Source organism: Coenobita brevimanus, chromosome 52, assembly GCF_032717465.1.
Source record: "Coenobita brevimanus isolate Jiangsu-jjx chromosome 52, ASM3271746v2, whole genome shotgun sequence".
Classification (NCBI taxonomy): domain Eukaryota; kingdom Metazoa; phylum Arthropoda; class Malacostraca; order Decapoda; family Coenobitidae; genus Coenobita; species Coenobita brevimanus.
In genome coordinates this window covers 8,658,450-8,719,397 of record NC_137005.1, presented here as the reverse complement: position 1 = coordinate 8,719,397, position 60,948 = coordinate 8,658,450, and the positions used below count along the sequence as shown (strand labels likewise).

The 60,948-nt window shown below is 42.0% G+C and overlaps 2 protein-coding genes across 2 annotated transcripts; one reads left to right on the top strand and one right to left on the bottom strand.

Moving 5' to 3' along the window:
- Positions 1 to 7,822: 7,822 nt before the first annotated feature.
- Positions 7,823 to 19,016, bottom strand: Spt3 (Transcription initiation protein Spt3). The gene is made up of 7 exons (XM_080272907.1): positions 18,684 to 19,016; positions 18,001 to 18,110; positions 16,216 to 16,324; positions 14,259 to 14,485; positions 12,959 to 13,087; positions 11,410 to 11,574; positions 7,823 to 8,596 (listed from the first exon to the last, which is right to left on the bottom strand). Exons 1-7 carry the CDS (start codon positions 18,697 to 18,699, stop codon positions 8,426 to 8,428), a joined length of 927 nt encoding a protein of 308 aa, XP_080129033.1. The 5' UTR covers positions 18,700 to 19,016; the 3' UTR covers positions 7,823 to 8,425.
- Positions 19,017 to 21,391: 2,375 nt separating this feature from the next.
- On the top strand, positions 21,392 to 35,389 carry LOC145400473 (large ribosomal subunit protein uL11m-like). Its single transcript, XM_080272990.1, has 4 exons — positions 21,392 to 21,550; positions 24,296 to 24,485; positions 26,227 to 26,369; positions 35,159 to 35,389. Exons 1-4 carry the CDS (start codon positions 21,416 to 21,418, stop codon positions 35,276 to 35,278), a joined length of 588 nt encoding a protein of 195 aa, XP_080129116.1. The 5' UTR covers positions 21,392 to 21,415; the 3' UTR covers positions 35,279 to 35,389.
- Positions 35,390 to 60,948: the final 25,559 nt, after the last annotated feature.

Below are 60,948 nucleotides of genomic sequence, written 5' to 3'. Positions count from 1 at the left end.
AACCAACCTATCAAAAATTAAAAAAAAAAGCTCCAATGACGAATTTCTTATATTATCACTATTTTCAACAATTTTCATTCAGGTTGATAGCGAGTGTTTAAATTATAGGAGTTATACATCGTCTTCAGGAGTTATACATTAGCCATGTCACTGCTTGAGTCAGGCCTTTACAAACTGAATAAAATTTCCCCCTGTAATAGCAAAGATATAAAAGTAAAATACGTAAATTACTGAGTCACTGAGATTCCAGATGTTTTAGTTATTCAAAAAGAGATGTCTGAGAAAGTGTACTCTAGACCGATGACCTTTTTACTGTACTTTGTTCCTTTCTTTTCATCTTGTTCTTGTCCATGTTCTTGTTCTTTCTGTCTTTTGTTCTTCCGTTTATTCTTTCCTTCTTTCTTTCTCTCCAACACTTTTCAGTCTAGTGTTTTCCTGCATTTCTTCCCGCTTGGGTGGAGTCCGAAGGAGGGTGAGGCTATGCTCCCCGCGGCGTCTGTCCCGCCTTGATTCTTGATTGTCCATTTGGCTTCGAACCCTGTATAAATATTTCTCAGGCGAATACCCCCAGACACATTCATTTTCTTTACTAAGGTCTTTTATAGTATTTTCTTTAATGAGGTCAAAGTCCAAATCACACGCACAAAAATTTTAGGATTCCCTGCTCTTGTATGTTCATTAATCATTATGGCAATTTGCACGGAAGAATATCAGTGTACTAGCTCTATGTGGAGACCATCTCGCATTCCCTTGGCGATGTTGGAAGGCTTAAACCTACAAGCCTGACGATTATCGCTCAAATTTGTTTCATTTTATGCTAGTGCTGGTGGTGCGTAGTGACGCTTACCATCCAGATGAAGTGCTGCTCTCAGGTGACTTCCCTTTCCTCTCTTCTTTTTTCTTTCCTTCCTTCCTCTCCTGTCTTTCGGTCTTTCATTCTTTCCTCTTCTTTCTGTCAGTGGGTGACTATACTGAGTGACATGCCAAAAGGATTTCTGCTCACCAGGAAACCATTTACTGCACTGAGTGGTAACCATAAAACCAGATTATGGCACCTGGTGGTTTAGTGGGTAATTAAGGCGCTCCAATAGGATTGAGCCGGTGCAGGTTTATATCCAAGGGATGGTTGCGGTTTATTGCTCACGTAATGCCACTCAGGGATGAGTGAGGCTGGTCACTCTTATCTTAAATGTCAGGACCAACTTGCCTAACCGGGGCTCCTACGCTCCTCATGGGGCAACAAAGTATTCGACGATGAAGATGATAATTACTCTAACGTGATTATGAATATTAAAAATTTTGGATATTTCTGAAGAAACTTTATATTTTTATAACTACTACTACTACTACAACTATTATTATTATTATTATTATTACTATTATTTTATTATCAGAATGGCACGAGGCTAAACTACTGTAGTCCAGATCACTTACACAGAGCTTCTCAACTGGGGGGCGTGAGCAATTTTCAAGGGGGAGGGGCGCGCGAAGACGCAGGGGAAAAATAGAGAACGACAGAAACATGTGTAATTCACCGGGTCGGTCAGGATCACTTGATGGTCGTGATCGTCAGCATTTTACCCTCCCGGAAGGAAGCTGAGAGCTCATATAGTCCGATCTAAGGGCAAGGCTGTGACCTTCACACACGCACACACCCGTCCCCTTGCTCAAGGGGGACAGTAACCACCCACTTCGTCAGTGAAACTTTTCGCAACCTGAGCGAGGCGCGAACTCCCGTCCACCAGTTGGCAAGCGAGAACGTTACCACTGCAGTGTGTGTGTGTGTGTGTGTGTGTGTGTGTGTGTATGTGTGTGTGTGTGTCACGATGATCCATATCATTGATTTATATTCAGCATTCATGTTCTGTCTCCGCTCCAGCCTTCAAAGCACATTCTTCTTTTTACCTCTGTAATATATATATATATATATATATATATATATATATATATATATATATATATATATATATATATATATATATATATATTGTCGCGTGATGACCTTCCTGTTTTTTCTTCTCTCTTTAATCTGGTCGTTTCGAGAGACAATTATGGACCATAAAAAGTCATACTGCAAGATGGATCGCACTTCATTTAAAATACAAACTCCCTCAATTCCCCTCCCCAACACATATCTCCCGTTAAGGGGACAGTGGATTGCATAAGGAGGGATAATTGAACCTGTATTCACCTGCGTTAACGTCCACTCGAACATATGGGAACAATAACAACTTATTCGGAAATAACTTTTTAGTCTCATGATGGCAGGAAGCAGGGGGAGGGAGTGGAAAGGGGGCGTGGGTATGTAGACCAAAGCTAGGGAGGGAGCGACCCGAAACTGACTAAGAACCGCTGATTTACACCACAGCAGACCACCCTACGACCCTGGCAGCGTTTAGGTGACAGAAAACCCTCCGACAAGCACCTGGATACGAACCACGGTGGGACAGCGCAAGCACTTCAACTCCAAACTTCTATAAATCGTACCACCGAGCGCCGTAACTGTCTTCAAACATTCCATCATAAACATATCAACAGCCTCTTTTTTCTTTCTCTACGTATATTTTCTAGCGGATGCCTAATAATAGTTCCATCTTCAGCTCTATTACGACTTGATAAAAATTTCATCGTGTTTGCTGGGCCATGGGGCTGTGTTAAATCAATAGAGGAAGAACGTTGCCGCGGCCTGCATTCAAATGGCATCTTAACTATTTCGGTCGAGACATTATTATTATTATTATTATTATTATTATTATTATTATTATTGTTACTATTACTACTACTACTATTACTACTACTACTGCTTATCTTCTTCTCTCTTCAGACGATTTTTATTCAGCTTCGGAGAGACTTCTCAAACTGGAGGGATTACCAAATATCCTTCATTAACCCTTTCAACCTGTGAGGGGGTGGTAACCATCAGCCATTCACTTGATGTAGTGCTTCCCACTTCTTCCATCACTTTTATCATTTTCTGTGTCTGCCTTCTACCCCCCCTGATTCTCCCATCCTTTCTGTCGCTTTCATTAACTCATCTTTCCACTTCAGGTGGCTCAATACTAAGTGACAAGCCTAATGGTTTCCTGTAACCTAGGAGATCAGTTACACTGCTGGGTGGTAACAGTTTATAACCAAATAGTCCGGGTGATGTGAAGCCTACTATGGTTCTCCTGATAACTGGATGGAGAGACGCACATATGGGGTCCGTCCAGGAACACCTCCACACTCTTCACGGCACCTTACTGTGGCAAGGCGCTGTCTGCCACAAGGGAGCATCGGTTAACTGCACGGGATGGCCATGAAGGTGGAGCTGCGTCCTGCGGTTGATGGGTCTGCTAGGCCAGGTGGACAGGGGTACCCAATAACAACCCTAAGAGTTCTCCCCAGAACCGAATAAAAGGGTGCGAGCATAAGATGGGAGGCAAGTCATCGGACTGAAAAGATAAGCGCGCAGTTTATCATTGGGAATAATTTTGCTTTCCTGAGTTTTTCATGTTAATAATCACTTTGTCTTGAATGTGAAGTGTTTGATAGCTGTATGAGTGAAGATTGAAAGTATAAACAAGCAATCTCATACACAGCTTAGGATCAAGATGCTTTATAAATACACCCCAAGACTCTGAAGATAAATTAGGCCGCACAGTAAGTCACGTATACTCTAAGGACTTTTCTCCTATAGTCGGCCTTGCGCCCGCAAGCGCCTGTGGTGTGGCTCGCACCTGTTTACAATGGTGCCACGTTTCCTCAACTTGCGATGTGAAACGGAAGCTATTTATGTACAAGGCATCACAAATTCGATAAATTCAGATGAATAAAACTTACACTTGTGTATTTTGATGGATGAATCAACAGTAATCTAATTATGCATAAAATATTTATACAGTAACACAGAAACATGGCATACATATTGTACAGTGTTGCTAAAAGAAATAGCAGTCACTTTTAATGTTTTTTAGCGTAGTTTTAGGGTGGTTAATAATATTACAGTTATGGATATAATAGAATGAGCCTGAAAAAAGAAGAAATATGCCAATATCCAAAGTAAAAGAAATAATTCATATAATTCTTGTGAGTGGCAGCACTGACAGATAGCTTCCCTACAGAGAGAGAGAGAGAGAGAGAGAGAGAGAGAGAGAGAGAGAGAGAGAGAGAGAGGCAGGAGAGGGGCATGCATTGAATGCATTGTCGGCATCACTAAATATAACAAAACCAAATTAACAAATGAAAGCACAATTATAAATAACTTATAAAAGAATCAAAAGTACTCAGGGTGGCTCACATTTCCCGCCATGTGGTAGGTGAATCCAGCCCCCACTTCCCCTTCCCTCCCTTCTTAATCCCTCCTGGGTGTCTCAGGTCAAATCCCCCTTCACACTTCCCCTCCCCCCTGGACCACCACCCCAACAAACCCACATCCACACTCCCACCCACACCTACACCCACACCCCACTACGTCGGGGTGTATGAATCAGTAACGTAACAAACCTCTCAGCAGACAGTAACTTTGACACTCCATCTACTACTAAATATAACAAAACCAAATTAACAGATGAAAGCACAATTATAAATAACTTATAAAAGAATCATAAGTACTCAGGGTGGCTCACATTTCCCGCCAGGAGAGAGAGAGAGAGAGAGATAACGGTATAGAAAACGTGGCAACACTGTACACAGGTGCGGACCACACCACAGCCGCAAACGTGCGCGAGTCCTACTATAGCATATCCAATACGCACCGGAATACACACACACGAGAGAGAGAGAGAGAGAGAGAGAGAGAGAGAGAGAGAGAGAGATTGATTAACCATTCCACTGACTTAGAGATACTTCCTTGACGAACTGCATCGGTTTTTTTAAATTCAGCAGGGAGAAGCTAATTACTCAAAGAAGAACGCTGCACAGTCTAAGCCCTAAAGGTTAATAAAAACATTCCCGTGAGCTTGGTTACATCAATAATACATTCGTAATCAATTGAAAAGACTAATTAAACTTTTTATTTATCATTCCCTATACAGGCTTCCATCACACTACAAACACCATATTTAGTCAACAAGCAAGTATGTTGCTGATAATTGCTGAAAATTATTCCTCTTTCGTGTTCTCTCCTTCCTTGATTTCTGAACGCTACTTCACACCATCATTAGTTGAAGGGGAAAGAAAAAAGGAAAGGAAAGGAAGGAAGGAAGGATGGATGGATGGAAGAAAAAGGTCAAGATGATGAACGCGCATTACCGCGAACCCTACATAGTAAGCCACGACGCAACCGGAAGGCAGTGTGCGGTAAAGGTGATATTGGTATTTTGGAGGTTTCGTTGCACTCTTATTTGTCGATTTATTTTGGAAAATACGCCTTAACCTTGTCTAATACGGAAAAACTATGCATCAGTAACAAACCCGAGTATACTGAGTCTTAATGTGCTGAATCAAGCACTATGGAAGAGTTGCTGCGAAATCCCCAACTTAAAATACGATTCGCACTAGTTTACACCGATTCCGCTCATAACCACTTTAATATATAATGACCATATATCATCCAGTGTACAGACACTACTGTACTGGTGACTAATGAAACACCATTACAAAAATTACTAAGTTGTTTGTCGAGCTGGGAATGACCAAAACATTTGCGACTACATTACGCTACATCAGTACAGGTCCATCTACTGGAGCGTGTTCACTGCAGTGGGCTTGAACATTATATACCTCGTTGGAGATTTTGTCATTTTGCAGTTATTTCCTGGACCTTAGAATACGACAACAAGCTAGTGCGGCTCTTCAAACGTTCGATGAGACTGCATGGCAAGCAATGTAATCCAATGTTAATCTCTTGCGACAGCTCGGCATTCAAGGAGAGATGGCAGTTATAAGCAAAGTTATAATAGAGGGAGTATAAATGTCCATTATGATGCGGTTGTTTTGAGGTAGATGAATAATACGAAAAACAAATATAAATACAAAATTGAAATGTAAGCACGTGTGAACTCACCGGCACGATGGTGTGAGAGACCGGCAGTCCTCGCCCTGCAACATCGACCCTGCTAATGAATATCGCCGTCCTGCCAGACGTGTTTGTTGTTGCCCAAGTTCTCATACAGGGAGGCTACGTAGCACCTCCTCCTTGCCCATTTATTCATTATTTGCAGGGGTACCCGGAGTTGCCCGGGCCAAAAAGGAGAACACTAATACTATTTGTTCTACTTAAGTCTTTCTTTCTACTCCAGAAAGACCATGTACCTCTTATGCTTTTGAAGAGGGATTATAAGAGGTCCAGGAACTTTCTATTTCAGCCTTCACAGACTAACGCACAACATCTATGCGCACTTGTTTACTGTTACCGGTGACCTCAAATGACCTCAGAGGTCAACGTCACATAGCCCATGTCCAAACTAGAGGTCATGGGAGTCTCCATGCCAAAAATTGGGCTGCTGGGTCCAGTTGTTTGAGAGTGCATTACCTGTAACCTCAAATGACCTCCAACAGGTGACCTATTACCAGTGACCTCAAAAGACCTCCAACAGGTGACCTCAAATGACCTCAAAGGCCAACCTCACATAGCCTGTCTGAACTGGAAGTCATGTGAGTCTCCAGGCTAAAAATTGGGCTGAAGGGGTATTCGGCATTGCCCGGGCCAAAAAGGTGAACTCTCTACCGGTGACCCCAAATGACCCAGACCTGAATTTTGACCCCCCTAAAATCATCCTTGGGCCACCCTGATTCAAAATATATATGGGTTTGGCAGTCTCTGGCCCTTGGTTTGGGCGTGATTGAAGGACAAACAAACAAACAATCAACGTGATTACATCTTGGGCTAGGCATGAGCAGGGATGAGCAACAACAACTCATGTCATACCAAAGTCTCATATTCATACATCAATGTGGACACTAACACATCATGCCATCCTCTTGCAGTCTGCATGCTCAGTTCTTTGTTTTGTATCAAGGCCTTCACAGCACCAGCCACCTTTCGTCACTGTGTCACTCTAATCTCCACTTTTAATCAATTATCTCCCACTTTTTTTTATTATTTCATCTCATGGTACTTCCATTTTTCCACCACATCAGGTCTCTGTTCACTAGCACATTACACAGTCAGTCAACATCTCTCAACCATCATTATACTGTATTTCCTGCCCTACGGCTATGTCTTATTCCTGTCTGCATTTACTTCTAAACAATGATGCTCTCAGACACTTATCATACTGAACCATACTGCATAGATCCTATTCACTACATGCAAGCAGCACAGCATAAATCTCATGCATATCTACTGTCTTTTCATCCTTCAACCTTGTCACACCTGACTTTCCTTCCGTCACTGTCTCTTTGTGTCCCAATCATATTATCCACTTCTCTACTTTTATCCTCAATCATCAGTTTTTCACAGAAGTAGGAGAAAAAACAGCGTGTTTAAGATTCAATAGTGCATTTTAAGATACAATGCACCACTTATATGATGAAAGTGGAGTACGTTAGGCACAGATGACTCCTGATGCATCATCAAGTACTGCAATATATTTTACTGATTGGGAAATACTACCTAATCCCATATTCTCCAAACTATTTGGTGATAAGGCGCCTTTGGAAAGGAGCTTATCAATCACAATATACCTTAATGAAAGAATAACTACCTTAATTTCACCTGATAATTTTCAGTAACAAACCAAGAAATTCCTGTGGAAGCATTATGTAAGCAGTTCTGCAAGGTTCACCAATGATGAAATAAAGGAGATGGCTCGCCTGAGATGAAACTGCTGCCTTGTATTACTGTTGTGTTAAGCTAGGATATGGGGGTTAATTTCACAAGCAATGTGTCTGGTGACACGTTGTAAAGGAGATCTAAAGAACAAAATATACCACAATGAATGTAAAAAATAATTGTTTAATAACAATAAATTAGTATTACATTACACAATACAGCATTTTTGGATCGTGAAATGAAAATCTAGAGACTGTTTTTAAAGTGATTATCATATAACACACAAATTATCTCACCATCATCAAAGAATATCAAAGCAAAATAAATTAGATAATGTAAACTAACATTATATTCTGGATTGACATATGACATGGCCTAAATAAGATAATATCAGTTAATAATATATATCTAGTTTCCTTTGTCACCTTTCACCTAAAAGTCAGGCAGTAATGAGTAAATAAATATTCATAAGGATAATAATGAAGCAAAAACAATGCTTTTCATAAATATTCTATGCAGCAACAAAAACACAGAATTTCCTTAACCCCTGTCAAGTCGCAAACCTCATATGAGGAACAATGAAGGTCTACATGGGCCAAGCTGCAAGCCTCATATGAGGTACAATTAACACTGGTTATAAAACAGTGACTCAGGGGCAATACTCTACCTTACATAGAATTAGCACGACAGGAGTTACTCAATCAGAAGACTGACATACTTTGGTTTCCTTCAGCCAGCCAGCAGTCTAGTGGCTATGGGTGATCGAATCTTAGAGAAGGGAGCAAGAGGGGAGTTGTTGGCCCAGTAGCGGCGCACAGCCTCACGCACTTCAGAAGGTGTAATAGGATCCATGCCAATACTGCAGTCATCACCACTCCCAATCTCTTGCAGGGAACCACTCTGAAGTGGAATATCATAATTCATTAAGAAATAGATACAGTATGCAATTATAGTATCTATGTGGATCAGGCAGTGGCATACAAATATGAAACTTTGGTATGATATGGGTATGAAAAGTTAGAGGTGGAAACCATGGAAATGGAACTAATGAGGAAAGTGTGCAAAGTGTATTGAGTAGATACTGTGCAACAAAGCAATTTGTACAAGTTGTTGCTGAATGACCCCAATTTCTCTGGCTGAACAGGCCCATCAACCACTGGCAAGCTACTGCCTCTGCGAGGCTGTCCCTTGCAGTGAAATGATGTTCCCTTGCAGCTAACAGTGCCTTGCTGCAGGGAAAAGCGTGGAGGTTTGGTTCCTGGGTGGATGCTGCACTAGCATCTCTCCACCCAATTAACAGCAGCACTACAGCAGGCTTCACATCACCCCATTATTTGGTTACTGAATATAGTCACCATCCTGTACTGTAAATGGCTTCCTGGATTACAAGAAACCATATGACTTGTTACTCAGTGTAAAGCCACCTGAAGTGGAATGAAGAGCAATAAAAAAGTGACAGGGAGGAAAGAGAGATGCAGAAACAGAGGAGGGCAGACACAGAAATTGGGGATAAACATGAAGGAAGAAGTTGGCAGCACTACATCAAGCATGTGGATGATGGTCGCCACCACCTACCAACATGTAAAAGATGTGGAATGGGGTAGTCTGTTGATACTGGGATGGAAGAGTGTGTACTTAATGATACAGTCATGTGGAGAATGGATGTAGACAAGGTGATGTAAAACAGGTGTATGTCTGAGTGAGTCTGAAGGTGGGAGGAGGCATGACTGGCCATGAAAGAGGCAGTTGGGTATGGTAAATAAGTATGAGAAAGCAAGGTATGGAAATTGATGAGGCTATGGAACTGACAGGGGATTGTGTTGGTTAGATGTGGTGTATAAAGAGATGCCTATGACAAGAGCTTGGCATGCCATTTTTAATTTGTGTTCATTAGATGTGTGTAAGGAGAAGCATATGATAGGAGCTTGGCATGCCCTTTCTCATCTGAGTCTACGAAATGACTATCTAGAACATACATTTACACTTATGATAAGTATGACTAACCTAAGCTAAGCAAAATTATCTGGCACTAGCCAGAATAACATATAAGATAGCTATCTGAGCTAAAAATTATTTATCTATCTATCTATCTATTGCCAGACGCCTCAATCCCGTTTGGGGTGGCCACAAACAAATCGCCTCCAGGTCGCCCTGTCCCCCGCCATTTCACTGCCCTGCTCCCAACTCACACCCCCCTCTCTCATATACCTCTCCACCCCATCCCTCCATCTCATCCTCGGCCTCCCCCTCCCTCTTCCCCCCTCCACCTCACTCACATACACTCTCTTCGTCAGTCTTTCACCCTCCATCCTCTCCACATGGCCAAACCACCTCAGTGTGTTCCTCATAACGCTTCCTATCACATCCACATCCACACCACAACGCTCCTTTATATCCTCATTCATCAGCCTGTCTCTCCACGTGACTCCACAGGCTCCTCTTAAATAACTCATTTCCACTGCTCTCACTCTTGACTTGTGTCCTTCCAACAATGTCCAAGCTTCACTTCCGTACGTTAGAGTTGGTATCACAATACTGTCATGTAGTAACTTTTTCACGTCCATGCTCACTTCCCTGTTTCTTATCACTGCTTTCAAGGAACCAGCAATCCTTTCTTCCCTGCTGCACCCTTTCAAGCACTTCACCCTCCAAACCTCCATCCTTACTCATCACACTACCCAAATACTTAAACGTACTCACATTTTCCAATTCCTCACCATCTAACCTCGCTGTACATTCACTAACTTCACCTCTCTCAAAGACCATCACTTTACTCTTCCCTACATTCACCTTTAGGTTCCGTTTCTTACACACTCTCTCAAACTCATCCACCAAGCCTTGCAGCTCCCCTTTGTCTTCACTCAACAACACAGTATCATCTGCAAACAACAGTACAGGGAGTTTCCAAACACTATCCTCTCTCACCAGGGCCACTCCAACATCCACTACCCTACCTTGTACCTCTTTTATTACCCCATCCATGTACAGATTGAACAACCATGGAGACATGACACATCCCTGTTTCAAACCAACTTTCAAAGAGAAAAATTCACTTAGTTCACCATCCACACGCACTGCAGCCTTCGCACCATTGTACATACTCTTCACAGCATTCAACAACTTCCCATCTACTCCATATATTCTTAACACTTTCCACAATCCTTGTCTATCCACCCTGTCATATGCTTTCTCCAAATCCATGAAAGCCGCATAAAACTTCTTTCCCTTCTCTAAAAACTTTTCCACTAAAGATCTAAGAATGAATATCTGATCTACACAACCTCTTCCCTTCCTAAAGCCTCCCTGTTCTTCTCCAACTAATTTCTCTGTTCTTTCTCTAACTCTGTCTATTAGTATCCTACCATACACTTTTCCTATTATACTAAGAAGACAAATGCCCCTATGATTATTTATAATCTCTACAATTAGGGGTACATCTTACTTAAGCTGAATGAAATATTCTGACATAAGCTATTATAAAATAAAAAACACATACTTGGGATGAAGATGTCAAATGTCTGCCCTTGAGTGTAACTGAATCTAGGCTAAAATGACTGGGAAAACGACCATTCGTTAGGGTCTGTTTCTTGGTTAAAGGATTACCTATGCTCTTATTGCTGCATCTTGTTACAGCTCTATGTTTCCAAGCATGTTCTCTAAGTATAAAAGAAAGTGTTACTATACAGCTCTATGCTGTATAAAGGCTGCCTCACCTGGTTTATGAAGACACAAGGATAGTCAGGGTTGAAGGCAGTTGGGGTCCTGAAACGTGAGAGATCTGATGTGTGTCCTGTGGCATCTCTCTTCACCAGCAGTGCCAGGTCCACCACCTGTGCCACTGTCTCATATGCCAACCGATTCAGCATCTCCAACACCAGCTACGAAATAGGTGTTTGTTTTGTCACAAGTTTATGAATCACTATACCTCTCTATATGTTTGTTTACTCATTAATATGCATTCCTTCATTTTTACAAATGCGACATCAAAATTCTGTGCAAAAATATATTCCAGGTATGGGCTTGAGAAAGGTAGCCATATTTGTTTTTTTTTGGGGGGAGAGGGGGAAACTGGGGTACTGCCGGTAAGTATCATCAGACACTTCTTTTCAGATGATTTTGAATCACAGAAACAAAGATAAAGTAGATAAATGAACAAAGCCAATCCTTTATTACCACAGTGAGCCCAAGGCATGAAGAGTCTGAGGTTGGGTTACAAAAGTCTAAATGATTTGAGCCGTGGGAGCCCAACCTATGATCTCAGCAGCATTTTTACCACAGACAGTCATATTTATGATCCTCTAATTATATACTGCACAGAATATTAGCTTATCATAGGTACAATAGACAAGAAATTTTCCACACTGTAGCATTCATTTATTCTTCTTCTGTCACTGCTTTATGCAGTGGCTGTATAGTATTTGTAACCAAAGAAGTCTGGTTGTGTCATTACACAGATTACAAGACTATCAGGAAAAGCAGTACAGTACAATTTCAGAATTTCAATTAGTACCTCAGGTGACCTGCCCCATATTATTACTATGAGGCAAGCAAGTCCTACCCCTCCTTAATGTAGTGTTTTCATCACCTTCCTATCTTTTACATATTCTAATTTTGTATTTTTCTCAGAAGGTATAGAATGGAGGGAGTAGGTGATGCTACTACATACTGCTTTTAGTAAGAGCTCCATATTTTGTAATACTGTATATCTTTTTATACACTAAGTACAATTTTTATAAGTCTGGTGGTAGTGTAAGTAAGGGTGCTCCAGCAGGATATGACCAATAAGGGTTTATTTCCAAATGGAGTTTACTGTTCACGTCATGCCACTACAGGGCCAGCAACTAGTCTTAAATGTCTGGACTGAGCATCCTAACCCAGGGCTCCTATAATCCTGAGAGGGCAATACTGGGCTGGATGATGGATGGATGAGTTTCTCACTTTTTGACAAAGGCCACATCAGGAGTTTCAAAAGTATTTCTGACAACCAAGCATCATGTATGGCTATGACAAGCCTGATGCCCCACATGACTGGAGAAAGAATATGCTTAAAATGGGGCAGAAAAATCTCTCTGTGTTTGTTGAAAAGTTGGAATCAATAAGCAATGGAGGCTGTAACAGCATGCCAGTGAGGTTATATTTTATACTCACCCATCAACCCTTCAAGCATTGCACTAATACATTTTAGTACCTTAACTACTGATAAGCAACACTGTCTGGACATACTAGTAAGTATTTATCTGGACAAACTAGTATTACCCCTACCTGGCTAAGCTTCACCTCAGAGCTCTCCTCTCCCAGCAGCCAGTCGCGAAATTTATTGACACGCAAGCGTGGGCAGAATGATGCTTTTCTTGCTTCACAGTACTCCTTATACCTCTGGCAAGACATACCCTGCAAAAACAAAACACAAATGCAGATAGTAGTCAATATCATCATCATTTTTTTCTCACCTAAGGATGAGGTAGGTAGGATTAATAAACAAGGAAAGAAAAACATGGAACTGAGAGAAATATAATTCTGAAGCTATATATATGGAATATCTGAGTATCTTTTTTCTTTTGCCTAATGCATAAGGTATAGTTAACAGTAACTTCTGTACTTGTGTGTACTTATTCTAATGATAAACTTTAACATAAGATAAAACATAACCAGACAGGTTTTTAAAGTGTTTTATACCTGTAACAAGAACACTAGGTGAGTTCATACATCCACTATGGCAGCATGATTCCCCACTTTGGTCTTGACTTTTGACAATTTTCACACAAAATCTTATTGCTTGTTCCTCTAACGGTCCTCACAAATATTTCAAATTTGGTGCAATTACATCTAATAGTTGTTGCTAACAGACAGACACACAGATAAACAAGCAAAGCCACAAACATAAACTTCTTTGTGGAGATAATGACAGACAGAACACGTGTTCTGTAGCCAACTTTTTTTTTTTTTTTTTTTTTTTTTTTTTTTTTTTTTTAAGAGACTGGAGTCAGAGGGTGGTGTTAAATGACTGGGTGATAAATTCTGATGTTCCTGATCCCCTAAAATGGGGAAGGGGTACAAGCCATGTAGTATAATATGAATAAATATATGATATCTGTAGTTATTTACAATACCATACACTCACTCCGAAACATAGCTGAAAATTTTCTGACATAGTACAGTATTTTGAAACAGTTGATAAAGCAGTTGAAAACAGCCTCTGGTAACACTTTGTAAGAATGTTTGTCTGCTGTTTTTATCAGCAGAACATACAGAAGGAACTTGAAACACTATATGAAACATACCCATTCTGAATATTTATGAGAAAAAAACACACATAAAAACACTGCTTATCATGAAGCAATCAATCATCTGGTTGAAAATACTTTTTGGAGTGAGCATACATCAAATATCAACACTTGCAATACAGCACTGCTTACAGGAAATAAATTAAGACAACAACATGTGAAAAGAAAGCCCAGTTAGTTACTGATGGTAAAACAATGGCCATGAGACTGTAACAGCATATGCAAAACTGCATAAAGTGGGCATGATATCACATTACACTGCTTGCAAAGAGATTCACCTGTGTCATAGCATCCAGCCTAAAAGCCCTCTCTGCCTTCACAGGATCATAGAGAGAGGAGGAGTAAAGTGGTTCATATTGCCCGGTTTGATCAATGGTTTGTAGGAAGTTGATGCAGAGCTTCTTCCTTGAAATCTCGCCTCCTGCTTCACTCGCAAGATCTTGGATGTCACTTGAAGATGATCCAGATGTGCTGGTGCGAGTACGCTGGTAAAGGTCACGCACACCTAACACAATACAATATTAGTGAATTTTGCTGTTTTAGTCACACTTACCAGAATTCATATTCTAATAATTATACTTCATAGTTCTTACGGCAAAAACTGAATGTGTTCAAGTGGGCCTAAACAAAGACTTATGAAATGCAGTATACTTAATGGAACAGTGCTTGGGATCAGAAGGGCAAGTGTTCCATCCCCCAAGATTGCTATGGCATGCACAATGGAGAACAGTTTTGGGCTCAAAGTGTCTAATTTTTAATTCACTTTGGTGACTACATGAATTATCTATGTCAGAAAACTAGTCACAAAATTACAAACAGCAACACTTGGGTTCCAGCAAAGCCTACAGTATGTATTTAAAAGACACCATTTTCGCTACTGAAATGAAAGGGGCCTTTTTATGATATGGTCATTAGGTTAAAATTTATAATACCCAAAACTTAGGCATAACGGAAAAACTGGAAGCTAAAAAAACCACAAAACCTGACTTCCATAGGGAGTAAATTTAAGTGAACTGAGGTGAAAAAACATTTGCTGTAGTATGAATGCATAATTATCTAGGATAACCTCCATCACAGCAGAGCTTGGACAAGTGATGGAAGATGATTGAAAATGGGGTTAATACAATATCATATTAACCCCTTGGAGATACAGAAGCTCAAGACTTCTACTTTGTATGTTCTAACTACCTGACCACTTGGAATCTAGGAGTAAACTATGGCAAGAATACCTGTATTACATTCTTCTGTTCATATCATAATGACAATTTTCACTGGCATGATAAATGTGAGCAGAGGCATAAATATTATTATAGAATCCAGGGCTTGGCATTTTCCATTATGTGGAATGCTACCAGAGGCATGGGTCAGTTCCTACCCTTAACCCTTTCAGTCTGATGACATATTTTCTATTTTGGTCTTGCTATTACCATACAATTTCTTTTCAAGGGAAACATCTCTTGGTGTAGGTTAGTGGAAGTTATATTTGATCTTCTCAATGTGTAAAGTCTCTGCAAAGAAGAAGAAAGTCATCTGGTAATGGCAGAAATAATATGAAGAATACATCACTGAAAAGAAGGGGTTAAATGTTCTGGACAATGGAAGTTTTCCCTCAGGCCCTTACAATCCAAAATGGGTAATACAGGAATAGTTATTTACCCGGTAGTGAGAGTAATAAGTGGTGGCAACCATCATCCACTCACTGGTGGTAGTGCTGCCTACTTCGTCTTTCCCTTTTCTCATTCTCTGTGTCTGCCCTCCTCTCTTTCTTCTTCCTTTCCATTGTGTTATGTTTTACTGCTCTTCTTTTCATTTCAGATGACTCTCCACTAAATGACAAGTCTAATACATTCCTGTTATCCGGGAACCATATAGCTAATCAAATTACGGGGGGAGGTGGAGTCTGCTATGGTGCCCCTGTTATGTAGGAGGGGAGATGCAAATGTGGTGTCCATTCAGGAACCAAACCTCCCCATTATTTACATGCCTCACTGTCGTTATGTTCTGTCAGTCACGGGAAAACATCGGTTCACTTCACGGGCAGTTGCTTTCCTGCGATTGATGGGTCTGCTCAGCCAGACAGACTGGGGTTGATGAACAACAACAACATCAACCCAGTAGTGACAGCATATGCAGTACAGGTAACTCTAGTATTCTATTCCAGTTAACACCAGATGATTCTATTCAGTTGAGTGAATCACAAGCGCCTTAGTGCTAAATACTGTAGTTAAGTCTTACCCATGTAGTGAATCAGACGCTGGAGCTTAAGTGGGTCTCGCCGCATCACAAACAGTATGTCTTCAGGACCAACACACTTCATTCCACGTAATTCAGAAGCTTCTGTAGCCTGTAATAATACAACACAATAAATGAAGCATTTTCCTTCCTATAGGTAGGCTACTTGTATTAGTTGTACAGGTGTAACTTAGTGAGATGTAGAAGTTATACCAGGTAGGAGCACTGGAAGAAAAGAAAAAGAAATTACCAGGGTGGAGAAATGAAAAGACTTCAAATAACAGAAGGGGGAAATATACTAAAAATATGAAACACATGAAGAGATTCACTAATCCATTTAATTTCTTTTTCAGTCTTTGTATGTGCTTACATGTGCTGGCCTTGTTCACCTGACAGTGGTTCTCCATGCTACACATTCTCTTGCAGCATCTCTGTCCAAATCCGTAACTCTGAAGTCTTAACATCATCCCACATCTTCCCAGGTCTAATCTTTTGGTAATTTACCCTTCACAATACTCATCCTTTCATCCTCCAATCTCTTGACATAACCAAACCATCTCAATCTCCTTTTATGCATCACATCACCAATACATTTAACTCCTAGCCAATCTCTCAGCTGTTCAATGACAATTCTGTTGTTTATAGTTCTGTCATTCAAGGAAGGACTACAGTGCCATCTGGCCTTCCTCATTTTTGTATGATCCAACCTATACATGCCCTCCCCCATTACTGTCCAATTTTCACAAACAAAAATATTGTTCTCATACACGCAGCATGAAATTCTCCCAAAGTGTAAAGGGGAAGCCCCTTCAATGTCAAGAAAGGTAACAGTTCTCAAAACTTCAATTATATCACCAAGACACCTTAGTAACAAAATTTCCATATAGTTTAGTGAGAAGAAGAAGAAGAAGAAGAAGAAGAAAAAAAAAATTACTTTCTTGGGGAAAAAAATGAATGTAAACTACCCTGAAATTAGGAAACTATTTTGGAATGAGGTATAAAATGTGGAAAAGAGGGTGGGAAAGTCTGAAAATGCAATGGATGAGAATGGAAGAATAATGACAAATGAAAATGAAATAAGAAGCATGTGGAAATAGTATTGTGAAAGGCTGATAAGTATGACTGATTAATGCAGAGTATTCTTTATTGGTAAACATGACTGATTTTGGTGATGCAAGAGAAGATACCGTTATGTAGTCTCTGAGAATGTGATAATAGCAGAAATGAAACAAGCTGTGAAGAGTATGAAGAATGGGAAGACAAATGTTAATGAGGCATGAGCAGAGGCGATGTAGTGTAGTGGAAGAAGCCGAATGAAGTGCTTACTTGAAATATGCAAGAAAGCTTGAATGAGTAGAAATATACCAGTGGAATGGAGAAGACTGTGACTATGACCGTACACAAGTAAAGATGATTAAAGTGAGTACAAAAAGTATCAAGGTAGCTATAAGTCTGCTGAGTGTTGTATAAATGGTACAATAAATAAATAAATAAATCTATATATATATATACAAGTATATATATATATATATTTCTGTATGTGAAAGAATAATCATAGAGATGGTAGGTAAATATCAGAATGTCTTATGAATGATGAGGAGGATCATTAGCACAACACAGGATTGTTAGGAAAGGTGGGAAGAAGGGGGGAGAAAATCATGGAGGAAACTGTTGAGGATGATGATAAGACGAATGAACCATATTTGCTCCGTAAATCAAACAGAACAGCAACATTTCATCCTGATAAAGAAGCAACAAAAAAGTTTGTAACTACTGTACAGTACTTACCAACTGCAGAAACAATGTCATTTGTTGATGAACAATTGATTCTATGACAGCTGCAGTTTCTGGCAAAGGTCTCCTGCAATCCCCAAACCCATGCATCATCAGTTGTATATCTGAAAAATGTATCAGAAGTGAATAGCTGACAAATTTTATTGGTATGTTCTTGTATATTTTATACCAGTAAATGGGCCACTACTAGCAAATTCCACTTTTGGACAGGTTGGGTTTCGTTTAGTTTGATATCTATGATTCCTACTGATACACATTTATTTTTATACCAGTTAATACTAAAGGATGCCAAGGTTAGGAAAGAAAGATGCCAAGGTCAGGGTCCACAGTCATGACTATAGTGTACCAACGGCTGGGCCACACAATGTCCACGAAGAATCATTCCTGTCACACTTAAAAAAATAAATAAATAAATAAATAAACAAAAAATAAGATAGTTTATGACAAAAGAATGCTTCCAAAATCATTAAGGAAGAAAAAAATCAATGACTGGCACTCTACAAGTTTTCTGTACATATTCCACAGATATATATTAAAAAAAAAAAAAAAAAAAAAAAAAAAAATACTGCAAGGTTCAATATTATAATGGTCTACCCTAAATACTGCAATCTGGAGTATGAATAACAATAAAGCAAATACGTTCCCAACAGCCAATAGAAATTTCACTTCCCACCCACCTGTAACAAATGACATGATGCCTGCCCTTGGTTTTCAATGTGTTTCTAGTGAGTCCCTGAGGATATAATCACCTTTCAGTCTTGCATATGCGGCTGAAAGTCACTGGAAAACTTTACCGGATGCTATAATTTTACGTGTTCAAGATTTCTTTAAAGGGCTCGGGCCGACATCACAGCCGTATTCTCTGACGACATAAAATGAGTTGGGCCTTGAGTCATATGCAAGAGAACTATCCGGATTCTGAAATATGTATAAAGTAACGGTGTACACAACAACGCCTTGTCGCCACCCAGGGTGACAAATACGTCCAAAGAGGTTGGAAAAGAGGATGGAAATTGTGCTCCACCACCTTCAGGGTACACACACTCCCCCGATTTGTTTACATCAGTCAATTAGAGGTTTCGGGTACGCCTTTTCGGTCCCTTTTCTGTCTCGGCTCGAGCTGGTTTTCCTTTTCTACTATTTGTCCTCTCCATTTCTCTCATTATTTAACTTTAAAAGCAAAGATTGTTGTGTGTAACTCCCTTGTTTCCAGTGACTTACAGGTAACTTCTTCATTAAATGTTATAGCTTCGTTTGATGGGAATGCTGGTACCATTAGCATTATACTTTTCTGTTAACTTGTACTACATACAAGGAGTAGAATAGAAGTGAGAGAGTGAATACGACTTTGAGAATGATTTAAGGGAACAGACAACTGACATGAATAACTTCACTTGTTGCCAGTACTGTGCCGGTGTCGTATTTATGCAGGAAGTTACCGTTCCGGCAATCAACACTCAATAGAGAAGAAGAAGAAGAAGGTCTCACTGTTCTAAGGTAAGAAATCTGCACCTTATATACATTTTTATTGGGCAAATGACGGTAGAGAGACATGGAAATAAAAGAGTTATTTGTTTGTAGCAATAATAACATGGGCTCAATTGCAGTTTGGAACAAAGTTTAAACTAGCCATGGAAATTCATGTGCATCTTTCCTCTACAGTAGTGTGTTGGTATTTTTATTACATATTTGTCTTGATAAACAGTACCTGTATTCTGTTTTGATTTTACACATTCTGTCACATTAAATCAGTATTATGATTTTACTCACCCCGTTTGTGGTAGGCAGGGATGCTCATCATCCACTCACGATGTAGTGCAGCCCACTTCCTCATGTCTGTCATTCTTTTTCTGTCTGCCCTCCTCTCTTCCTTTTTCTTCCATCCTTTATTTCACTTTATATTACTTTTCTTTTCACTGTAGGTGGCCCAGCACTGAATGACGAACCAAATAGATTCATGTAACTCAGGAAAATAATGTAACTGTGCTTATAGGTAACCATATATCCAAATGACAGGGTGATGTGGAGCCTGATATGGTGTCCCTGTTAACTGTGTGGAGAGATGCACATGTGGCATGCACCCAGGAATCAGACCTGCACACTAATCTCTGTGCCTTGTGGTGAGGTGCCGTCAGTTACATGGGAACCAGTTCACTGCATGGGATGACTGTGCAAGGTCATTTGCTTGCCTGTGGTTGATGAGTTTGCTTGAGCAGACTAACTGGGGTAGCACAGCAACAAGAAAACAGCCAGTCTTATATAATCTGATTATAGCCTTATTTCTGAAGGGTTTTAAAGCATCATGATTATGTAACAACACAGGTTATGCTTCATCTTGAATATGCACACCAGATAGGCCTAGTCCATGGAATCTGACTATAAAGTGCCAGTGTTACACAGTGTATTGCACAGTCATTTTTGAAGGCCTTGGCCATGCATGTATACACATATGGTACGGTATATGTAAACATTTTTTCACCTGTTGATGCACTGAACAGTGGTACTGGATATCATGTAACTTAGCTCCAGAATCACTGGAATGCCACAAACAAGTAGCCTGCTTGGGCATATTTTTTAATGTCCTTTTGCCCTTATTGTCTTTGATGCACCTAGGGCCCCGGGTGTGAATGACTGTAGTTTTCATTCTCATAGGTCATTTACTATTCAAGGCTGAGGTTAGTCCCAAAGAACAGATTGAAGTCATAGGGCCAACTTTAAGCCAATTGGACCAGTTGCTTCCCCGCACTAGGAAGTTAGGGTAGGGAGAGCGGTCATGGTTCGGACAGGGCATTTCCTGAGGAATGTATGGGACCTAGGGCCACAAGGTCTTGCATGAAAATGCGAGAGTTTGTTTACTTTAAACACACGGATCCTCCAAGCTACAAACGCCACACTTATTTACATGTAGGCTTACATGTATGCAATTTTATATTAAAATGTACCTTAGATCTATTTGATCCATTAATTCTCATGCAGTTTTTAAGGGCACATTTTGACTTCTTTCCTTTCTACCATAGAGATATAAAGTCTGTACTGTAATAGACTTTATATCTGCGATTCTACAGGCCTTGGCTGTTAACCTGGGAGTCTCACCAAAAATGTTCCCAGTTGGGCCCTGCATCTCCTGAGGCCAGCCCTGTGTATTTAATACAGTAGAAGAGATGTGTAGGCCTATGTGTAGTATGGTAGTCTCAGCCTGACTCCATGTAAATATGGCTGAGTTCCATATTAGAAGTGTTGTGCAAATCCAGTCTTAAGGTTTTTAGCTCCACACCACTGTCAGAGTAGTACCTTCAAGGGACAATGGTAACCAAATATAAGCAAAGACACATGTTGCTTTAATTGAATTGTATTCTATTACATTGTCTCATCTTCACACAGGTTCATTGTGTAAGTAACAGCAGAAACAATGTCGAGGGCAGGATCGAAGATGCGTACAATGAAGAAGATGGTTGAAAAAGTGAACCATGGCAACTTCATCCGCACTAATATCCCTGCAGGCATGGCTGTTCCAGGCCCACCCCTTGGACCTCAGCTTGGCCAGGTTAGTATTTTTTATTTTTAATATAAGTTTTGTTATTAATCCCTTTAGTACAACTATATAACCTCCATGAAGGAAGTTATGTTTTTCACTCTGTTTATCTGTACCAGTATGTCTCTTAGAAACGTACCGGTATGGAAAATTATAGTATTGGATGGAATCACATCAAATTTGGAGAAATGATTGAGGACCATCGGAGGAACAAGTGATTAGATATTTGGAAAAGAACGGTGAAAGACAAGTTCATTAGGGGCAGTGGTGCTCCCTTGATGGAGGTGTAAACTTTGTAAGTGTTTTGTGGCAGCAGCTGTTTTGTCTTGCTGTTGCCAGACAGTTTTATTTATTCAAAGAGAACCCCTTTATAGATGGGTAAATGAAGACACTGTCCAACTCCTTCAGCCCAAGAGGCCTTTTGTAAGCTGAATATAATTGGCTGGAGACATCAGGGTTGTAACAAAAAAGACATCATTACAGTGAATGGGTTATCATAGTTTACGATTTTTTTGCAACTTCTTCCCCAAGTGCTCCTTTGTCATGTCAGAATGAATATACTGCACAGTCAAAGAAACAACAATATTCTCATTTCTGTCTAAAGAGCACTTACATCTGACAAAATACAGTGAAAACCCAATCTCAACTAGTGTGTTTCAGATGGTTCAATTTTTCTGTTGCATTTACTTCAGATTTTTCAAAGATTCTTTTGTTTATGTCTGTACATCATTTTGGTCCTTACAGTAAGGTTGTAAGGCCTAGCTATAAGTTAACAAGGGTATCCAGTCTTGAAATCTCTGGTTATGGTAGGGTGTGAGGTTTCTTGAGAAGTGGCGAATACCCATACCACATTCAGATTTCCACACCCCTCCTGCTGTTGTAGTAGTAGTAGTAGTAGTTGTTCCCTAGGCAGTCTGGCTGAACAGCCTTGAGTCCCTTAGGAAGGCCATGGCCGAGACCAGGCTTTCCCACAGAGCTCTCAAAGAGTGTATGTTGTGTTGTTGGCGTAGGTGATTGTGTGCAATACAGTCTTCCATAATGTGCCTAATAGTATGGGGTGCTGTGTTGCATCCTGGACAGGCATCAGCGATGGAGTCATCCAGCCTCTTCTGGTGGTTTAAGAGGGCTGGATGGTGTCCACATCTCAGCCTGGCTGTTGTTGTTCCTTGAGGTGCATGGAGGAGCAGTATATGTTGCATCTATGTCCCATCATCCCCTTTTCCTGGATATAGTCCTTTGTTCAGCCAGTTACAGAATGCCTTGCAATTTTGAGGAGCCAGTTTAGGCTGCTCCCTGACCTTGCAGGTCCCCTTTCCCTTCCTCTTCTGCCTTAGTTGCATGATTACTTCTTGCCAATGTAATAAACAGTTTCATAGATTAACTCCTGCGAATTGTTGGGGATGTACATTGTAATGATTAAGGAGAAGCAAAATTCTTGAGTTTCACATGTAGTGCATTGAGTGTGAAAAGGGTTTTATGATTGATATTTATGAGCTAATGGACATGGGGTTAGAAAACTTCAGCTCTTACAGCGTTTGATGAGTTTATGTGTTGGTTTAGGAAGTTAGGTAAGATAATTATGTGAGTTCTTGTGAACTGTCACTAGTCTTTTCAGATTAATACTGCTTGGTTGACTTGCCCATTATTCAAGGTTACTGCACTTTGTGTTTACCATGGAAGTTATACGCAGTCACTGGCCAGAGTTTGGAGTTTGTGGATGTGGTGTCTATTCCAATGGCATTTCTTGGGGATCTTTTTATGTTTCCATATAGTGGATGTGCATTATTATAGGTAATGTGTTAATTTTGCATATGTGTTTTTTGTATCCAGTAACTAACTTGATTCTTGTTTAAAATTGCATCACACAGCATTATGGGTGTAAGCTGGTGGTGGTCAGACACTGAATCCTCCTTTTCCCATAGGTTATGTACTGCATTATACAAGGATTCACTTAATGAGCAGATTTCCATAAACGTAACAACAATACAAGTATACCCTGCTATACAATCCCTCTTTATGCAATACCCTGCCTTAGTGATGTAAAAAAATTAACATCCTCCCATGCCTAACGATGGCCAGTCCCTGGTCGTGTGATTTTTAAAAAATCCATTTGATGATATTTTAGACTTAAATTTTGTGTTTATGTTGGTTTAAAAACTGTGTTTTGACTTAGATTAATGTGTCTTAGTCATAGGTGGGGTGAACACTGTCATTTTTGGGTACAGTTTACTAAGTTTGATTTTTTCCAGACTTATTTTTGATGATTTTCAGATTTTATTTATGGGTTTAGGTGAGTTACAAACTGCTTTTAGGTTTAGTTTAGCTTATTTTTAAAGCTGTTTGGGGGTATAGATGAGCTATAAACTTGTCATTGGACTCATTTTGGTGGGTTTTGGACTTCGCTGGGGGGAGGGGGGGGAATTCAAAGGCTCCCAAATGCATCCCTATACTTTCTATGTCATGACGTCCCCTTTTAATGATACCCCGACTCAACAGTGGTTTTTCCCAAATGCATCTCATTGTTATAGTGGGGATGACCTGTACTTGCAACATTTTGTATTACATGGATTTTACTTATATTGCTACTATGCAGTATGTATGTAAATTTATAAAGGTATTAATCCCAATTCTGTATTATTTAGTCTTTGTTTTCATAAAGAAACTAAAATCTTGTATCATTCAGCAAATTTCCAAGGTGCTTACGTTCTCTATTTTTGCCAACATGGCCCAACCTGTTGTATGTGTTTTCTTTTACAGCATGGGATAAACATAGCTTCATTCTGCAAAGACTTCAATGCACGCACTGCCAACTATATAGATGGTGTTCCTCTCCCTTGTAGGATAACTGTGAAGTCTGATAGATCGTATGACTTGGTTATTCATAACCCACCTGCAACATTCTTTCTCAGACAGGCAGCTGGTGTCCAGAGGGGAGCCATGGAACCTGGTAAGTCTACATGATTCCATTATAGTTCATTTTTGAGTGAGATTTCAGGTGATTCCATGTTTGATTGTACCAATATATAGTGTTTGGTGGGTTACCTGTAGAGACTAATTTCTGGAGTTGATCCCAGTGCTCCTGTTGGGGCAGTAAAGAATTGGATGAAGGATGAATGGATGCTGCACTTCTGTGTAGCTTGGGAGAATTCAGAGCTTATTTGAATTTTCATGTATACTACTGTGAAACTTGGAGAAAGTTGGGCTTAAGGGAAGTCTGCAAAAGCCAGACTAAATGATAATGTGTAAATTTATTTGGGGTGAGGCCTCACAGGACCCTCTAAACTTCAGTCATATCAGCTGTTATTAATATCAGATCATTACAGTACACATATATTGCTGCATATGCAAGAAGTACTGTATGTGAAGCCTTCTCTCTCCCAGTCATGACACAAAGTAAAACTATGTCTGTGAGAGGAAGTTGCAAGAGGCGATTGTTAATACAGTAACTAATATGCGGTGATAATTTACATGATCGTGTACTCCTGGATTTGACATCAGAATCCATGTCTACCCAACTTTTTCCAACAAAAGTAAACCAATTGATTCAGTATATTTGCAGGGTCCTGAAAATAATTCTAGAAAGACTGTGATATAGAGGAAAGGAAACTAAAACCTAGAGTTAAAAAAAAAAGTAAGGCTGTAAAAAGGGAGTAGGCTGAGTAAACATAGAGTACAGTACATTTAGCTGCAAACTTTTGTTTATTTCCTTACTGTTTGTTAATGCAAAACAGATATATGTTTAGCAATATATCATTGAATCATCCTCCCCCCTACTCTGTTCAGTATCTCCCAGTACCTCTTACAGTAATAACTTTCATCTCATACATCAGGATTTTCTGTCCTTGCTGGGAATTTCAGCACCATCATGGGAAGTACTAGGAGTTCTTCTTGGTGGTAATCCAAGCTCAAAAACAAGTTACAACAAGACAAATAATGCTACTTGGCATAGAAAATCACAAGATGGCACACATGTTCGGTAATGCCAACCCTCCTAAAAATCTGATCAGTTAATAGGGTTAGAGGGAAAATGTGAACGCCTAAAGAATCCACGAGGCAAGGCATTGAAAAGTCTTTCAGGTCTGTGACATACAAGCTAGTACTTTAACCCATCAACATTTTTTTTTTTGTGTGTCTATATGGTTTTATTAAATGTGGGAGAGACTTAGAACTAGTAGGGGTAAGATGTAGCCTTCAGTAACTCTGTGACAAAGCAGGTCTCCTATCTTGATAAAGCTCATCTGGTGGTAGCCTGAATAAAATAAAAAATACATCATTACAGTGGAGGAATTTGAGACAGTTTTGTTGAATAAGTTTTTCATTAAGATAATTCCTTGTGGTTTTTTAGTAGTGTAGCTAAAATGTTTGTCACTCATAATTGCTCGCTGACAAGCGTTATATGAAGGTTTAAACTCTTAAACAGCTTGGGCATTTTAGGGTCTCCATAGAGGTAATAAAGGATAGGCTGCTGTGATTGTTACTGTAAGTCTAGCCAAAAGAGAAAGAGAGGATGAAATATTGCTATTTGGGAGAATTTCCCAGTTGTGAAAGTTTGTTATAGTGTAGTATGCTGTAATATATCTACTGTAAATCCATGGAAGAGGTAGGTAGTAGTTCATGTTGCTGTTGTTGTTTTGCTGATTGAAACCTGTGATTCAGTCTTGAGGTTGATGATGGTATTTTGTCTGCAGGTATTGAAACATGTGGGAGGGTTACGCTGAAACATATTTATGAAATAGCAAAAATTAAAAGCCAGGACCCACCGTTACAGCTAACTCCTCTCAAACAGATATGTGAGATGATGATTGGGATAGCTCATTCATGTGGAATTGAGGTAAGTTATCCACATTGTTTTTTTTTTTTTTCTAAATACCCGGTAATTTCTTTGATATCATCACCCTGAAAGTAAATAAATATTATGTGAGGGAAATTCGAGGAATGTTAAATTATAATGTTGTGCTTTTTGATAATTAGGCACAAGCCTTCAGTAGGTAAACATTTTTTTTTCTAAATAATTTTTGTAAGGAGAAAGAAATGGTTCAGAACAGTGCAAATAACCACACAGCAACGGCAGTGCACTGATTTATAGTTACCTCAGTGCAGACTAGTGATCATAGATGCTCAGAGATGTACAAGTAATACAGTATATCAGAACTTTTCAGTGACCTTTAATGTCAGAGAACACCATTTACTTTTTTTTTTTTTTTATATAAGATCTTTGGCAAGAATGTTCTGTAGTATTATTATTTCTTAACTTTTATTGCTGTCATCATCAACATCATCATTCTGCATGTTTGTTTCCCACCCTGTGGGTGGGCTGAAGTAAGGGAAAAAAAAAAAAAAAACATGATAGCAGGAGAACCAGTCAACAGCATGCATCAGTTAACAATACAGTAATTTATAAGAGTCATGTGTGCTCTCAGCTGAAATATTGCACACCTTTGTGGAATGGATGTGGAGAGGTTGCACTAAAACAACTAGACAAAATCCAGAACAAAGCCATTAGAATTATTAATAACCCTGCTATTACAAATAAATTACTGCCCCAACAAGTAAGAAGGAATGTTGCCTCCCATGCATTATTTTATAGATACTTTTATGACAAATGCTCAGACGAAGCTGCATCCATTGTGCCATCTCTCCATGCCTTCCCCCGTGCTGCATGGGCATCTGGTAGTGCTCCTGACTGGAATGTCACACAGCCATATTGCAGAACTTCTGCCTATCAGAATCCTTTTATTACCCGACCTTCATCTTTTTGGAACTTGCTTCTCCAGAGTTGTTTCCCCCAAACTTCAACCCACAGCTGTTCAAGTCCAACTTTTACAGATTTTTTAATGCATGGAGGACACCAGTAATCTCATGTATGGCTTATTTATATATTTATTATTTTTATTCATTTGTTTTTCCTTTCTCTATTCTGTTATTTAAAAAAAAAATAATGAAGTGGGCCACAGACTTATTTGCTTGCCATTCAAGTTCCCAGAATGCCCTTTCCACCTCATAGGCACATCTTCCACATGTACCTTCAGTTACCTATCAAAGTCAGTTCGATGCCTGCCAAGTTAAAAATGGGATGCCAAACCCTTGTCATGGACTTCTCTGTATAGAATTTATCCAGGAGGAGGAGGCCGTAGCACAGGCAGAACAGGGTAGTACTCCCGAGGGGAATGGGAATGCTGGTGATAGGGAGAGCTGGAGCTCCTGTTTCACTAGCTATCTAACCATCCCCCTTTGCTGACCTTTTCAGTGTGACAGTAACATGGAGAGTAGACCAGCATACTCTCCCAAACATTTCCTCTAACTGTCTATGCACTACACCACATGCACTTTACAATTCACACAACGTATCCCACTACGTTACAGGGGTTGGCGCCAGCAAGGGCATGCAGCCAGAAAACTTTGCCCCCGCTACCTAGTGGCGGACTTCTGGGGGGAGGCGTGGCGGGGGTTCCGCCGGCATAGATCATGGGTCCAGGGCGAGATGGGGCTCGGGCCTGTGCTAGAGGGTACAGGGCATTGCGGTTCCCAGGCTGCCGCTTCCGCCCAATAGAGAGGGGCCCGAACCTGGAAGTAGCGCCCCAGGAGGCTGCCCTATCAGTGGGTGTATAATGGCGGGATAGTTGCAGTGCCAAGACGCGCTTGGAGGGTGTCCCTGCAGCTGTCCTGGCAGGGTGCCATGAGGCCACTACCACAGCCACTGGGAAGCTGGTGGGCTAGGGGTCCCAGATCCATTGCCTGGACCTGGGATTGTGCAGTGAGTGGGACCTGTGCTGTGTCTGTCCCCATTTATTAATACTGAAGATGACAAAACAAAAAAGGTTTCAAAGCAAGCCTGAGGACAGTAATCACCCATGGGGATGGGGGTGGGTTCATGGAATGTGGGAAGTTTGAGGGGAAGAGCAGGGGAAGTCGGTGAGGCATTCAGTAGGAGGTGGGTGGATGTGGCGTATTTGCAGGAAGTCCGGTACAGGGGTGGATCAGCCAGAAAGATTGTTGGGAAGGACTGTTGCTATAAGTTGTTTTGGCAGGGGGGGACAGACGGATATGGAGGTGTTGGTGTGATGGTTGCGGAGAAATGGGTGGAATATGTTATGAATGTTTTGAGAGTAAGCAATAGGATATTGGTAGTGAAAATTCTGTTGGGAAGAAAGATAGCTGTGATTATATCGGCATATGCTCCACAGGCAGGATTGGATGAATCAGAGAAAGATAGATTTTGGGATGATTTAATACGTGTAGTGGGTGGTATGCGGGATGATGAGATAGTGATTTTGGGAGGGGACTTAAATGGTCATGTAGGAGAGGCAGCACAAGGTTATGAAGGAGTGCATGGAGGATGTGCATATGGTCTAAGGAATGCAGAAGGGGAAAGGATACTCGGGTTTGGGGAGGCAACGGACATGATTGTGTGCAACACATATTTTAGGAAAAGAGACAGTAGGTTAATTACGTATGAGTCTGGGGGAAATAGCAGTCAGATAGATTATTTTCTGGTTAGGAGGGCCGATAGGAGGTTAGTGAGGGATGTTAAAGTTATAGGAAGGGAGGAGTGTGTGCAGCAGCACAAACTATTGATTTGTGATATGGTGCTTAAAGAACAAGTGATGAAAAAGAGGACTTATGTACCTAGGAGGAAAATATGGAAGCTGAAAAACCAAGTAGTAAGGGATGCCTTCTATAGCGAGTTTAGGAGAGTGGTGGCTGAACAGGGAGCTGTAGACAGAGGCGTTAATGAACAGTACAGAGCCCTCAAGAACAATTTCTTGAGAGTTACTGATGTAACATGCGGCTGGACAAGAGGACCACCAAGACATAAAGTAACTTGGTGGTGTGATGAGGGTGTAGAAGCTGCAATTAAGGAGAATAGAAGGCTTTTCCAGGAATGGAAGAAGGGTGGTAGCAAAGAGGAATATTTGGCTGCCAAGCGTAGGGCTAGGAGAGAGGTATACAGGGCAAAGTCTGAGTCACAGAGACAATTACTTGATAACCTAAATCATGGGGAAAGGAAAAATATATTTAGGGTGGCAGGTCAGGTGAAGAGGGATAATCGGGATATCATAGGTGAGCAGTGTGTGAAGAATGATGAAGGAAGGGTAGTGGTGAACGGTGAGGATATTAAAGATGCATGGAGAGAGCATTATAACCGGTTGTTGAATGAGGAGTTTGACTGGGACAGAGAAGGTTTGGAGCCAGCAGATCCAGTGTCTGGCCCTTGGCCTTTGATTGATGCTGCTACTGTGAGTGAGGCAATAGGCAGGATGAGGGTGGGGAAGGCAGCAGGTGTGTCTGGGTTGACTGCCGAAATGTTGAAGGCCTCAGGCGATATAGGGGTGAGTTTAGTCACTGACCTGATAAATAGGATTATTTATGAGTGTGTTGTCCCAGATGATTGGCTGAAGAGTGTAATTGTAAATGTGTATAAAGGGAAGGGTGATGCCCTGGAAAGAGGAAATTATAGAGGTATAAAGCTTTTAGATCAGATAATGAAGGTATTGGAGAGAGAGTTTTAGAAGGTATGATTAGAGAAAGAGTGAATATTGATGAGATGCAGTTTGGGTTTATGCCAGGTAGGGGGACCACTGATGCCATATTCATTGTTCGACAGCTTCAGGAAAAATATGTTGGTAGGAGAAGGGATCTTTATTTTGTTTTTGTTGATTTGGAAAAGGCCTTTGACAGAGTCCCTAGAGAGGTGGTGAAGTGGGCAATGAGAAAGCTTGGCTTGGAGGAGTGGCTGGTTAGGGTGGTTATGGCCCTGTATGTGGGTGCTCACACCCAGGTGAGAGTGAATGGAGATTTGAGTGATGAGTTTTCCGTGAATGTTGGTGTGCATCAGGGGTCAGTCTTGAGTCCCTTGTTGTTTATCATGGTACTTGAAGCCCTTTCACGTGACTTTAGAAACGGACTCCCGTCGGAGTTGTTGTATGCTGATGATTTGGTGTTGATTGCAGAGAATGAAAGGGAGGCGGAGGAAAGGTTTAGGAAGTGGAGAGATGGTATGGGGCAAAAGGGTTTAAGGGTAAATGCAGATAAAACAAAAGTGATGATATCTAGGGTTGGTGGCGGTACTGTCAAAGACGAGGGAGAGTGGCCATGTGCAGTTTGCCACAAGGGCGTGGGAAGTAATTCCATCTTGTGCGGTGTGTGTGATAAATGGGTGCATGAGAGATGTAGTGGTATCAGAGGTAGACTGCGAGATAATGCTGATTTTATGTGTACGGCGTGCTGGGGTGAGCAGTTGGAGATCGTCAGCCGTGAAAGAATTGAACTTGCTGGTGAATCTCTTGAGTGTGTGGAAGAGTTTTGTTATTTGGGAGACATGTTGTGTGCTGCAGGTGGGGCTGGAGCTAGCTCTGTGGCTAGGGTGAGAAGTGGTTGGAAGAAGTTCAGGGAGCTCTTGCCTCTCCTGACATTGAGAGGGCTCTCCCTACGTGCTAAAGGGTCTTTGTATGCAGCATGTTTTAGGAGTGTAATGCTGTATGGCAGTGAGACCTGGGCAGTGAAGGAGGAAGACATTCGCCGGCTCAGACGTACAGAAATGACAATGATTAGGTGGATGTGCAGTGCGTCCTCCAAGGCGTCCAAGGCCTGGAGGGGCTGGGTTTACAATGGAAGAGTTGAGAGGTAGGATGGGACTGGAGTGTATTGGTGTTGTGATGAGGAGAGGTAGATTGAGGTGGTTTGGACATGTGGAGAGGATGGGGGATGATAATTGGGTGAGGAAGGTGAGAAGTGTTAATATTGGGGGTGGGGTTATGAGGGGTAGACCGAGAAAGACATGGGACGAGGTCATTAAGTGTGACCTTAGGGTTAAGGGACTGAACAGGGAGGCTGCAATGGATCGTGCAGCGTGGAGAGCCGCCATTAGGTGACCAAGGCTGACACATGCAAGCATGTTGGAGCCTTTAAAAACGAAAACGAAAACGGTGGATCCCTTGTCAATTCTCTCGCCTCGTGAGCCTCCATATCTGTCTTTCTTGTATACTTTTTTTTTCTTACCGTATGAATATAAATAAACTGCCAGATATCTGGCCAGATAATCATGATAACTGGTCAGATACTTGATATAAAAAAAAAAGTGCTGGATATGCCACAGAACTGGATAGTAATCAGATATTGGGCACTTCCCTGGTTGAGAGTGGATTTTATTTAAGTATCTGTAAATGCAATGAGAGGAAGGACATGGTGAGGCAAGCACTGAATTGGTAGAAAAAGGTATGCAGCTTAGATGTACAGTAAATTGTAAATGAGAAGAACAGAGGCTGCCCAGTCTATTTGAAACCTGAGCCTGTCCAAGAGGTTGCATAAGGTAAGAGTCAGAAGTATGAACAGATTGCTAGGTGTAGCAGTGAATTATACTTAATATTAAAGAAATGGATAGGCTGCTATCTTAGTAGTGTTACAAGTATTTAAAAAAAAAAAAAAAACTATCACCTAATGCTACACAATACCAAAATTAATCCAGATAATGTTAAATGTAGCAAAAACATTGTCATATGAGTAAGCGAGGTGTGAGTAGGGAGAACTGAAAATCCCTTTAGATAGCCTACAACTCTTTTTACTTGTGGTTTCTGGAGAAGTCTGTTAAATGGATGCTGACTGTAGTGGCTGGTTGTCTGCAATTGCCTGTGGGATTGAATGAGTGGACTGGAAGTTTAAGGCAATGCGAAGGACAACCTAAGTAAGACAGTTCAAGCACTGACCAGTTGTGTTTAGAGCGAGAATAGAGTGTAGATAGTGAGCATGTGATGTTGCTGAACAACAGCAAACCACACTAAATATGGTACTTCGTACTAAGAAAAATGTGGATGAAGTGGTGAGTGCCTCTTTATAGCAACAGAGGAAGTAAAGCATTGTTTTTGTTCATAGATTTTCATTTGAAAGGAAGAGAAGAAAAATCAGAGAAGTTTCTGAAAATGAAAAAAGAAGAGGCCTGTGCAACAAAAAATAAAAGGTAGTTCTATTGGTTGCATAATTTGGCTACTTAGGCCCACTGATTGAGTGACCCATGCTTGCTGAACCTTGTCTAGGGAACAGTCTGTTACTATTTATTTTGCTTGTTAGTAAGTGTTAATAAAGACAGGGATTTTATTAATAATCTGTCATGTTTTCATCATTTAATGAAAATTTTTCACATAGGCAATGTGTGATCTTTTAGCAACCATTTATTGTAGATTGCAAATAAAGTTGCTTTGCTGAAGGACCATGCTGAATGATGACTGTAGTAAACTCTATCAGGTTTCATGGCCGGGCACATTATGTCTGTGCTAGAGTCGGCCACTCTCACGCTGACCCACATCTTCGCGGCGCAATATTTTTCTTTGATCCCTCTGTGTAAATGCACTTTTCATGATAGAATGTTGGTTGTGGTGTCATTTTAAAGCTGAATAGTTGTCCTTTATTGTAGTATGTTCAGAAAAGGAGAACAAAGAAAATAAAATGTCAAAATGACGAGTTGAAATTAGGCGAAAACCAAGTTTCATACCTTACCATAGAAAAATATTTGGCAAAAAATAAGTAATAAAGATATGTAAATATGGTTTAAACCGTGCAAAACTACAGTAAATTACCTTTACAATGATGTATAGATTATGGTAATTTTTGCATTTCATTGCGTGGTAAAACAAAAGGAAAGAGATGCGCAATTTTATTTTAGTGTCTGCTGCATATTCGTTTAGCAATTTTTTTCTTTGATTGGTCAGTGTAAATACACTTTTTATGATAGGATGCTGGTTGTGGTGTTATTTTGAAGCTGAATAGTTGTACTTAACTGTAGTATGCTTAAAAAAGGAAAACAAAGAAAAAAAAGGGTAAAGGAATGAGTTGAATTTAGGCAAAAAACAAAAATTTTATACCTCGCCGTAGAATAATATTCACTAAGAATAAAGTGATAAAGAAACAAAGCCATGAGTCAGACCAGCTGTGCAGTACCTTCCACACATAGAGCAACCATTCCGTGACATCAGGTTCAAGCCTCTTTGTTATGACACGTAAATGCAATGTATGGTGAATATTTTACAAGAGTTTCTTAAAATGACGATCAAAAGGGTCATCGGAATCTCTGAGGTTGGATTTGAAATGATGATCAAAATTGTCAGCAATCTCAAAGGGTTAAGAATTCATTTATTTTCTAGTAATTTTCTTTAGCAGTCTTATTAGAGTTGCTTTAAAACTATGTAACCTAATATGTTAGGAAATTCAAGGTACAGTACAGGAGTATTATTTTAATAAGAAATTTTGCCCCAGAACCTCCCTTATACAAAATGACATAGCCTATTTCATTATGTTTTTTCTATGTATCCTGCCATAGTTTCTGCTGACAAGGCATTGGGAATATACTTTAATAATTTTATATCATTGGCGATGTGTATAGTCATATAAAAAAATCTGAAAACTACGTGTTCATATCATATAATATTATATTGTATCGTTTGTAAAGGCTCCAACATGTGTTCATACGTTGGCCTTGGACACTTAGTGATGAACCTCCATGCTGCTTGTTTGTGCTGTTAGTGCTATTAGTGCTTAAACTATGCTGTTAGTACAGTCCCTATGAATGCATCAGGTGAGTACACATCCAGCAGGAGACTAGGTTTGCAGGAGGCTGGGCATGGTGGCATCAGTATACCTGTCTATAGGTTAACTCTGGCATCCAGGAGTTGCAAAGAAAAGAAGTGAGAGCATGTATATAGATAGATTCTGTGTGGCCACCACAGTAGGGGAGGGATTCAAGCAGACAGTTCCAAAAGAGTGGCCACTGATTTTGCAATAATACAAGAAGAAAGGTATAATACTGCAATGAAGGGGGGAAAAAAAAGCTTGGAGTAAGTAAGAGACTGGGAGTTGATGAGATGAAAAGCCTTGACTCAAGCCTCTTTAGAAAAGTTGTTAATGCTCTGCATCTGTCATTGTCCTTACCCATCCATCCATCCATCATCCAATCCTACGGTGCCCCATGAGGAACATAGGAGCCTGGGGCTAGGCAAGTTGGTCCTGACATTTAAGATAAGAGTGACCAGCCTCACTCATCCCTGAGTGGCATTATGTGAGCAGTAAACCCCAACTACCCCATGGATATAAACCTTTACTGTCTCAATCCAGTTGGAGCGCTGCAAGTACTGACTAAACCGCCAGGTGCCATAATTTGGTTATATGGTTACCACCCAGCATAGGAAATGGTTTCTTGGTGTACAGGAAGCCATTCGGCATGCCACTTAGTGTAGAGTCGCCCATTGGCAGAAGGAACAAGAAAGAATGAAGGAAGAAAGACAAAAGAGGGAGTGTAAAGTCACCCATATGCAGAAGGATGAGGAAAGAATGAAGTAAAGAAAGACAGAAGAGGAAGGAAGGAAAAGAGGGAGGAGAGGAAAGGGCAGACACCCGAGAGCAGCACTACATCGAGTGAGTGGATGGTGAGTGCCCCTACCTACTACAAATTGTCCTTATCAATTTTTCAAAATAATCCTTCCTTCTGCCCCATATTTCTCTTTCATTTTTAAGCACAGACAATGTCAAGGATTCTGTAGTAGACACATCAAGAAAAAAATGGAATCACAAAGCTGACAGTGTCACAGGTGACAGATAAAACACAGCCATACTAACAGTTCTTTTCCTCTTCAGGTAGTAAGAGTGTTAGATCCCGAAGAATATGGAGAATTCCTTGAAGAACGTAAGTTGGTGATTGAGGAGCAGCTTAAAGAATTACAGGAGAAGAAAGAAGCGAAGTTACTAAGAAAATAATGGAATAGTGAATAACTACTCTGATGTATGTAATGATAGACAGTAATGCCTGACAGTGTCACTTTTGTTCTGTTCAGTGATTTGATAGAAATTTCAGTATTCCAAAACTGTATATTGTGTACACTGCATATATAAAATATGCTAAAAGCTAAGTACAATATTTGTATAGTTAAATTTTTTGTCATAGAGTAAGTTGGGGTGGAATGTCGGGGTACTCACCATCCACGTGCTCGATGTAATGCTGCTGTCAGGTGACAACACTGAGTGACAAGCCAATTTGTTTCATGTAAAGTAGGAAGCAGTTTATTAAATTAGGTGGTAATCATATGCAGGTAACTGACAGATACCTGGTGGTCTAGCAGGTTAAAGCACTTCAAGGAGATGTGGCCCATAAAGGGTTTAAATCCAAGGGGTGTTGGGTCTGTTATTCACATAATGCCACTCAGGATCAAGCGGTTGGTCATAATTGCCTAACTTGTTTGTACTGAGTAACTTATTCCCAGGTCTCTATACTTCTGGTAGAGAAATAAAGGTGCACCACCATGTAATGCCTTATGATTATTTCATCCTTTGACTGCTAGGGCTTCTTGTATTTGACCAAAATTGTCTGGCCATTACCCAAAGATGATTAGCTTTGTACTGATAGCAAAGAAAAAGGTACCTGAGATATTTTCTGAAGTACTTGACTGCTAGGATTTCTCTCGGTTGAACAAAATCTTTTTGTTTTAGCCTGAATAAAATATAAAGTTACACAAATTGCAGTGAAAAAAACATTTTACCCCCCCCCCCATATGCAATACTTGTATCCTCACGATGCACTACCATCCTACCCCATCCATATTCTTTGTTCTTCTTTCTTTTATATAGAATAATGACTTAAGCCTCTCCAGCCAACCTGTAAGGCCCATCTTTAATGGAAAAACTTGCATTAACATGTCTGATTTCTGGCACACTCCTTCACAGTGACTGACTTACTTTTAATATATTGCACCAAGGTGTCCTTCATGGCAACCTAACAGCAAAAAATTGGCCAATTGGCCATGGCCCAGCAGTCCATTGGCTGGACAGTGGGTGGGTTCCATGTGCATGAAATGTCCTGTGAGTTACACTTCATATTAATGAACTTGACTATGAATGTAGATAATAAAGTGAGGGTAACCCAACAATAGCTAAGAAAATAGCATCAATTACCACAAACTCGCTCACCAAAAATCAAGCTAAGTATTTGGAGTAGGGAAAAAAAATTATTATGTATCTGTAACAAGTTCTCACAGAATAACAGGATATCCTATAAAAGAAAGTTATTTTACTCCCCAGGAATGTGCATTAATGATTATGTATCTATTTGAAGCACTGAATCAAGTCAGAAGGCCACAAAAACTGTACCATCATGAAAATTGATAATGTTCTAAGATGAATATTTAGATTTGTGGTAGGTGGGGGTGCTCACCATCCACTCACTTGATGTAGTGCTGCTTTCGGGTGTCTGCCCTTCCCTTTCCTCATTCCTTCTTTCCTTCCTTCCTCTTCTATCTTTTTTTACTTCATTCTTTCCTCGTCCTTCTGCCTACGGATGACTTTACATTCCCTCTTCTGTTTTTCCTTCATTCTTTCCTTCTTCCTTCTGCCTATGGGTGACTACACTGAGTGACAAGCCAAATGGTTTCCTGTACACCAAGAAGCCATTTACTCTGCTGGGTGGTAACCATATAGCCAAATTATGGCACCCGGTGGTTCAGTGGGTAGCCTAAGTACGGCACTCCAATCGAATTGAGCCAGTAAAGGGTTATTTCGAAGAGGTGGTTAGGGTTTATTGCTCATGTAATGCCACTCAGGGATGAGTGAGGCTGATCACTCTTATCTTAAATATCAGGACCAACTTGCCTACCCCTGGGCTCCTACAGTCCTTATGGGGCAGTGTAGGATTGGATGATGGATGGATGGTACAGTACATATTTTGTTTGTACCTAGGCCTTAACTGTTCAAAAGAGGAGTCATGAGGCACATTGATAACCATCAAATAAATGTTACATATTTATTATACAAAAAATACCAAGGAAATATTACATGGACTGTTGCTGTTGAGTCATGTGGTAGCAGAATCATGAGACAGTATTATGTTTTCAAAAGTATTTAACAAATGAAAAGATTATTCTCTCCATATTGCAATAAAGTTGTATGTGCACTGAAATCAGTACTGTAATAGGTAACTGATATCAAGAGTTACATCACAATTCCTACATCAAATTAAGCAGTTTGTTGTAGTCTTGTACTGCACATATATATATCTGTATGCCGTTGAATGCTATGAAGAGTATGTATGAGGGTGCGTGTTGACAGTGAACTGAATGAGTTTTTCTATTTGAAGGTTGGATTGAAACAGGGATATGTCATGTCTCCATGGTTGTTCAGTCTGTATATGGATGGGGTTATAAAAGAGATAGAAGGTAGGGCAGTGGATGTTAGAGTGGCCCTAATTAGAGAGGGCAGTGTGTGGAAACTCCTGTGCTGTTGTTTGCAGATAATACTGTGTTGTTAATTGAAGACGAAGGGGAGCTGCAAGGCTTGGTGAATGAGTTTAGGAGAGTGTGTATGAAACGAAATGTAAAGGTGAATGTAGGGAAGAGTAAAGCTATGGTCTTTGAAAGAAATGAAGTCAGTGAATGTACAGTGAGGTTGGATGAGGAGGAAATGGAAAATTTGAGTGCGTTTAAGTAGGTGGGGGCGCTCACCATCCACTTACTCGATGTAGTGCTGCTCTCGGGTGTCTGCCCTTTCCTCTCCATCCTTCTTTCCTTCCATTCTCTTCTGTCTTTCTTTCCTTTATTCTTTCCTTGTCCTTCTGCCTATGGGTGACTTTACACTCCCTCTTCTGTCTTTCTTTCCTTCATTCTTTCCACTTCCTTCAGCCTGTGGGTGACTCTACACTGAGTGACAAGCCAAATGGTTTCCTGTGCACCAGGAAACCATTTACTACATTGGGTGGCAACCATATAACCAAATTCTGGAGCCTGGCGGTTTAGTAGGTAATTATTGCACTCCAATTGGATTGAGCCGGTGAAGGTTTATATCCAAGGGATGGTTGGGGTTGATTTCTCATGTAACGCCACTCAGGGATGAGTGAGGCTGGTCACTCTCATCTTAAATACCAGGACCAACTGCCTAGCCCAGGGCTCCTACACTTCTCATGGGGCAATGTAGGATTGGATGATGGATGGATGGATTAAGTAATGGGGTAGTGCAATGAGTAAGGATGGAAGTTGAGAGGGTGAAGTGCTTGAAAGGGTATGACAAGGAAGAAAGCCTGCTGGTTCTTTGAAGGCAGTGATAAGAAACAGGAAAGTGAGCTTGGAAGCTAAAAAGTTACTGCATGACAGAATTGTGATACCAACTGTAACGTATGGAAGTGAAAAAGTTAGTGCATAACAGTATTGTGATACCAACTCTAACGTACGTAAGTGAAGCTTGGATATTATTGGAGGGACAGAAATCAAGAGTGAGAGCAGTGGAAATGAGTTATTTGAGAGGAGCTTGTGGAGTCACATGGATAGACAGACTGACAAATGAGGAAGTGAAGGAACATTGTGGTATGGATGTGAATGTGATACGACGTGTTAGGAGAAACAAATTGAGGTGGTTTGGCCATGTGGAGAGAATGGAGAGTGAGATACTGATGAGGAGAGTGTATGTGAGTGAGGTGGAGGGGGGGAGGGAGGGAGAGCCAAGGATGAGATACGGGGATGAAGTGGAGAGGTATAAGAGAGAGGGGGGTGCGAACTGGGAGCAGGGCAGTGAAATGGCGGAGGACAGGGCAACACGGAGGCGATTTGTTTGTGACCACCCCTTACGGGACTAAGGCGTCTGGCAATAGTCTTCAATAGATAGATAGATAGATATACAGATTGATAGATATGCCATTGATTTTTTTTTTACTTTGTTGATCACTAATATTTTTGCCAAGCTTCAACAGTTATGTACAATACATGTATGACTCAAGATATCCATCCATCATCCAAACTTACGTTGCCCTATGAGGAGCGTAGAAGCCCGGGGCTAGGCAGTTGGTCCTGACATTTAAGATGAGAGTGACCAGCCTCACTCATCTCTGAGTGGCATTACATGAGCAATAAACCCCAATCACCCCGTGGATATAAACCTTCATCAGTTCAATCCAACTGGAGCACAATAATTACCCACTAAACCATCAGGCCCCAAAATTTGGTTATATGGTTGCCACCCAGAGCAGTAAATGGTTTCCTGGTGTACAGGAAACCATTTGGCTTGTCACTCAGTGTAGAGTCACTCAAGATATCTAATATATATAATGCTAGCAGAATCTTCCAATCTGACCCAGCCATTCCATATGTGTGACAGCATCGTCCATCACCACTTTCCCCAATCCCTCTAGTCTTTAGTTTGTCCTCTATCCGCCAGGACTAAGGGAGGAAGAGTTGAGGGAGTGGAGTTGAATGATGTTGGCACATGTATGGCACAGTCAGGCATGGGTAGAACATTCATTGTGCTTGCAACTGCGACCAGTTAGATTCTTGCAGTCAGACCTCAAATCTTGTTCCTGTTTACTCCAGTATAGGCTACGAGTATACAGAACCTGCACCAGAGTATCCACCTTTTCCTATGGATACAGCTGTTAGTATCACATTTGATGCCATTACACTAATGCGTATATTCGTCTAGTTTCTGATATCTGTCACACCGCCATATCTGATTTGAAGTAATTCACCTGCCATATCTGACAAGTAATTTGTCTGTCATATCTGACAGCATTAATTCACCTCTTTATATAAGTCCATACAAAATTGGTGTCAGGACGTAGGGTCCAGCAGCCACGATAGTAGTCATTTGATTTGTCACAAAATGTGCTCCCAAGATGTTAGTTTGTATGGTATAATTGTTTGGTGGGAGTTTGTCTAAATACTCTCTTTAGCTGTTATGATACCAAGGAATTCTCAGCTGATTAATTACATGATATAATGTACCCTTCAGTACCCTTCAGTACCTACAGTAGCTACTATTAGGCTTTGTGTGTTGAGGTCATTGGCATGTTACTTTAGGTTTTCAGAAGGGCAGAACTATCTATCTATGTATCTGTCTATCTATTTCCGATGCCCTGATGTGGCCCCTAACTAATCGCCTCCATGTCGTCCTGTCCTCTGCCATTTGGCTGCCCTCCCTCTAACTCACACCCCCTTGTCTCGTATATCTCTCCACTCCATCCCTTCATCTCACTCATGGTCGTGCCCTCCCCCTCTCCCATCACCTTACTCTAATATGTCACCTCATTCTGCTGGTCAGTCTCTCATTCTCCATCCTCTCCATATGGCCAAATCTTTCAAAGTACTGTATTTCTCATAACACTTTCAGTCACATCCACATCAGTACCACAATGCTCCTTTGCTTCCTCATGTGTCTGTCTGTCTCGCCTTGTAACTCCACCTACTTATTTCAAATAACTCATTTCTACTGCTCTCGTTCTTGACTTATGTCCTTCCAACCCCATATGTTAGAGTGGGGGTCACAACAATAATGTCATGCAGAGAGGTTTTTACTTTAAAGGTCACTTCCTTATTCCTTATCACTGCTTTCAGTGAACCAGCAGTCTTTCTACCCTGCTGTACCCTTTCACACACTTCATCCTCAAAATTTCCATCCTTACTCATCATACCACATAAGTACTTGATTGCACTCACAATCTTCATTTCATCACCATCCAGTCTCACTGCACATTTTTTGACTTCATTTCACTCTAAGGCCTTAACTTCACCCTTACTTGCATTCACTTTTAGATTCCATTTCTTACATATTTTCCCAAATTCGTTCACCAAGCCTTGCAGCTCAAATTCGCCATCACTTAACAGTACAGTATTGTCACCAAAGAGATCACCACCACCACCACACCAGTACCACCACCATCATCACACCACCACCACACTACTACCACCATCACATCACCACCACCATCACACTACTACCACCATCAAACCACTAGCATTACCACACCACCATCACACCACCACCACCACCACCACTACTATTACCACACTACCACCACCAGACCATCACTGCCACTCCACCACCATGACTAACTACCACTGCCACACCACACCATATCACCACCACCGCCACCACTACATCACCACCACACAAGCACCATCATCACTGCCACCAACACAGCATTACCGTCACCACCATCCCATCACCATCACCCCCCTGTGAACTAAAGGGGTTATACTGTATATATTTTCATTAACTAACGTGAGACCTTCACTAGACTGAACGAAATCGTCTGGTAGCAACCGTAATAAACTGCAAACATTCAACGCATTCAGAATTATGCTTCAAATAACGCCGTACCCTTTTAACAGCCTCGGAAGCCCTCCGCCCTCCCCCCCCCCCAAAAAAAAAAAAAAAATCGCTTGGGCTAACTAAAATGAGAAAAGAAAGAATAACGGTCTGAGCTTCAAAAAAGGATAATAAATTACTCATAGATTGCTAATCATCAACGTAATACCAGTGGTTCAACGATAAAGCATTGCAACAGCGTCGTCCTAATGACGACATAGTAACCATACTACTAATATAAGCGCTGGAAGACTAGAACTACAAACTAGTCTAGTAAGTCCCACTTACGACGACCAACCAACAACCAGCGACTTCATAAATCGGGGAAGGGAGCTTATGGTATCCTCTTAAGGGGTGGGGGGAAACATTCACATCTCGGAGGGTTAAAAAATGTTATACAAAGAATGAATAAAGAAAAATCTCTAACTTTTCTTACGCTGGATAAAATCGCACCAAAGAATCATTACACCTCTCCCAGCATCCCTAGCCTGGTTCCAGCATCCTTGCCTCCTTATACCGACCCCTTCCACACACACTATTCTACCCCCTCTCACAGCATTCCAACTCCTATCACAGCATTCATACCCCTTTCACCATCCCGAGCCCTTTCACAGCACCCCTACCCCTCTCACAGCACCTCTACCCCTCTCACAGCACCTCTACCCCTCTCACAGCACCTCTACCCCTCTCGCAGCACCTCTACCCCTCTCACAGCACCTCTAACCCTTTCACAGCACCCCTACCCCTTTCACAGCACCCCTAACCCTCTCAAACCATCCACATCCCTCTCGGAGCATCCGTACACCTCTTACGACATCCCTTCCTCTCTGACAACATGCCTACTCCTCTCAGAGCATCCCTATCCCTCTCAGAGCATCCCTATCCCTCTCAGAGCATCCCTATCCCTCTCACAGCATCCCTATTCCTCTCACAGCATCCCTATCCCTCCCACAGCATCCCTATTCCTCTCACATCATTGATACCCCTCTTACAGCACCTCTACCCCTCGCATACCACATCCATACGCCTTTCTGAGCTTTCACTTGTTCAGATACCATTCCCGTTTTTTAAAACGTCGCTGAACTTGATTGCAAAGAGCGCCAGAATATCGCTAACTGTACGAATCTTCAGGAAACCTCTAAAACATGCAAAGTAATTCTAAATTATCGCTAACAATCAGACATTGCCAAAATATTGTTGATAATGGATGTATCTTCATAACGGCAACTCCAGCCGGGCAGCAGCGGGTCCTGTGCACATATCTAATCAAGTGTTATACCCTTCACGCCAACCTGACCTAAATTTTCATAGAATTTCTTTCTTTTGCAGCTCATTTCACGTAGCTCAGTGACACACACACACACACACACACACACACACCTAAAACTCTGTGTTCCATCCATTAGGCTTGCATCACATTCTGTTAATCTCGACACAACTCGACCTTCAAGATGGAGAGATGTCAGTGGTAGATCGTTAGAGTCAAGATAGTATATTACAGCATCGAGGAATGATGGAAGTATGATTATTTGCATAACTAACAATGTCTCTTCTCTTTTTACAGGAGGAACAGGAAATATGAAAAAAACTGAGCACTTTCCTCTCCTCGCCTATCCTGCAAAATCAGATCCAGCAGACCAGCATTGCATCCCAAAACAAGGATTCGATCGTGCATGTGTTCGAACCCTTTGTCTTCGAAGCCTTTGAACCCGACCACCTCCCTGCTCGCCCTAGACTCCCTCTCGCTGTCGGCTAGGAGGTATGCAGCGTACGTTGTCCTTGAGGTATTGAGTAGTTTGTTATATATTAAGTCCTTCTGTACCATGACCCCTTGTTATTTTGTTCTTGCGATTAAGCTTGAGAGAGGCATGTAGTAGTGAGGGTTGTAAAAAGTGAAAACTGTACCCAACCCCCCGAGGCGGAGAAAATCATCTTGAGACAGTAAGATACGACACACCATTTTTGACTCGGATTTTGCATCATCGTATTTTGTTTCAGATTACCAGGAATGACTTTTTTTTTTTCTTTTTTTTTTTCAGCTTCGAGACATTGATTCACGAGCGGATCTATTTACCGATTGATTTGAAACTCGCTAATTTACGGACGGGTTTGTTTACTGATTAACTGATCCGAAACTCGCTGATGCACGGACGGGTTTATTTACTGATTTATTGGCTAGCTGGCTTATTGAATGACCGTTTAATTATTGACAGACTGGTTGATTCGCCAACTGATTCACTCTGATGTATTCACTGACAATTATTTCTCGACCTACTGATTTACTGACATACTGACTGACTGATTTGTTGACTGGTATACTGACTGATTTATTGACTGGTATACTGACTGATTTATTGACTGGTATACTGACTGATGTATTTATTGACTGATTTGTTGACTGATACTGACTGACTGATTTGTTGACTGATACTGACTGATTTGTTGACTGATACTGACGGACTGATTGGTTGACTGATATACTGACTGATGTATATATTGACTGATTTATTGACTGATACTGACTGACTGATTTGTTGACTGATGTACTGACTGATTTGTTGACTGATATTGACTGATGTATATATTGACTGATTTGTTGACTGATACTGACTGACTGATTTGTTGACTGATATACAGACTGATGTATATATTGCCTGATTTGTTGACTGATACTGACTGACTGATTTGTTGACTGATATACTGACTGATGTATATATTGACTGATTTGTTGACTGATACTGACTGACTGATTTGTTGACTGATACTGACTGAGTGATTTGTTGACTGATACTGACGGACTGATTTGTTGACTATGTTGAGTTATTTATTAATTGATATCCAGAGGCGTCCACAGGATTTTTTGTAAGGGGGGGGCAAAATAAATTATACTTACGTGCGGTTATATCAAAATACACACACTCCAAATAGGCATAGGCCTATACTTACATGAGTTACATGTCTTACATCAAATGCATAGTGACAGAATGCATGAATCGGCTCAAATCACTCGATTATCCTTGAACAAGAACTCAAGCCATCGAATTCCAAAGGAGAATTGCCCCCCCCCTTCCCCCATCTCCGGACGCCCATGCTGATTGCTGTGATTTATTGATTGATATACTGATTTATTGACTGATATACTGACTAATTTATTGACGGACAAACTGATAAGCTGACTTGATTTTTTACTGATTTAATGAATGATTGACAGAGTAATATATTAACTGACTAACCAGTTAACTGACTGATTAATTGACTGTCTGTCTGACTGATATACGACTGACAAAGTTATTGACTGATTTAGTGACTGCTTAATTTACTGACTGATAGACTGAGTGATTGGCTGACTGATTTACTGACTGGCTGACTTTATGACTGACATATTGGCTGACTGAATGACTGGTGTAGTGACTGATTTATTGACTAACTAATCGATGTACTAACTGATATAATGAGCATGCGACTGACTGACTGGCTGATTGATTGGGTAATTAACAGAAAATGAACAAATTAACTGTCTGACTAATTTCCTGACAGATCCATTGACTGATTTACTGTTTTAATGACTGACTGAAGTCCTGAGTGACAGAAATTTGTGTCCCATTCGTGTATATTTATCTGAGTGGTGTTCATAGGGAATAACAAATAATGGGCACCAGTGATAGCCGCACCGACCCTTGCAGTTTTCTAAAGGGAAGGAGCAATTATTTACTTACGCATTTACACCCTTCCGGCCCGTCTGTGTCCTATTTCCGGCTCTTTGGCGATGGTGATGATTATGATTATGATGGTGATGATGATGATTGATGGGGATGATGATGATGATAATGCTGATGATTATGATGTTGCTGATGTTGATGGTGATGTTAACAATGGTTTTTGTCGACAGACAGACGAATGAACCTGCAAGAAGTCTATCAGCAGTCAATAACCATCCATCCAGCCAGCCATTCATTCACCCAGCCAACAATCCAGCCAGCCAGCCAGCCAACCAACGATCCATCCATCCACCCAGCCAGCCAACGATCCATCTATCCATCCGCCCAGACAGAAGGTACTTTACTCTCCAGTAAGTTAAAAGCTAAGTTAATTTCCCTCTGTCTCTCTTGTCTTTTATTTGTTTTCTAGGTCAAGATTTTTTTTTTCTAACGTCTCTTCTTATGCGATTTATCTTGGAGACTGCACCTTAATATTCCCTCGTTTGTTGCCGATGAAAGCTATGTCGATATTAAGCGATACATACAAGAGAGGGTTACAGTTTTCTGTGAAAATAAATCGCCAAAGAAGAGGTACTACGAAGCCTCCTATCCAATAAATAAGAGCGCGATGTAGGCCGAATTTTAAAAGACCTGGAATCATACCTAAAAACTCTCAAAGACCAAAGTTGTGCATAAGATTGTTTATATATACCTTTGTCATCGTTCAGATAGTCACCAACCATTTCACAAGTAAATTCAGTTAATTTGAGGGAACATATGCGAAAAACGAGACGGTCTGTGATGATAGTTGACGAAGAATTATGCATCGCGAGAACTGGTTAGGATTCTTTGTAAATGCTATCCCTGCTACTGCTGCTGCTGCTGCTTAACCCTGGTTTGTATGGCTGAACAGACCCGCCGATCACAGGTAACCAACTACTTTTGTGGGGCCGTCCTACAAGTACAGCACAGTACATGCACAGTGTAGGGATCCGGCACCCCCATATGGTAGACAGCGCCTCACAAGGGTTGGGCCAGGGTCTTTCCCAAGGCGAGGTGCAGGTAAATATGAGGTTTGGCTCACCCATTGTCGATAATATGGTAGTTAGAAGCAGCAGTGGTGATGCTGAATAGGATAGTTATGCTGAGGGATTAAAAGAAGAGTCCGAGGTTGAGATGATAGGTAGATGTATAAGTAAGACTGATAGATATATCGCTAGGTAATTTGCTAGAGTTGTATTTCATGACCCGCAAAATCATTTGCATGTTAAGTTTCGTAGCATTTCTTCCATGGCGATTTATTTTGTATATTACACCTTAACAGCATCTTGTATGTTATTTATATCCATAATATAGACATCGTCACCATCAGTAACATGTAAGGGGAAATTTGAGGTGTAACGTGCAGAATAAACCACTACAGACAGTAGACGACTCATTGTCCATTTCGTATGAGAATCCTCCCTAAACTAAATAAATCGCCAGGAGGTAGCAAGAATAAGCCTAAAGAACTCGACAGCTGATTCCCTGATTAATAAGAAAGCCATATCTACTTAATGTGGTAACATCACTAAAATGGCCGCCGTGCCCGCCGCCGGACCACCACCCCAGAACACAACGGTGGGGTTAGTGGCCCCGATGAAGAGGGTCACCAGTACATCACGATCCTGGGCCCTTGTTTCCCGCAATTGCCCCAACCCCAGGTGACCAGGGAAAGGAAACTACATTGCGGGCGGAGCAGTGGTCGTCAGAATAGGGGTGGGACTGAACAAGTTTCAGCCCCAGGTAACACCGTATTGACGGCTTTGTTACACCCTCTAGGGCAGGAGGCCTAAGGCTACGGCCTTACAAAGTGTACGAAGGGTAAGGCGACCCAAGGCTCCGGCCTTAGTACACCAGAGAGAGAGTTACCCCAGTGCATCCCTCTCTTGCTGTTCTCCCCTTTAGGAGCAACACTGTGCCGACGGTCTATATACGCGGCGGGGAAGGGACGGCCTAGTACGCCCTTCAGTTGTTCCTGATCGGACAGATCAGCTTCCGGCTACGGCCAGAGTACGGACCAGGGTAAAGAGCCCCTGCTACCGTACGTGTAGCCCTTCCCTATTACGGGAGCAACACCATTTTTTTTTTTTTTTTTTTTTTGTAAAGCAAGAAAGTAGGAAACAAAGGTCTATCTACCTATCGCCAGACGCCAGTCCCGCACGGGGTGGCCATTTGACTCTGAGTTATTTGTTTTACAGGGAGGGGCACTAACATTCCACCAACCCACTTGACACGTAGGGAGCACGTGTACCCTCATTTATTTAATAATTTTTCATTTTCTGCCCTGCTTGTTCCAGTCTATCTCATTCCTAACTGGAAGTAGGGATAATACAATATTTAGATTTTTTTTTTTTTTTTTTCAGATAGAGGGAACCGAAGGCTGAGCACCTTTGCAAGTTTGCAGTAAAGATCAAATCAGACAGAAGCAAGCCAAAGTCAAGACCATGCCTGGACACACTGCATTAGAAGCATTAAGGTGGAAGGCAGAAGGGGACAGGGAAATTGAGAAAAAATGCTCAAGAGATGAAATTTTGGTCATACAGGTGAGCAATTACATGACACACCGCATTTTCATATTTCATCAACCCCATCATTTTAGTGATGCCTTACTTATATATTTCTCTCTCTCTCTCTCTTGACTTGAGACCGAAGGGTCAAGAGTTTGCGCCATGACCGGGTAGCTGCTGTGCTGGGAGAGGTAGCGCTTTCCCATCACCTAGCAGGGCCATATGATCGATCAAGGTCTAGCTCGGGGAATTCATTTCTCCATCACCCTCCCTCTGACTTGAGACCGAAGGTCAAGAGTTCGCTCCCCACCCAGGTATCTGCCTTGCTTGGAGAAGTACAGTAGTGCTCTCCCGTCACCTGGCGAGGCTATAATATGATCGAAGAAGGTGTGGCTCTGGGAATTCATTTCTCAATTTTTTTTTTGCTCTCTCTCTCTCTCTCTCTCTCTCTCTCTCTCTCTCTCTCTCTCTCTCTCTCTCTCTCACTCCTTCTCTCTCCCTCTGTCTGTCTGTCTGTCTGTTTCTCTCTCTCTCTCTCTCTCTCTCACTCCTTCTCTCTCCCTCTGTCTGTCTGTCTCTGTCTGTCTGTCTCTGTCTGTCTGTCTCTGTCTGTCTGTCTGTCTGTCTGTCTGTCTCTCTCTCTCTCTCTCTCTCTCTCTATCTATCTATCTATCTCTGTCTCTCACTAGATGAGTTTGCCGAGCTTAGGGTAGATTTCCCGTTGTCCTGGTGATACAAACTGTGTGCATTTTGAAAGATGAACAGAGGAAGGAAAAGCAAATGAAATATTAAAAAATCTATATACCAGATTTTAGATGTTCTCCACTCATTAAAAAAAAATATCTAACCTCTTCAATGCAATGAATAAATAAAGAGGAATAAAATTGTCTAATGGTAGTACAGGAAAAAATAAAGGGTGTCATGGCAGCATCTGTACCACCTTTCCCCTACCAGCTTTCTTCTGCACCTCTTATGTTAACCTACATAATATTGACTATTATCTTCATTCTTCTCTTTCATTCTCCTCATTTCACCCTTTTACGCCCCTCATCATCATCATCATCATCATCATCATCATCATCATCATCATGCTATGTCTCAGTTCTGTATTATAATTGGGTGAGCCATCTTATTTTCACATGACTTAAAATTTTGTATGTGTTGTTCTCCTTGGTTATAGGATGTGACAGTACGATAGTCCTGCTAAATTTCATGGTCAAAGTCAGTTTTTTATTAGCCAGAGTATCATACAGACATATACTGTATTGTACATACATAGAAGAAACTATACTGGCCAGGTTTGTTGAGCCGATGGCTCTTTTACAAACCTAATAAGCTTTTAAAAATAACTTGGTTAACCTGTCTCTGATAGTACAAAATTACTAATTTATGAAACAGACTTATGTACAACTTATTTCATAATTAATATTTAAGAACCCACTCATAATTTTATGTTTAATTGCCTGTTTAAGGAAGCTAAGATTATTATTATTAAGGTAGGCAGTTCCACATAACTGGTCCTGCACAGTATATGTGACGTTTGCTGGTAAGTGTTGTAACTGCTGGAATAATGAGATTTATTTCAAGGCCTCTTGTATCATGAGTGTGACTTATGTATTGGAACATATTGCTAAAGCAGTTCAGTTCATTTAGAGCCTTAAATGTAAAAAGTATGCTAAAATATTTATATATTTGATCAGTATTTAAAATATTCAGCTCATTAAATGCATTACTAGTCGAATCATATTTTTTAAAATAAGAAATAGTTCATACTATCCATTTCTGCATTACAACCAAGGGATTTTTACAGGCTTGACTTGCACCCCCCCATGCAACAATACCATATATAAGATATGGATATACTAAGGAATGGTACACACTTCGAAGTGCAGAGGAGGTAAGGATTTCACGTGTTTTATACAATATACCACATGTTTTGGCAGTCTGACTGTTTACCCTCAGTATATGTTCCTTCCATTGTGATTTATAGTCAATGGTGACACTCAAGAATTAAGTCCACTCATCAGAGGTGTCCTTAAATAGAGGTGATCAGGTTCATTTCGCTAGGCTAAGAGCAGGACATCATCCCATCCTCCTCATCTACCAGCTTACATCAAGAAGTAATAGTAGAAATAATAACTGCATGTGTGTGTGTGTGTGTGTGTGTGTGTGTGTGTGTTCTTACCTTATCTAATTGTTCTTACCTAATTGTATCTTTACAAGAATGAGTCAGGCTCATACTGTCTCGTGTATTAAATAATTTTTATCATACATATCTTTAAGTTTATGAATAGTTTTGGCACACACTATTTCAGTCAGTAGTGCATTCCACTGATCAGTTGCCCTGTTTGGGAAACTGAACGTCTTTATGCCGTTATTGCTTCTCTTTTTATGTAGCTTTTTGCAGTGTCCTCTTGCTGATGCTTCCCCATAGGTTATACAGTATATTCATTTATGTTTATTTTCCCTTTCCCTGAGATGCATTTATATACAGTAGCATAATCATGTCTCCTTTTTTTCTTCTCTCCTGTAGTGTGGTAGATTCAATTTTTTTAGTCTTTCTTCATAGCTTAGATCCTTTAAGCTTAGTTCCCCTCTTGTAGCCGCCCTTTGTACTTTTTCAAACTTATCTGTGTGTTTTTTGAGATGAGGATTCCAGACTACTGATGCATACTCCAGGGTTGGTCTGATGAATGATGTTATTAACTTTCTCAGCATATCTTCATTTATGAATGTGAATGCTATTCTCATATAAGCAAGCAATGTATACATGTTATGTACCTTCTCATAGATGTTGTCGGCCGGAGATAGTCTGTTATTGATGATCACTCCTAGGTCCATCTCTCATTCTGATATGTGTAGGGTTGAACTTCCCAACTTATAATCCCAATCTGTTTTTTTTTTTCACTTTTACCAAACTTAATTACATGATACTTGTCCACATGAAATTCCATTTGCCATTTATTGCTCCATTCATGAACCATAGATAATCTTCATGTAGCTCTCTGTAAGAATCTGTTAGTAATTTTCCATTGTATTTTTGCATCATCAGCAAACATACTTAGACAGCATCCATTTCCAGTGTTACTGTCTGTGTCATTTATATTTACTAAAAACATAATTGGTGCCAGCACTGAGCCCTGTGGAACTCTGCTAGTCACTTCCCTTCATGGTGAGTAATTTCCCCTTAGTACTGTTCTCATTTCCCTTTTTCTGAGAAAATCCTGCATCCAACAGTACAGGTTGCCTTGGATTCCTCCTTGATGGTACAGTTTCCATAGAAGTCTGTGGTGTGGTACTCTGTCAAATGCTGTCCTGAAATCTAAATCCATCTCTTTTCTGTAATGTTTCTGTAACTCTTGTCATAATAGCTTAATGTATTAGTAACACATGATTTTTCGTAAAAAGAACTAACTAAAAAAGCAAATAAAGCGCCTCGGACCCAGACGGACCATACGTTGACGACTAAGGAACGGACAAAGGATATTCTGAGGGTAGGAACGTGGAATGTGAGAGGAGTGAATGATGAAGTGAAAGAGAGAGAGATTGTCCAGGTGCTTGAGGATGCAAAAGTGGATATATGTGGATTGACTGAAACTAAATGGAAAGGTGAAAGGATGAGAGAATGGGAACACGGTGTAGGTGTATGTGCGGGAGTCAGTGAGAATGAGAGGGCAAGAGAGGGAGTATGTCTGATGATAAGCAAGAAGTGGAAGGAGAAAATAAGAGAGTATGGAACAGTGGGTGCAAGGATTGTATGGGTGAGGATGAAAGTAGGTATACAAGCATGGGCGATTGTATGTGTGTATGCTCCAACAGAGGATCAAGTGGCAAGAGTGAAAGATGAGTTTTGGGTGAGAGTAGAAGCATGTATGGACAAGTTTGAGAAGAGCGAGAGAGTGCTGTTGATTGGAGACATGAATGGCAAAGTTGGGAATGTACGAGTGGATGGAGTGGTTGGTCAGTGGGGTGTGCCAGCTGAAGTAGATGGGAATGGTAGTGCTTTGGTGGACATCTGTGCTGGTAAGGGGTTGGCAATAGCCAACACCTACTTTCGTCATAAGATGATCCACCGGTATACATGGAGAGTAATGAGGAGGATGGATGGTGAACTTGTTGAACGAAAGGCAATGATAGACTACGCGTGTGTGGATGAGCGAATGAGAAGACAAGTGTTGGATGTAAGAGTGTGGAGAGGGTGGGGGAATGGAGTCTCGGACCATCACTTAGTGATGGCCAAGGTAGAGCTGCAAAGAAAGTGGTTGAGGAGACGAAGGGGAAGACAGGAGGAAGCAGCTCCTGTGAGAAGAGTGAAGAAATCGCAAGATAGTGAGAAAAGGACAGAGTATAAGAGCATAGTGGAAGAAAGATTGGGAAGGTATGAGCTAGAGCAGATGGAAGGGATGGAAGACGTATGTAAGATATTCACGGAAGAGATAAGCGCAGCGTGTGAGGCGGTTTGTGGAGTGAGGAGGAGATGCAAGGGTGTGCAAGGGACAGCATGGTGGAATGATGAGGTGAAACGAGCTGTGGAACAAAAGAAGAAGGCATATGGTGAATGGTTGGCGAGTAGAGGTAGGGGAGAAGATGAGAGAGAGAAGAGAGAGGTATATGTGAGCAGGAGAAGGGAGGTTAAGAGACTGGTGAAGGAGAGTAAGAAGAAAGTGGATGAAGAGTTTGGGAGGAATCTGAGTGTGAAATGGAGGGAGAGTAAGAAATTGTTTTGGAAGGAGGTAAAGAAAGTAAGGCAGTGTGAAAAGGGAAATAGTAGGGGAGTGAAAGATAGGAATAATAGATTGTTGGTGGAGAAGAGAGAGAAATTGAGGAGATGGAAGGAGCACTTTGAGGATTTGTTGAATGTAGAGAGTGAGAACAGTGTGAGTATAAGTGGTTGGGGAATGGCTGGGAGAAGAAGAGATGAGAGGAGGGAGGAAGAGATCAGTAGGTCGGAAGTAGTGGAAGCGATGAAGAAGATTAAGCTGGGAAAGGCCCCAGGAATTGATGGAGTGTGTGGTGAAATGCTTAGGTATGGGGGTGAGATTGTTGTGGAGTGGATATGGAAGTTGTGTAGATTGGCTTGGGAAGAGGGAAGGGTTCCAGAGGACTGGAAATCAGGTATAATTGTTCCTCTGTACAAAGGAAAAGGGGAGAGAGAAGTATGTGGTAACCATAGGGGTATTTGCCTTCTTAGTGTGACTGGTAAAATATATGGTAGAATACTCATTGATAGGGTTAGGCATATGACAGAGGAGCTAGTTGGAGAAGAACAAGGGGGATTTAGGAAGGGAAAAGGGTGTGTAGATCAGACATTTGTTCTAAGATGTTTAGTGGAGAAGTATCTAGAGAAGGGAAGGAAAGTTTATGCTGCCTTCATGGACTTGGAGAAAGCTTATGACAGAATAGATAGGCAAGGTATGTGGAAGGTATTGAGAATATATGGAGTGGAGGGGAAATTGTTGAATGCTGTGAAGAGTATGTACGAGGGAGCTAGGGCTACGGCATGTAGTGGATGGTGAGCTGAGTGAGTTCTTTGATCTCAATGTGGGACTGAAACAGGGGTGTGTGATGTCTCCATGGCTGTTTAATATATATATGGATGGGGTTGTAAAGGAGGTGCAAGGTAGGGCAGTGGATGTGGGGGTGGCCCTAATGAATGAGGGTGAGATTTGGAAGCTTCGGTGTTGCTGTTTGCTGATGATACAGTATTGTTGAGTGAAGATGAATGGGAGTTGCAAGGTTTGGTGAATGAATTTGGGACAGTGTGTAGGAGGAGGAAGCTGAAAGTTAATGTAAACAAAAGTAAAGTTATGGTGTTTGAGAGGAATGAAGTCACAGAGTGTGCAGTGAGATTGGATGGTGAGGATATGGAGAATGTGAGTGCATTCAAGTTCTTGGGTAGTGTGATGAGTAAGGATGGAACTTTGGGGGATGAAGTACGTGAAAGGGTACAGCAGGGAAGAAAGGTTGTTGGTACACTGAAAGCAGTGATGAGAAATAGGGAGGTGAGTATGGAAGTTAAGAAGTCACTGCATGATGGTATTGTGATCCCTACCCTGACGTATGGAAGCGAGGCGTGGACCTTGCAAGAGGGGAACAAGTCAAGAGTGAGAGCAGTGGAAATGAGTTACTTGAGAGGAGCATGTGGAGTGACGTGGAGGGACAGGTTGACGAATGAAGAAGTGAAGGAACGTTGTGGGGTAGATGTGGATGTGGTTGAAAAGATTAGGAGAAATACACTGAGGTGGTTTGGACATATGGAGAGAATGGAGAATGAAAGACTGACTAAGAGGGTGTATGTAGGTGAGGTGGAGGGAGGGAGAGGGAGAGGTAGACAGAGGATGAGGTGGAGGGATGGAGTTGAGAGGTATATGAGGGAGGGGGGGGTGAGTTGGGGGGAGGGGAGTCAAATGGTGGGTGACAGAGTGACTTGGAGGCGTTTTGTCTGCGGCCACCCTTTGCGGGATTAGGGCGTCGGGCTATAGATAGATAGATAGATAGATTTTCCCTTTCTAAAACTGAACTGCCTTTCTGTTATCATACTGTGTTTTCCTAGATGGTTTACCCAAACTTTTCTTCTCAGCTTTTCTAGTATCTTACAACACCGGTCAGAGATACTGGTCAGTAATTGAGTGGATTCTGTCTACTGTATTCCCTTTCTTGAATAAGGGAACAATGTGTGCTTTCTTTTAAATATCAGGTAGTTTACCTGGACATAAGGATTCCTTGAATATTAAATATATTGGTGTTCTTATGTTTTCTGCACAGTCATGTAGCACCCAGCCTGAAATTTCGTCAGGACCATATGCTTTTCCTCTGTCTAGTTTACTTAACTCTTCCTGTACTTCTTTTTCTGATATTTGTATATCTGGTAATATGTGTGGGCATGCATGTTCCATATCATCTCCAAAATTATTTTTCTTCTGTAAAAACTTACTGGAAATTTTTATTTAGTGATTCACAAATATCTTTCTCTTGTGTATAGATGATCCCCTTGTCCATAATGGACTGCATTTTATTTTTAACTTTGGTTTTGACTTTTGCTTTGTGTGTGTGTGTGTGTGTGTGTGTGTGTGTGTGTGTGTAAACTGAACCCATTATCTGTTGTGGTTTCTCTTCAGCTGTCTTAAATATGATTACTCGCTTTTTTTGTTGTTGCTCAGCCCTGGCCCGTCTCATTGAGCAGATCCGTCGACTGCAGATATGTAACTGCCCCTCTGGGACTGTCCCACAGGTTCTGTACACTGTTAATGTGTCTGTGTCGTAGTGTGGTGTGTGCTGTGTGGTGCTCCATTATGTGTATTTTATTGTGTGGGCCTAATCTGCAAGCTGGTTACTTGTCATAGGTGGTTCCATCCAACCCAGATGTAAGCTGGTAACTGAGGAGGATTGGATGATGTTCTGCTCTTATCTTAGCAAAGCGAACTCTATTTAAGGACACTTCTGATGAGTGGATGTCAGGAGGGGAGCTTGTAGGATGGTGTTGTTATTAAGGTGTTGTATTGCCCTGCACATGGAGTGAGTATGTATGTGTTTTACATTTCTAGAGTTGGAATATTTGGAGGTGGGATATTGTTGTATAGAGTCTGGTCTGATATTGTTTGTGAGGTGATTGCTTTATGTGCTTAGGTGTTTTGTATGTCTCAGTCATGTAATGACAGGTGTGTTGTGTATTGGCACAGGCTACTGCAAAGAATTGTATGCCTCTCATAATATCAAGGTAGTCTCTGACAGGGAGGAATTTAGTTTCAGAATGTGAGCTGTGGGAGTGGTTTTGGTGCAGCCAGTGGTGATGCACAGGGCGTTTTTCATTGTGATTTGAAAGGTGTTTTAGTGAGCATTAGGTAGCAGGGAATCCATGCCAGGAATGCATAGGACATCACTGATCTAATGTAATGTGTGTAGAGTAAGGAGAGTGTTTTCTTTTTGTTACTCATAGTCTGCCCCTGTAGTTTGCTTAGAGTCCATTGAGTCTGGAGGGTACACTGCTTCTTGATGTCTTGTACATAGTACATAAAGGCCAGTCCAGTGTCATATGTCACTCCAAGGATCTTAGTAGAGAATGTGTGTGACATACATATATACATTGTTAAGCATAACGTGGGGGAATGCCTGTGTTCGTGTTTACTGCCGGTGATAAATGTGGTGGTGGCTTTGGCTAGGGCAATTTTCAGCTTGTCCTCACCCCAAGTCTGCAGTCTATTTAGGTAGCCCTTGTTGTAGTGTGGTGTGTGGTTGTTATGGTGATGTCATCTGCATATGAGACAATGTTTGTGGGTGACTGGGGTGTGGAAATATCATGCATGTATTAGCTGAAGAATGTGGGTGAGAAAACGAAGTCGTGGCCCTTCAAACTCTATTAGGGAAATATCGATTTTGTGATGACATTCCCTGAAATGTAACGTGTGCCTGTCTACCAGGTAAATATTTGAGAAGCCAGAGTTTGGTGTTCTTCTTCATGATTGTGTTGTATGTCTTGGTGACTAGTTTGCATGATGGGATGGCATTGAATGCGTTACTAATATCTATTGTTGTGAGTAGTATACGCTGAGCAGTTGTTATGGAGTTGATGCTAGGAGTTGCTATTTGACGTTTGTTTTGTTGAGTAAAATGCCCGCGACCGGACCTTCCGCCCTGCCACCCCCCACACCACCACCGGGCCACCACCACCCCACCACCCGAGGAGGAGATAACGGTCAGATTAGTGACCCGGGACAAGAGGGTCATCCGACCACCTCTGACCTGGGCCCCTTCTCCCCGCAACTACCTCAACACCAGGTGAGCCCAGACCCGCAACAAGTTATACGGCGGGTTAACCCTCGACAGCAGTGGGGTGGGACTGATACGTCAGTCCCTCGTAGTCTTGTGGTGACGACCACAACTTCACCCCAACGGGACAGGAGGTCCCTAGGTGAGCCACGGGGTGTTTCCACCTACTGCCACCGCGAGCCACGAGGAAGTCCCTTCCTCTGCCGCAGTAACCCACGTGAGCCACGAGGGGCTTGTCTCCTCTGCCACAGTGAGCCACGAGGCGTAATACCCTCTGCCACTATCAGGACAGGAGGTCCTTTGACGAGGGGAAGAGAGCCCTCTATAACAAATAGGGCAGGAGGCCCAATAGTGGATTGTACAGGGCTCACGCCCTAGCCACTCTAAGGGTAAGAGACCCTCACACCGCCACAAGTGGGTCCCAGTACCGATCAACCTGGTGCCACGGCAATTATAAAGACAAGAGAGAGAGTAAGCCTCTGTGCTACCCTCCATAAGTGTAAGACAGACCACAGCCTCCGTGTGTCCTCTAGAGCCAGCTAACTCCTGCAGGAGTAGCCGGACACCACCCGGGGGAGTTACCCCTAAAGTGTCACCTGAACAGAGGCCTGGTCCCAGTCGGGACCTACCTCCTACCCCCGGGAAATTCTTATCTTCCCCAGGTACCAGCGGGAGGCTGAGGCCGCAGCCCACACCTGGCGGCGCGTTCCCGGTGAGACTTCCGCAGTCCTCGGACCCCTAGGCGAGCCCGGCAGCCCGTCAAGGCCTCCCCCTGCCGCAGACCCTACGACGTCAGGCCCGTCTGCTACACCTGTTTGGCCCCAGTCCCTAGGGCCAACACAGACAGGCCTCCCTTCACAGTGACCAGAGGAGGGCCTACAACAGGTCGAGACCCCAGGCAAGAGGGTCTCCCTGCACCGTGACCAGAGGAGGACCTACAACAGGTTGAGACCCCAGGCAAGAGGGTCTCCCTGCACCGTGACCAGAGGAGGATCTACAACAGGTCGAGACCCCAGGCAAGAGGGTCTCCCTGCACCGTGACCAGAGTGGGGACCTACACCTTACAGTGACAAAGTGATATCGCCCCAGAAACTCGGGCAAGAATAGTGACTCCCCCTTCCCTGTACTGATCCAGTGACAGAGTGAACCAGCGGGAATACACCAAAAAGTGTCCGTAAATACCTTCCCCTAACAAAGACTATAAGTTCTGGGTTCATCCGAACAGTGCTATCCCAAAGTCCAATCTAGAGTAGTCCCCCCCCCCATTGTCAGTGTACGCACGGGCGAGAGTCGCCGCGCCGAGCCTAAACAGTGAACTCTAGTGCTCTACCTCCCTTGCTAACTTATAGTAATAACCCCTCCTCGGCTCATCAAGCCCAGACATCTCCATTGCCCCGACACGCTAAGACCTTTTTGGACTTTGATACAAGTGAATCCCATCCACTTACGGACTCTTAACCTATTATAAAGCATAATTAAGGAGTGTGTGAATATCCCATATTACATTAACGTAACTCTGTATGTCTGTATCCTCTGTTTATAATACCATCCTATGTGATATTGTTAAGGTGTTGTAATTAAGGTAATAGATGTGTTAAAGGTGGACTGCCTAGTTTTTATGTCCTGTTCCCTTGTTAGTGCATTACTTCCGGTCCGGAAAAAGGACCCCGTTCAGTAGCTAGTGTCTTTAGTACGAGGAGTCGGCCTAAAAACACTCAGCATAACACTGGTGGCAAGCGGTGGTTCTGGATCCGAGTAGCAGCAGAGACGTTAAAAGGAAACCTTGCACAATGGCAGCTAAACCGCATTCAATTACCACCAAAATTCAACCCGGACCAATGTGACATAGATGTTTATTTGGACATGATCAAACCCCTTTTAGACATAGGATTTGAATCAGATAAGGAGAAAATTGCAGTCACACTACCGAATCTGGGAAAAATCATCACAAATGTCGCACCCAAAATAGTCCCAGAACTGTCATGGGACCAGTTCACTCAGATAGTGAAACAGGCTTCCATGCCTTCCATGGGCAGAGTTGTCGCACTCTCACAACTCGACGCCCTCACCTATGACGGTAACCTGGATGATACTTTCACCCAGGCTCGGAGCCTCGTCACCGCCGCTTATCCCGAAGCTGAAGTACATACTCGGGACACTCATACCTTCAACGCCCTGCTGAGGATCCTCCCGAGCATAGTCAGGGAACATTTCTCCATATATGATCCCTCAGGAAATATGGACCAAGACCTGCAGCTCGTCAGGCGCCTTCTCGCCGCCCGTCCCACACCACAACCGCTTCACGCAGTGACAAAGTTCCCCACAAACCACAACCTCCCACCACAAGCCAAGCCGACGCCCCACCAGACGCCTGCAGACCCGCACCCCACAGTACCCCGGGCTTACCCGCACAGGAAGCGCCACAACCCCAGGGAACAAGGGAACTTAATCAGTATAAACCCTTGGGAGTTCACGGCTTGCAGCCGCACCTGCCCCCTTCATGACGTAAGGGAACAATTCAAGGCGAATCGGCGAAAGAACCCTCAACAAAACCGTAGGAAAGTTTCCTCCCTTGAAGACGACGCCCAGGAGGACGACATACCACCACTGCTCTACCAAGGACCGGAAGAAGACGAGCACGACGACTACCCCCATCCTCAGCAGATGGATTTTTAGGCCCGCCCCCGCACCTCCCCACGGTGGCGGGGGCCACCTCAAATACCTACAAACCCCCAGTCTACAACAAGATATGGCTGAATGGGGTCAAGACAAGATTACTGGTAGACACGGGAGCAGCCAGATCTTGTCTCTACTCCCACTTCTACTCCCGCCACATCGCAACATTCGCCCACTTCTCCCCACTTCAGCCAACCCTCGTAGACGCCGGGGATGGACCCCTACCAATCCGAGTGGAAACCCGGGCCTTACACACTACCCCCCACCACCGAGTCTCCACCACCCACCCAATCATCAATTTTTACGCCTCCTGCAGCAAATATGATGGTTACCTAGGCCTGGACCTGCTGCAGAAACTCCACGACCATTGATTGCTATCAACGTCGCCTCCACTTCGGTCCAGCCCAACCCAACCAAGCATTCACCGACAGAAAAAAAAAAAAGAAAAAAAAAACACCATCACCACCCCCACACCACCCCCCCACACAACACACCACCACACGCACCACCACCAGCCCACCAGTTCCTGTAACCCAAGCTTACACTCCCCAAGGACCTCAGTAACTTCCCATCCCCCCACCACCCCCCACTCCACCCTTGCCATCACAAAACCCCTCATTCCCTGCCACTATTGCCTCCACCATTACCATTCCACCCCACCACGAAGCATGGGTGACGCTCACCAGACCCTCAAGTACATCAGTCCTTTTTTTCACCATCCATCCCCAACGGGCCCTTATCATCCTGCCTAGTCTCCCCCACTTTCCTCCCTCCCAACGCCCACCAGATACGTATTGCTAATCTCGCCACAACACCTTTAACCCTGCCACGAGGCCTCATAATCGGCGACACAGAAGAGGCAGAACCATGCCCAACACCACCCCCAATCACCCCACCCTCCCCAACATACCACCATCTCTCCCTGCCCAGTCAAACAGCCTCCACCAACTACTCCTGGACTTCCAGGACTTATTCTCCGTCGGCCCCACTGATCTCGGCCATACCACCTACCTCAGCCACGAAATTCACACTACAGGACCTCCCATTCGCCAACCATCTCGCAGAAAAAATCCTAAACAATGGGCTGAAGAAGACCGGCAGGTTCAAGAAATGCTAGATGCCGGTGTCATATCAAACTCCACCAGCCCATGGTCATCACCTGTAGTACTCGTGCGGAAAAAAGACAGAACCATGCGGTTCTGCGTCGATTACCGAAAATTAAATGACGTTACCATCAAAGACGCTACGCCACTACCCAGGATCGACGACTCCCTAGATTCACTACATGGATGCACCTGGTTCTCTACCTTAGACCTTCAATCAGGCTATTGGCAGGTTCCAGTTCACCATGACGACAAGCACAAAACCGCTTTTTCTACATCAAACGGGAAGCACTACGAATTCAACGTCCTCCCCTTTGGACTCTGCAACGCCCCTGCGACCTTCTCCCGCCTAATGGAATCAGTGCTGAGCGGACTCACCTGGGAAACCTGTTTAGCCTACCTGGATGACGTAATTGTCTTCAGCCATACCTGGGCCGACCATCTCCACCGCCTCAAACAGGTTTTCCACCGCATACGACAGGCCGGATTGAAGCTAAAACCCAGCAAATGTGTGTTAG

Bases quoted from the DNA above. Each gene is read 5' to 3' on its own strand.
- Spt3 (XM_080272907.1), bottom strand. The intron at 16,325-18,000 runs GTAAGTACTGTA...GTATTATTACAG, and splicing joins TGACATTGTTTCTGCAGTTG to GCTACAGAAGCTTCTGAATT. The intron at 8,597-11,409 runs GTGAGGCAGCCT...ATTCCACTTCAG, and splicing joins CTTGTGTCTTCATAAACCAG to AGTGGTTCCCTGCAAGAGAT.
- LOC145400473 (XM_080272990.1), top strand. From the start codon at position 21,416: ATGTCGAGGGCAGGATCGAAGATGCGTACAATGAAGAAGATGGTTGAA. The intron at 24,486-26,226 runs GTAAGTCTACAT...TTTTGTCTGCAG, and splicing joins GAGGGGAGCCATGGAACCTG to GTATTGAAACATGTGGGAGG. The intron at 26,370-35,158 runs GTAAGTTATCCA...TTTCCTCTTCAG, and splicing joins CTCATTCATGTGGAATTGAG to GTAGTAAGAGTGTTAGATCC.